This window comes from Mixophyes fleayi, chromosome 12 (assembly GCF_038048845.1).
Source record: "Mixophyes fleayi isolate aMixFle1 chromosome 12, aMixFle1.hap1, whole genome shotgun sequence".
Classification (NCBI taxonomy): Eukaryota; Metazoa; Chordata; class Amphibia; order Anura; family Limnodynastidae; genus Mixophyes; species Mixophyes fleayi.
In genome coordinates, this window is record NC_134413.1 from 81,588,472 (window position 1) to 81,653,354 (window position 64,883).

A 64,883-nucleotide genomic window follows, 5' to 3' on the forward strand; every position below is an offset into this window, starting at 1 on the left:
TTAGATGGGGGGCGCCCAGGGCACTAAAATGTCTAGTTACGGCACTGTATATATATATATATATATATATATATATATATATATATATATATATTATATTATATATATATATATATATATATATATATATATGTATATATATATATGTGTGTGTGTGCGTGTATATATATATATATATATATATATATATATATATGTGTATATATATATATATATATATATATATATATATACTGTGAGTTTCCCACACTTTAAATTGTACTGATTTTCTTGTGTTTGCTGTATTGAACGTCTTGTGTTTCATCAAGGACCTCCACTGTGTGGTGTTTGAAGTGGGATTGGTGAAGCAATAAGTCAACGAAGAAGTGGAATTTCCTAATAAATTTATTGCATAAAAATGACATATTTTAATTAGCAGTCAGGCTACATTCAGACTACACTAAATTATGTGTTCAGAGAGATTTCTGTGAAGCTGCATCTTCAGCATTTTAATTGTGATATTGTTGAGATAAATTAACGTTGGTGTTTGAAGTGGGATTGCCTCATCGCCAGTCTTTCTTATTAGCAATATTTTAGAAAAGCTGCAAAATGATGTTATATTATGTAATAAAAATGCAATAGCGGCCTCTTCTTTCAATATTTTGCAATGTAAACATAGGGCGGGTATGAGAACATCTAAGACTGCTTGTAGAAAGTGATCCGTGCTGTTTCCTAATAAATTTGGCAATATAAAACTGTAATTAGGTTGCTGGCAAGTCAAGGCAAAAGCCTATTAATGACACAGATCTCCGGAGGCTGTATTGTGTGTGTGATACAACTCACAGATCTCATGGCAGACATCGCATATTTCAGATGCTGAACTTGATGTGAAGTTATTCTGCAGGTTTTAAACACTATAATAGTTTTTATAAAAACATTTTTGTTGCAGATTATAAATCAGTGTTTGTATTAATGCTCCTCTGTGACAGTGGCTAAAATTAGAGTTGGCGTTCCTGGGGAACCCTGAATTAATAACTGTTCACCCAACATCTTTATGCTGCTAAGCAAACTATCCATAACTCTGATAAAAAAAAGTCATAAGAGAAAAAATAAGTTATTAAAAGTAACAGCAACAGATATATTATATGATGATTAAAGATGTATTACACTTACAACCAAATAAAATAAAAACAATATCATATAATAATCACATAAACAAATTTGTGACACAGTGCTAATAATTACAAGATATTGTGCCACATTCACAAACAATCTTTACAAATTATACTTGAAAAGGTAAAAATAAATCAAAAAAAGCCTAACAGGCTTAGATAGGAAAAAATAGCAGGCAAAAAAACCTAGGAAGTCGTTATAAGAAAGCCGTTATAAAAAATACCAATTCATTTAACAGGAGGGCAATGCTCAAGGGATGGAATCCGCAGTTGGGAAAAGAGAACTAAAAAGGCAAAGTGTTGGATTTAGAAATAAAGGGGCTTCGTTGAGAAAAAATAAAATGTATTAAACTAAAAACAAATAAAATAAGATGGAAATAAAAATAGAAAATCAAAATAAATATAACAAACCTATAACTAAAATAACTACAAAGTGTTTTTCTGTATAGTGCACATTACTTGTCACCAAGAGAGATAATCAACAGTGCAGCAAAAACAAACACAATTAATGATGTAAATAGTTGCACAACAAAATAATCTCTCTTATGTCAGGAAATACCAGCATGAATAATGATTCAGTCCAGTTCTATTTTTCCGTTCAGCCTTCGTGAATAATTATATAGGCCAAACTCAATAGAGGATTTTAATTGTTATCATCATCATCAACATTTATTTATATAGCGCCAGCAAATTCCGTAGCGCTTTACAATTAGAAATGACCTGTTCTGATAACAACGTATAGCCAAGTAAAAGGTACTTTAAGTTCCGTATCCTTCTTAATATTGTCGCCGAATACTATAGTCCGTAAATAGTGTATACCCTACGCGTTTCGTCAGAGTGTATGCTTGAAACACTGATGTCTTGATATTTAAACAATGTGGATTATGCGTTTTCAGTACAGATTGAGTTAAATATCAATCATAGTGGTCAAACCCTATGGGACATATTTAACAATAACAGTTTTTTGGCACAATCATTTTCATTCCTGATCGCAGTGATATAGGAGTGAAATATTGTGACCGTTTATTAAAAGTGTTCTGTGGGACATAATAAACAGCTGTCCCAGTGAACACTGATCTCTTCTATGGTCACTATCGCAAAGTGGCCACCTTTGTAATAGCAATCGGAGGGTAGAGCAGGTAAGATACCGCAATGCTCTCCCCATAGGTTTCAATGGCTAACACCATCTGAAGACAGCATCCGGCACAAGTTCTGAACTTCTTTGATTTTAAGAACTTGTTAAATCATGAAAAAAAGCAGTCCCTCTATCTATGGGGACTGCTATAGCGCATGATGACAGTGGGACTGCAGGATCCCCTAGTTATAAATAGAGGGGGTACTTAAATTTGCAGTGGTCATTTTCAGGGATTTAGGAGCTTGTTTAATAGGACTATATATATATATATATATATATATATATATATGTATATATATATATGTTATGTACTGCACTCTGATTATCCCCTGAAGAAGTCTTTACAACGAAATGCGTAGGGTGGACATTATTCACGGACTGTAAACCCCCGTTTTACTGACCCTGACGTCACCGTTGCCTAGTAGTGCTGCAACGATTGTGAGTGTGGAGACTGTTCCCTCAAGGACGCTGATTGCACTTCCAGAATTGCAAGGATGAGATACAAGTCTGCTTTCATCTGCTACATTGTAAGTGCAATTTCTTTTTTTACCAATAAATGCGCTAATAACATTATACTATGTTCTGTATCTCTCTTTTTTATGAATGGAATAACATTGAACTGATCGCAGAGGAGCTGTGGAGACTTATCCCTGCACCAACCCTCTACAAACCGAATGATTATAGGGGGGATATAAGTGGATCGGGTGTACGAGAACAGACTCACCTTCCCAATAGGCTACAATATTAAGAAGGATGCGGAAATTAAGATAAGTTTTACTTCGCTACACACTGTTATTAAAACAGCTCATATTTGTGAGACAATTAAAATCCAATATTGAGTTTGGACTATATAATTATGTCACAAAGGCTGAATGAGAAAATAGAACTGGACTGAATCATTATTCATGCCTGTTATTTCCTGACCTAAGAGAGATTATTTAATTGTACAACTATTTATATCAATAATTGTGTTTGTTTTTAGCTTAGCTATTGATTGCCTCTCATGGCGACAAGTCTTAATATGCACTATGCAGAAAACATTTTATTTCTGCTTTTATATCTATCTTATATGTTTTTATTTTGTTATATTTTATTTATTCCCAACAAAGGTATCGTGATTCTAAATACAACTCTGCCTTTATAGTTCTCTTTTCCCAACTGTGGATTTCCTCCCTTGAGCGGCAAACTCCTATTAAATGAATTGGTGTACTTGAAAAGACGCTACACTACTCCAAAATCCATAAACAAAGATATATTTCTTCCTAAACACTCAACTAATTGATTACAAGTTATTTTTGCCCACCGTTAATAAAATTCCTAAACTTCAACATTAAAGATGAAACTGACATTATATGGGTTAAAATGCCGATTGCTCATCTAAATCCTCATAAAGCCCTTTAGAGGAAATAAATGATACAAAATGTAGAGGGTGGGGTGGACAGCGAAAGTGTGAAAAGCCACATCCAAATCCGGAAAGAGGAGTCTACTTAGGACCAGATCTGAGACCGCACCACAGAGCTATCCAGGCCCCCTGACCATTGCACTAACAATGAAAAAATGCTTAAATTAGAAGGCGGTTTTATAGGTCTGATTGACCTATAAAGTTTAAACCCAATAATTTAATTTAAACCAGACAGCAGTGAGTAGCTAAGACACTGGAAACAATTTTATATAAGTGTATGATAAAGAGACATTCCATCAGAAAGTGGTCCAGAGATACCCCACACATTTCTCCAAAGGTCAGTTATGATCATCAAACCTACTGTACTTCAGGTCCCCATTCATAGAACGTTTACAGTAATAGGAGAGCCAGACAATATACTTCATCTGGATATGGATTCTTGGGGAGTAAAGTAATATGATCCTGTTCTCTTTACCTGATCTGGTCAATCTCCTAGAACCACTGGATTGTGAGATCCAGAAATCTCCTGTCCAACAGTTTCAAGGGTACAAATTTATTGTCTCTCATTGTCACTTGCACGGTCACCATCAGAAATGAAAAAGCCTAGGAGAGATGATAAAAGCAGCGCCCCCTCTTCCCTACAGCCCCCTCACAGACCCTCACACCCCACATTTCCAACCAATCTAGTACTCACACCTTCACTGAAAATCATAGGAATATATTATTCTCCCATTGTCACAGATACCCCTACCTTCCTACCCCTTGTCACATATGCAGCTGTCACATTTACCCTCCACCCTCCCTTGTTATAAATGCCTAAACCCTTTCACCCCTTGACATATATGACCCCTTCTCACATATGTCCCCAACTCTCGCCACACTCTGCGCTTATCACATATGACCTCAACCTCCCCTTGACACATGCTGCCCCACCATTCACCCCTTGCCAGGTATGCCCCGTCATCCTTCCTCCCTCCACCACACTCCCTCACCACCATGTGATGTAAAACTTTGAAGAGCATTAGTGACGACCACTGATAACGTTTACATCACTCTGCACTGATCGCCAACATAAAGCAGTAGCATGGACTGTAGACCTCTGATCACTCTCCTGAGGGGTGACCTCCATGGTTGGATATCCCCCCTTGCATAATATTTCAAGCTGGGCACAAAATATTAATCAGACTGCAGCATGGCTCTCTCTGGTTCCGTGCGGTCACTCCTAGTGACAGTAAAACTGTCTGTCACTTGCCACTGTCACAGAACTTTTGAGCTTGTGGCAACATACGTAGGTAGTGTGGGTGTTATTTCTGCTCTCCATAAAGTGCCAGTTACCCAGGGAATACACAGATAAAAAACCCTCTACCCACAAAAGAGGCTTTGTAGGAAAGAGCTCAATAAACTTATAATTGCCAAAAGTGTTTGTGAAGAACAAATCCGTATTGATCATTCCTTGTCCTTCTTCCTTCCTTTGTTGGGTGGGGACATTCCCATTGACAGGATTCAAAGTACTTTTCCTCAATAGTTGGAGGAATGTTCTGTAGTTCTGCTGGAGTAATACCAGCAGAAGACATGTTTTGATCAACTCAGAGAGATACAGTCCATCCCTTCTGCTGTATCATCTTGGAAGTAGGGTTCCTTTCGATACTACCTCTTTCCTCAGAGTTCCATTACATTCACAATTACATTTGTGACACTCGAAATCCCTGAACAAGCTGGGTGCATTCCTCTGGAACACTTACGTGGCTCTAGGACCATATTTGTCAAAAGCCAATTAACTCACCACTATGTTTTTGGACTATTTGGGGGGGAAACTGGAGTAACCGGGGAAAATCCACGCAAACGTGGAGAAAAAATATCAACTCTACACAGATAGAGCCATGACCCCAGAAGAGGTGGGACGTTCAGCCTGTACTACATGATCTCTCTCTTCCCTCCATGGGAAAAAGCTGCGTGATTCCTGCTTACTTCAGTCGCCCACTTCATCTGTAATATACAATATAACAATACTTATATTTATGAAACAAGTTCTTCCATATAATCTATCATTTAATCTATCTATTCAATGGGTGCCGATATTATTATTCGACACATTGTCATGGTTTCAGTTAGGATTGCTTTGCTGAATTTTCTGACAAATCACTTTTCCAGAGAGATGTCAAAGAGATTTGCAGCTACACAATGAAGGGCGATTCCACTTTGTCTTATCCTCCAATTTGCTCTCCAGTCTCGCAATAAACAATTAAATTTGGAGCAATCTCTAAGAAACATAAGGGGAGATGACTGCTCCCTGGCTTAGCATGATTAGGGAGGACCAAAATATATGAAGATCCCTCACAATTTACCATTGTTTGTTGCTTTATGATACCATAATCTATTCTGTGGTCTTTAAAGATGTCATATTCAGACTCTAATTAACATTCTGCTCTACTGTAGAGGTGTGGGGCCCGGAGCATACCTGGAATTGGAAGATCGATTTCAGCTGCCAGTTTCATTGTTTCAATAATAAAAAAGATACTTTTTAAATAAAATCTTATTATTTAACATTTATCGCATACAATCATCTACAGCCAAATACATATTGATTGCAGTCTTATCGACTCCGAGGTTAAACTTCTGACAAAATAACAAACAATTTTAAAGATGGACAGTTGTAACAGAGTAACAAACATCAAATCTGATTCAGAGAAAAATAATATATAACAATAGTTATAATGATCAACCTAAATAGGGAGTTGAGGTTTGGAAGGGGGTAGGTGGGTGGGACGGGTGGTCATCTTCATGATGTCTCAAGTTATAAGGGGATTACATTGTTTAGGAGGAACATTGCTCAGGAGTGGAACAACACATTGTGGTGGTGTCACGTTACCAGAAAGGCTTTAACTGGATCCTGGTAGTTCAGCCGAGATTGGCGTTACTTCAGCTAGGGGCGCGGAGTCTAACAAGTGAAAGGTGTTCACCAGTGATTCCCGCAAGGGAATATGGGCTTTGCGGCTTTCACTTGCAGGTCGCGGTCCCCTAGAGAAGTTCCCACAACAGAAGGAGCGTAGAATCAGGTAGGAATAGTCTTGTCACTCGCTGATGACGATAAGCCGGGATGTTAGGCAGCGTTACCACTTGGGAGTGGAATAGCAGGGATGCTCTGCAACGTAGTCACTTGGGAGCTGATTTGCAGAAATCCAATAGTGTCGCCACTTGGAAGTGCTTTACCGGAACTAGAGTAGCGTAACCACTAGAGAAGGTTTTCCCGGAGAGATGCAGCTTGGAAGCTTGGAGAATAGCAGAAAACACAGGAGCTGTTTCCAGTACTAAAGTCAGGGACTGACTGAAAGAACCAGCATTGAGTTCTGATCAGTGAGGGTAGATATAGTGCAGTTCCAATTAGTCAGCCAATAGAGGGCAGTGAGAGCACAGAAAAGAGTTAGACAGTTCTGCGCATGCGCAGAACTACTGGCGCCGAACGGAAGAAGGAGACAGACAGCGTGGATGGTGCAGCAGCGTGGACCCAGGTAAGTAGGGAAAAGAAAGGTCCTGGAGTAGACCTCGGTCAGCGGATACACATGCCGGCTCCCGGGGAGACAGCGGGAGTCCGGCGTGTGACAGGTGGTAAGTGAAGGGAAGAAGGGTGATCACTCATCATCATTTATTTATATAGCGCAGTACAGAGAATATCTGTCATTCACATCAGTCCCTGCCCCAATTGAGCTTACAGTCTAAATATCACACATGCACAGACTAGGATTAATTTTGTCAGCAGCCAATTAACCTACCAGTGTGTTTTTGGAGTGTGGGAGGAAAACAGAGCAGTCGGAGGAAACCCACTTATGACCCCAACGTTTTGAGGCAGAAATGATGACCACTGTGCCAACTTGCTGTTCCATGAGGGTGTTTGTGAGCATTGTCTGTAGGGTCCAAACATTACTGAATGTGTTATCATGCAGGCTGTAAGTGATTTTTTTTCCATGCGGGCAGTAAACCAAATATAAGATTTAAGTAAAGAAACTTGAGGTGGGTCCGGGAGTCTCCATGGTTGGCAACAAGTCATTTAGCTGCAGCTAGAATGTGGGAGGCAGGTTTAGCAGAGAAGAAATGACCGATGGTCTTTAGAGACAAGGCACAGGATGAGTGAGGCCAGGATATCCCAGACTTCATCACAGTAGTTGCAGATTTTAGGAAAACTCTAAACTTTTATATATAAAAATATTGTATATATAATTCATAAAAGTTATACACTGATCAAAAAATTGTTATTGCCAACTGGTAATGACATTGTAGGCCGCTATAATATAATAAAATAAAATAAAAATTCCCTTACATATAATCATTAATGAATCATGATTACTCTCATAATTAAAACTTGTTTTGTGTCTCCTGTTATTTTAACATTGGCCAACAATGGAAAGCTGATGTGTTTGCCAATCTCACCTATCCAAAGCAGCATCTCGGGTGTGTTTGCAAAATCGCAGCTTTATACATATGGCGGCTTGTATACTTAGATTGGCCAAAAGTAGGGTTGTAGCATCTTGATTTTTGTTACATCACTTTACTGGCGATTTACTATCAACTTGCACTTTCATACAGCTGTGGGTTCAAAATCGCCCAAGAAAATCGCTGAAAAAGGCAGCTTAAATAGATATATTTTGCCCCAGTTCTTTTACCCTTTCACCAAATCCTGAGAACCAATTTACTGGATTCAACCACAAGACACATCCAACTCCAATCAGAGAGCAATTATGTATTTTTCTAAATTCCCATTTCAATTGCAGGATCTCATCCATCTTTTGGTCAATAATTTCCTTGGGATCGTGTGACTGGATCACTTATAAATAAATTATGGTATCAATTTATTTAAAGGAAATAGCGCAGGGCGCTTATTTATATAATTCCAAATGTACTTATTTTTTATATTGTGTGTATGTTGGTAAAGGAGATATCTTTATTTCTGAGACCAGGGGAAGAAATTTGTTTGTTTTAACTTTGTTAGAGGAAATGCATTATTTCTGAGGTGTATATCTGATACAATAAGCCTTTGTTAAAGAAGTCTTTTGTGTATCTTGGAGTAGGGAAATGACTTGTTTGGGGTTTTGTAGCTTTATTTGGGAATGTGTATTCTGTAACTGGCTGAAGAACATGTTAATCTCATGTTACTTAGACCTTTTGATGTGTGAGGGTTCAGCACCTGAAGGCACAGGAAGATTTCATTAGACTTGCTACTAGATTCCTAAAACAAGATGCAGGAAATCACAGCAAGTTTTAGGATATCACAGATAATTGTAAATATTGTTAGCATTGCATTGCATGTGAATCCATGTTTGGGTAAACAAATTGCATCCTGGTTCTAAAAATAGCTTAGACCTCAGGGAGCTGGCTTACCCTGTGAGGCTGTGTCCAAATTTGTATAAAAAGCACTGTCTTGTATTGAAAATTGTTCTTCTTGTTTCATCTGACCTGCTCCCTGGTACCTTTAACCAGTGTGAGCAAATAAACAACACTTGCTTCAAAGACATGCTAGGAAACTTCTCTATCAGTGTGACCTACAGATTAGTCCCAAAATCTAATCCGTTCCCGGCTGTTTCTGAGGTTTGCACCCAGCTCTCCGGTACCACAGCTATGCCTGCTACCCAGCAGCTCTGGCCAGTGGGATAGGCCAGGGGGGATCCATTCACAGCAACCCTGATCCATAGGAAGAGGTTAGGAGTACCAGCCCATGTACACCAGTAACGGGTTACATTGGCAGCATCAGTTACCCAGAAGAAACCTGGTACTGGATGCGGGTAAGGAGTCCCGTGGTTAGTGGTTAGTCCTACTGCGGTTAGATTGCGCTTTTAGGATACCGAAAGGGAACAGTGGCAAAGTAAACCCAGCCGATTCCGAGCAACCACAGAAAGGGTGGCATAGGCGGTCCATCCTGTCACAGATCGTCAGTGTTATTGGTTATATAGGTACAACATTTAACTCCACACTGAGCGGCTAAAGTGACACAATACCCACCAATGACAACTGTCAAATATTTTATTACCATCCGTAGCTGCACTTATTCTTCCTGGTATGCGTGTAACTTGTGATCCATGTACCAAAAATTATCATCGTACATTTCTGTAATATTATCAATTAATTTATCTAAAGCCTGAATATAATTGTAATTAATTGTTCCTTTTGGCAACCCTTGTTATGTCCAAAGCTACCAATAACTGATAGGCTTTGGACTCCGTGATTAGATTTGTGGCTAAGGGCTTTTCACCAGTTGCCATACTTCTCTTGGGTCTGTGTTCATACGCTCTGTGTAGATGTGTGTATGTTGATCATTTATTCATGTGACAAGGTTATTATTTCCGGTATTACCTTTACAATAAAGTAAAATCCCTCAGAATTGGGAAGTAACTATTTATAAGCTTTTCATCCACAGGTATTATAATTGTCATGAGGGAGGATATTTGGCATTGAGTATCCTAAAATAATACTACACAGTGTGTAAGTTAATCTACCTAACCCTTGGATTGCCATCTGATGTCGACACGTTTTAATCTGGATGGTTAGCACATTAGGCAGCATGGTGGCTTAGTGGTTAGCACTTCTGCCTCACAGCACTGGGGTCATGAGTTTGATTCCTGACCATGGCCTTATCCGTGTTTGTATGTGTTTCCTCCAGGTGCTCCGGTTTCCTCCCAGAATCCCAAAAAACATACTAGTAGGTTAATTGGCAGCTATCAATTTTTGAGCCTAGTCTGTCTGTGTGTGTATGTTAGGGAATTTAGACTGTAAGCTCTATTGGAGCAGGGACTGATGTGAGTGCGTTCTCTGTACAGCGCTGTAGAATTAGTGGCGCTATATTAATAAATAAATAATGATGATAATTATGGTTACCCTGCAGTACCCAGCCTATAGCTTGCCCCCTAACACTCTTCTGGCCTTACCCATATACCTCATACTACTGAAACTTTTGTTACCCTTGATTCAATTGACTTTACAGGGTAAGTTATAGTCTGATTGAGCCATATAATCTCCCAGTACCCAGATTTCTTTGTATCTGTAATATTGATACATATCGAAGATTTGTCCACTGAATATTGGAGATATTTTAAATTTGTGTACTTGGTTGAATAGAATTTCCCATCAGTAAGTATTCCCACCTGCAACTGAATGACCTCAGAGTCGCTTACTGGCATGGGGACTACATTACCCTGTCCCTGAGACATGTGAGAACATACCCAACAGTTACTGGCTCAGTAACTTTCCCACTAAAGAGTGGTATCTATCCAGTGGGTGTTGTTTATAATCATTATTGACACCACTTGATACATTTTTCCTCAGTGATATTACCACAATACTTATAAATACAATGCTCTTCAGACAAGAGGAAGGTGTAGTGCTGGTCCGAGCGGACTTTATGTTTACTGTCTATAGCTTTATCATCAGACCCATTCCCAAAACCAATCTCTTTGGTCTCAATGTCACTACAAAAACAGGAGATACTGATAAAAAGAAAAAGAGAAAAGAATCGATATTCCAAGGCAGTATTCATAATGACAGTCCTTCTGACTCTGGTTGTTTTTGGATTTTAAGCAAGTTAAGTCACCTGGAATATATTTACGAGTGATGTTGTTGTGTCTTCATCTGTATCCTCGTCTCAAACCTTTTCTGGATTGGTGTGTCTTCTATAGTGGGTGGAGTTGATCTCTTTCGGCTACCTCTAGAGATGTAGTGCTGGTCGTCACTTGATATGGTTCTTCCTAACAATTTCTAAAGGTGACAGGTTAATAGGTGATCTAGGAGTGGGTCTACTATGTGAGACTAGCGGGCACACCAACCGTGTTTCAGCAATCACCTTGCTCACATTATTGTCATGCCTGAGGATCTGTCTGTACCCAGACTGGGTTGTGTCTCTGGTGCTGGACTGGTGTCTACGGGGACAAAGCTGGGTGGCCTGATAATGTTCCTCGGCATGTAGAGAATGGACTGGTGCAGATGGTGATTACACTAGCAAAGGAGAGCAAACAGGAACTGGACTGCTGGACTGGAATAGAACCGGAATGCTGGACAGGAGTGGAACCGGAATACTGAAAGAGGATTGCTGCAACCGTAATGGAATCAGACTGGAGCCAGAATGCAGACTGCATTGTCAGAGCTGGATTAATAGCAAGACTGTAGCAAGATATATAGCAAGACTGTAAACTGCTGGGAACCAGGTTGGGGTCTGAAATACAACGTTGCACTGGCAACAAGTAAGGGCTCCAGTAAGTCCTTTTATAGTTGTTGATTCCTGATTTGAGACTGCAGTTAGTTGGGTAAAAGCAGCACTGAGATGTATCAGATGACTATATCCAAGATGGCAGCTCCCATGAATTGGTTTTGGAGGGAATCTGAAATGGAGGCTGTTATAACCTGATTGGTTGAGAGAAATCATGTGACCAAAACCAAGGTTGGCACACCCATACTCTAACTCTGGAGTGGAGACAGACTGGACAGTATCTTACAGAGAGGTCTGCAACCAGCAAAGCCTGAGGACCGCAGGGACAACTTGGAAAGGCAGCGAAGAGGTAAGTGACAGAACCTGAGAGCCTGGTGTGTGACATTTATTCTGGATAATGCTATTAATCCTCTCTACGTTCCCACTGGCTTGTGGTCTATAGGGAGTGTGTAATTTACTGACCATGAGGTTACACATTGTTCAAAACACATTATCAGATAAATGGGTACCCCAAATATTTTCAATGACCCTGGGGATACCGTACCTACACACAAACTCCTGCACAATTTTCTTAGTAGTAAACACAGCAGTATTTGTTGCGGCTGGATAGGCCCCTGCCCAATTAGATAATACGTCAATGCAATCCAACACAGACTTAAGATTTTTACAGGGTGGTAATTGTATGAAATCAATCTGATTTACCTGGAAAGGGCCATCTGTAGAAGGGATGTGGGACAGTTCGGATGGTATTGCCGTCTCTGTATTCTTTCTCAGCCAAGTAAGGCAAGATGCAGCTTTCTTAGTAGCAGGTGAGGAGAAGCCAGGAGCACACCAGTACACACTTACTAATCTACACAAACCTTCTCTTCCTAATTGCGTTAACCCATGCACTGCTTACGCTAAGCTTGGAAACTATGCACTCTGAGCTATGGGCCTACCATTGATATCTTTGCATAGTCCCAAGGCTTCCTGTCAACATCCTTTCAACTTCTAGAGGGCCTTTTCCTGTTGGGAACACATCTTTTGCATGTCAATTAACTTTTAAGTGCAGAGTGCTTGGGGTGCCATTAAATTAGAATTCTCTATGGGCATGTCTGTGTTTAGCTTTGAACTATGCAGTTAGCAATACAACCTTCCAGCATATAGCAAATGCATTATAAACAAACATATACATATATATACATATATATATATATATATATATATATATATATATATTACGTTGATGTAGATGTGAGCGCTGTGAATCATGATAACAACTTCAAAACCACCTGAAATTCGAGTACATCCTCCTGATATACAGCAATAGAATTTGTGAGTCTTGCTGTGTATGATATCAGTCACACATTTAAGACACTGATCAGAGGTGTCCAACTTCAGTCCTGAAGGGCTACCAAACAGGTGGGATAATGACTGACCCAGCCAAATAGATTAACTCACCTGTGCATGATTAAAGAAATCCTGAAAACATTATTATTATTATTATTATTATTATTATTACCATTTATTTATATAGTGCCACTAATTCTGCTTACAGTCTAAATTCCCTACCATACACACAGACAGACTAGGGTCAATTTTGTTAGCAGCCAATTAACCTACCAATATGTTTTTGGAGTGTGGGAGGAAACCGGAGCACCCGGAGGAAACCCACGCAAACACAGGGAGAACATACAAACTATTCACAGATAAGACCATGGTCAGGAATTGAACTCATGACCCCAGTGCTGTGAGGCAGAAGTGCTAACCACTTAGCCACCGTGCTGCCCTGACATGAACTGTTGGTAGCTCTTGAGGACTGAGTTTGGGCACCTCTGTCCTGGATGATCATTTAATAATTTTAAAATGGAAACTAATACAATTTACTATCTTAATTAAACTGTCAATTGAGTGCCCCAATACAGAATATTTCCTTTTGTCTGTGTTCCGATCTGCCACCTCACATGCTCTTGTAAGTGTTATTAGTACAGCTACCTGAAGCTTTAAATAGAGATAATAGTAGTAATAAAAAAATAATAAGCTACAGAGAACTTATAAGAATTGTTAGCATTCTTTTATGTGTCAAACTTCCTATTTGTAAAACTATCAAATGCCAGAGCCTGAACTGACAGCTAGCCAATCATTTTCCACATTGCAAATACAAATATTATACCCAATAATATAGCATATCTTCACGTTTACATGTATTTGTCAAAGGCTTCCCTCCAGAATAATCAGCTGAATATGTACTTATCAATATATAATAGACATGTGCACAGTCGTGTATATCTGTGAAACTCCTCAAAATCCTGATTATCTTACATCCCCATCCTCCACTCTCTCTGCCTCACTAAAACACACAAGGAAAAATAAATGTCAGGATTCATAGTATCAAGAGGTATAGAAATGATCACCTGAACACAGATCAAAGGCAGTGAAATATATATTTATAGTTTGCTTGTGCATAAATCTGTCTTGCCAATGTTATACAGTTGGGAGTTCAATGCAAAATCAGCATAATTATAACTATAGGATTATACTATCATGAATTCTGTATTTTGACAATAATAAATACTGAATAGTAAAGCATTTGTCCATTCCCTATGATTGACAACCTATTGAGGGGGCCTGACTGTCAGTGGTGTGGGCAGAGCTTGCAGCCATCAGGATCATCATCAGACTTTGGGCCCATTGCAGCAACACTCACCATGATGGTGGCCCAGGTAATATCTGCCTATACCATAAATGTACCTTACAACAGTCCCAATTCTCTGATTCAGAACTGGGCATGTCTGCATGACAATATGAATGTGGTTGGACGGTATTTTGGCAGATCTTGGAAGTTGCTTACTTTGCCTTTTAAAATGTTGTTACACCTCCTCCAAGTGCAATATCTACCTCTGTCTGTGACACCTTATAAATTCTTGCACGGGACAGGGATATTATTTAAATTTGTTAGTAGAACGGGGATAATAGTGTTAAACTAATCCTCACAAACACGCTCCCATCTATCCCTGTACTAGGCACACCCAAAAGCTGTGCAGCCACTGCCCCCTTGTGGGTATGTATAAATGTGCAAGTATTTATTATTCTACTGATATAATTAAAAGACAAAGCCGCTGTTAGTGGAACCTTTAGCAGTTAAATGTACCACCATGTGTAGCGATCCGTGAGACCACCCCTATTGCCTGAAGCCAAGATCCGGCTTACGCCTCACCTCTCAGCACTGTAGGACTAAGTCCATCTACAGTCCTACCGTTGACCTGTTCCATCGAGCTATAGATGTGTGTGCAACACACTTATTTTGGGGATGATTCGACGTGAGCTGGCTCTCTTCTTTGGTTTTTTGGGGGTATCCAGATGGTATACCACCCCTATTTGATATATGTGGGGGGCAAAGGCTTCACCAAATGTAGAGTTGTCCTTTAAGAGACTATTAGTTCATAGTCAAATGTTTTAGCTTGTAGACCTCTTGGTGTCTTATGCTCGTTCAGTTATAGGCCTACCCAAGAAATTCTATTACATTGATGGGATTTCAGTTTCCATTATTAGTAGTGATAGACTGATTGTTTACTTTTCTGTACCTTGCAAATGGAGGCACATTGCTCTTTTATTTTTGATATCACTATAATTCCTTCATAAGATGACATTTTGGAAGATAGCAGAAGGGAGTCTATAAGAAGTGATAAGAGCGATTTCCAGGCCTGTGAAGTTAGCAAATAGTCACCGTTTAAAAATAACTCGTATACAATGGTAAAAATACCAAAGGCCCGCCCTAGCTCCCATTCACATTAGTCATACCAGCTGCACTTCTCCAAGACAGCTCAATGAGTTAGATCAACTGGCTGTAGAACTGTCTTGTTCTACACCCAAAATATTCATCTTCTTAGGTTTAGTTAGCTTAGCTAGTTTGTGGCCTTCCGGAGCTTTCTTATTGCTGTCACTCTCATCTCCTAGCTGCAGATAGCTTAATGATTGCTCCAACAGGAATAGAAATGGTATCATTTTATACTGCAGCATTTAAATGGACACAGTCATCTTTATTACGAATGCTCCATCGAAGGGCATCAGACATTTGTTTATGTCCTTCCTCAGATACTATTTCCTTTCATAAAAAAAAAAAGAAAAGCCCATTGCCAATAAACCATATGAAACCAGCCGAAGTCCTGGGCAGCTCCACCATTTAAACAGTTTCACCGATCCGCTGTCCTACATTGCTGGCTGCACCGTTCAGTCTGTCCAGACCGAGCTTACATGGGTCGTGTAATATTGTTTGTGGTACCCAATATAGGACTGGCAATTGGGACATCTTTGTACAATACGTGGCTGACAATAAGGATATGTCTGTACAATACATGGCAAGCAGTAGGGATATCCCTGTGTTTTACAGGGCTATCAATGGGAAGATCTCTGTATAATACATGTAGGTTAATTGGAGTATCTTTGTGCAATATATGTATGACATTGTGCTTATCATTGCATTGTATGTATTGGTTATAATTGTAGGGTTGGGCCAGGTTTTCTGCTAACAATATGATGGTACTCTGCCTAATACAGTGATTACCAGACAATGTGGCTCTGTGCTGCATACTTATACCATTGGGCAGCTGTGCCCACTCTAGTCTAATTAGACCCTTCTTCCGATACACGCCACATCTCTTCCTACCGCTATTGAAACGCGTTGGTGATTTTAGCAGACTTCTTCCAGCTGGACTTCTCCCCTTATCTAAACTTCTTGGATGTGTGTCCAAAATCCAGGGTTGAACAAATACACACTTTATTTAAGAAAAGATACTAACGCGTTTTACCATCTTCAATCTGGTTCCTCAATATACCTTGATAAGGAGCCTGTCATTTTTTATTGACATTTTAATTTTGATTCTGTTACAATGGATGCCCAAGATATTAAAATTTGATTTTAAGTTTAAAAGGTACCACACAAGGATATTCTTCCTGTTGTTTTCTTTCTTAAATATAAGCAACACTCTCCAATAGTATATGAAATAAAATAAAAAAATTAAGCAAAATACTATCTGAGAGTGTTGCTTACATTCAAGAACGCAAGAAGCCTAAAGAAAAGACTGATTACACACCCGCTGGATCTCCTTTCTGCTTATTGGAGTGCAAAATCGGCACACCTTCACATTGTGATCAAAGATTTGAAACAATATCACACTATTGTATATATTTTGAAGGACTCATTTCTGATACTGTTATCTATGTGTAAGTAGCACTGCATGCATTAATAATTCACGGCACTGTCTCAGTTTTCTCGCAGAGATGTGAGCGCTATGAGAAAACATTTATGAGATAATCACAAAGAAGAAACTACTGCAGAATTTGATGATTTAGCATTGAAATATCACCAGTAGAACTGTTTTGGACTTTTTTTTGTTGGACTACTTTTGGACCTATCTTTCATTTTCTGGTTGATGTCATTTTACTAGAGACGCTGGGGCCTCCGTTCTCACTATCTTTGCTAGTCTATATGTAATGTATTGAGTTTGGGGCGGAAGTTGACTCTGAGATTAGTAGCTGTTTGAGAAATATTAATACATGAAATTTAATTCTCGAAACTCTCACATCAAAATAATTGGGTAGTGATTTGATTTTACTTCCATCATTCTGGGTTTTTTTTTTACTTAAAAGGAAATTGACGGAAAATTCAATAGCAAATATAGCGAAGCATTTATAACCTTGACATATATATATTTTTTCTTTTGCAATCCATCACTTTGAAGACTAGCCCCCATATCATTCACATTGAATGCGGCTGATTGCTTTATTCTCTGACAGCCATAGTTCATTAAGGGGGGAAATCAATCGCTGGCGAGGTGTCGCCAGACATCACCGCGATGTCTTCGCATACCTATGGGACACGGAGATTTGAGGACTGTTCCGGAGACACATGGCAAATCCTCCTTACGAACTGAATATCCCCCTAACTGTCCGTGTGTAATATTATTTGACCATGGTGACCAAAGACAGAGTAACATGACATAACTTATCCAAATATTATTTTTATTGCAGATATAACTTTATTACGTAAACTGGTTCTGGACTCTACTTGAGTTGTTCTTTTATGACCATGGCCAGTGTTCCGATGAAGCAGATAAATTCCTTGAAGTCAACGCAATTATTTCCATCCATGTCCATTTGGCCGAAAACCCCCTTCAGAATTTCATCTTTCTTTGTACTATTCTGTGAGACCAGAAAGTAAATAATGTTACAGAGTGTTCCAACCTTCACTAGATGATCAGAAATAGGAGATATTTCTATACTCACCCGATTATGGCGCCAATAACACAATAAATTACCATACGGTTTGATGTATCATTAGTGTGACGATGAACGATTATCGTTCCAAAAAACATCGTATCGTTTCATGTGATTTTATAACCGGACATAAAACCTCTATAAACGATCATATAATCTTGCTTGATTTTTAAACTGAACTAAAATGTTGTGCCAATTCTGCAGTGGATACACACTCACGACCGGCGTGTCCATAGATCTCTATAGAGTCTGCAGAATCGACATCTTTTCAGCCGATGGTTATGACAGATGAAGAGCACAGATCTGAAGGTGAAACGTGTATAGTGTGTACACATGTATCCACATGCTGATCGGGACTTTCAGTCTGTAGTGTGTACCCAGCCTAATAAGTATTTAAATCATTGGGTATTTTGGCATATTATTTCTACCGTTTTATATGATATTCTTCTAGACACTAGCCGTGTGATGTGATCACCTTTACCTCAAAATAGCAGAGAACAATGGTTCACTCAGCACAGTAAACTGAATATATAAGACCCCCAAACTGTTCGATTTTGGCGGCACGTGCTTGCTGAAAGTTAGGAGGTATGTCCCCCACTCGTCATTGCAGAAGTCTCTGGCAATTCAAGGGTGTTTGTAGGGGAGGTAGACCAAGACACCCATTGGGATGGACACACACCCTTTCGGAGGAGGCTTGGTCGTACCCCGAATTTTTTTTTGTTTGTTGCTCGTCTAAAGATACGGCACATTCTCCGTTTCTTGACCCATAGGGCAAACTGTCATAGAGTGTGTTACTTTAATTAAAAAGTATTTTGTTAAGAAAACAATAATAGCATCTAAGTGTAGCGAGGGTATGTTTGTTAAATATTTAGAACACACGCACAAAAAATATTAATAAATTAAAATGAAATTACCCATCCACACACTGCAAATGACTGAAGCACGAGAATAAAAGATGGCATTTGCTTGGAGTGACAGCTGGGTATTCCTTAGGACAGGGGAGTATTGTAGTTACAAATACTTACACACAATGCGGGGAACTCTTTCTTAGCCATTTCGCACAGCTCATCCTGACTCAATGTACTAGCGTTTCCATCCTTACAAGCGTACTCGTTAAATTTGGCAATCAGAGACACCGTAATTGTTTGGAGGTTGAGAGCCATTGTGTCTGAGGAGACATATTATTGCAGATATTTACCACACAGACAACAGGAACAAGGCTTGACCCTACCACCACTTTCCTCAAAGCCCACCAAAATTGCAGAACAATAGTTGGCTGTATTAGCAGTAATTAACCGATAGTGTCATCTACAACAGAGTCTGCTGTAAGCACATTGGGAGGATAAAACAAGCAACCAGCTAAGAAAATCAGTGCCCAGTCTCCCAGAATGTCCAGGAGACTCCTGAACTTAGGGTCCCCGGGAAGGTACATCACCCTCCGGCCCCCCACTAATCGTTGATGCGAATTGCACCATTTAGTTTGTCCTGTCCCTCATCTGCCACTTGGACCCTCATTCGTGGGATTTCAGGGAGGGGGGGGGTCTAACAAGTTAGCACAAATGGGTAAGACTTAGCAAATCTCTTGTAGAGACATAATGACTGGTTGTACTACCACTGACTATCTGGTTGTGCTGTTTATAGGCTGGGTAGTCTGTGCCAAGGTCACTGAGTCAATGGAACAAGCAGTAGATTCTTGTATGTGGGGAAAATGAGAAAGTCCTACTACAATATATAGGTCTGTGCTGGTGATTATACTGGAATAGCAGAGTATAGTGTTAGTATATTACTATTATGTAGGGTAGGTGAGTGCTGTTGATAATACTGGAATAGCAGAGTATAGTGTTATTATATTACTATTATGTAGGGTAGGTGTGTTCTGGTGATAATACTGGAGTAGCAGAGTATAGTGTTAGTATATTACTATTATGTAGGGTAGGTGTGTTCTGGTGATAATACTGGAGTAGCAGAGTATAGTGTTAGTATATTACTATTATGTAGGGTAGGTGTGTGCTGGTGATAATACTGGAATAGCAGAGTATAGTGTTAGTATATTACTATTATGTAGGGTAGGTGTGTTCTGGTGATAATACTGGAGTAGCAGAGTACAGTGTTAGTATATTACTATTATGTAGGGTAGGTGTGTGCTGGTGATAATACTGGAGTAGCAGAGTACAGTGTTAGTATAATACTATTAGGTAGCTGGAATATCACATTTATTCCTGGGGTGTGGTCGTAATTGGTACCAGCAGTTAGACTATTCCTGCTATTGGACACTAGAGGGCCAGTTGCAGTACGTCTCTAGTTAATGGCTGAGGGGGTGTGATTGCTGTATGAACAGTCAGCTTATTATTCCAGTATTTGGCAGAGCTGCGGTTTTCCCTGCACACAACCAGGGCTTGTTACCACATGTAAAACTTTTGTCTGGGGAGAGTATTAACCCCTGGAAGCCTGGCTAATGTTACCTCACAAACACAATTATTTAGTGGATTCCCCTGTTAATGAGCGAATTATTTACAAACATTCATATTCTCTTAAACCTATCAGTATCTGTGCCTCACTAAGGGTTAACATGTCAGCATCAATCTCCAGCTCACAAGTAAGTAGGTTAGAAACAACTTTAATATTTGCTTACTTTTCCCCAGCAGAGTTGCTAATAGCACTTTGACACAAATCATGTTATTACTATAACCATATATTGGGTAAGGAGATCTTATGAAAAATATGGAGGATTTACATCTTATAGTTAATGGAATCAAAAATCTTGAATTTTTAAATGACAGTGCAGTAAGGTTGAGTTTTTTTCGTTCCTTTCCCTCTCCCCCCTCATTCCGTAGCCGGCAGGGTCCATAGGAGATACACAGTGTATGTCTAACCCACCATTCTGATCATGTTACAGGTTTTAAATGTCTATACTGCAATATATGTTGATATGCAAAGCAATTCTCCGGACACATCAACCTTTAGTAAATATCAGATTAGTTACAGGAAAATGAGAAACAGGACATTTTAGTATCGAGTGCAAATGAGAAAACACATGCAAACACTGAGTACACATTCCTTACAAGTGTCCTCAGGTGAATAAAAATAAGCATTTTACACTGCTGGCAACAGTAGTAAAATAATGTTCTGCTCTCCATTCCTACATGATCTCTGCAAGATCACTACTACAATGACATGGCATAAAGCTCTGTCTGTGGGGACTGTACAGCACCTTACAATGTGACTATAATTAGACAAATTATTATAATGTTTAATTCTTGTCCAGGATTTTGATTTCATCCTTGGAGATAAGAGACACATCCAAGATCATTGTTCACAGGTCTGGGGAGAAAGGGATTATGCCAGGCTGGAGGAGAGAGTTTAGATACTATGCCAGGCTGGAGGAGAGAGAGAAGAGATACTATGCCAGGCTGGAGGAGAGCGAGAAGAGATACTATGCCAGGCTGGAGGAGAGAGAGAAGAGATACTATGCCAGGCTGGAGGAGAGAGTTTAGATACTATGCCAGGCTGGACGAGAGAGAGAGAAGAGATACTATGCCAGGCTGGAGAAGAGGGAGAAGAGATACTACGCCAGGCTGGACGAGAGTGTAGATACTATGCCAGGCTGGAGGAGAGAGAGAAGAGATACTATGCCAGGCTGGAGGAGAGAGTTTAGATACTATGCCAGGCTGGAGGAGAGAGAGAAGAGATACTGTGCCAGGCTGGAGAAGAGGGAGAAGAGATACTATGCCAGGCTGGACGAGAGTGTAGATACTATGCCAGGCTGGAGGAGAGAGAGAAGAGATACTATGCCAGGCTGGAGGAGAGCGAGAAGATACTATGCCAGGCTGGAGGAGAGAAAGAAGATACTATGCCAGGCTGGAGGAGAGAGAGAAGATACTATGCCAGGCTGGAGGAGAGAGAGAAGAGATACTATGCCAGGCTGGAGGAGAGAGAGAAGAGATACTATGCCAGGCTGGAGGAGAGAGAGAAGAGATACTATGCCAGGCTGGAGGAGAGAGAGAAGAGATACTATGCCAGGCTGGAGGAGAGAGTTTAGATACTATGCCAGGCTGGACGAGAGAGAGAGAAGAGATACTATGCCAGGCTGGAGAAGAGGGAGAAGAGATACTACGCCAGGCTGGACGAGAGTGTAGATACTATGCCAGGCTGGAGGAGAGAGAGAAGAGATACTATGCCAGGCTGGAGGAGAGAGTTTAGATACTATGCCAGGCTGGAGGAGAGAGTTTAGATACTATGCCAGGCTATACGAGAGAGAGAAGAGATACTGTGCCAGGCTGGAGAAGAGGGAGAAGAGATACTATGCCAGGCTGGACGAGAGTGTAGATACTATGCCAGGCTGGAGGAGAGAGAGAAGAGATACTATGCCAGGCTGGAGGAGAGAGAGAAGATACTATGCCAGGCTGGAGGAGAGAGAGAAGAAACTATGCCAGGCTGGAGGAGAGAGAGAAGAGATACTATGCCAGGCTGGAGGAGATAGAGAAGAGATACTATGCCAGGCTGGAGGAGAGAGAGAAGAGATACTATGCCAGGCTGGAGGAGAGAGAGAAGAGATACTATGCCAGGCTGGAGGAGAGAGAGAAGAGATACTATGCCAGGCTGGAGGAGAGAGAGAAGAGATACTATGCCAGGCTGGAGGGGAGGGAGAAGAGATACTATGCCAGGCTGGAGAAGAGGGAGAAGAGATACTATGCCAGGCTGGAGAAGAGGGAGAAGACATACTATGCCAGACTGGACAAGAGTGTAGATACTATGCCAGGCTGGAGGGGAGGCAGAAGAGATACTATGCCAGGCTGGAGGGGAGGGAGAAGAGATACTATGCCAAACTGGACAAGAGTGTAGATACTATGCCAGGCTGGAGGAGAGAGAGAAGAGATACTATGCCAGGCTGGAGAAGAGGGAGAAGAGATACTATGCCAGGCTGGAGGGGAGGGAGAAGAGATACTATGCCAGACTGGACAAGAGTGTAGATACTATGCCAGGCTGGAGGAGAGAGAGAAGAGATACTATGCCAGGGTGGAGGAGAGAGAGAAGAGATACTATGCCAGGCTGGAGGAGAGAGAGAAGAGATACTATGCCAGGCTGGAGGAGAGAGAGAAGAGATACTATGCCAGGCTGGAGGAGAGAGAGAAGAGATACTATGCCAGGCTGGAGGAGAGAGAGAAGAGATACTATGCCAGGCTGGAGGAGAGAGAGAAGAGATACTATGCCAGGCTGGAGGAGAGAGAGAAGAGATACTATGCCAGGCTGGAGGAGAGAGAGAAGAGATACTATGCCAGGCTGGAGAAGAGATACTATGCCAGGCTGGAGAAGAGGGAAAAGAGATACTATGCCAGGCTGGACGAGAGACAGAAGAGACACTATGCCAGGCTGGAGAAGAGATACTATGCCAGGCTGGAGAAGAGACACTATGCCAGGCTGGAGGGGAGGGAGAAGAGATACTATGCCAGGCTGGAGAGGAGAGTGTAGATACTATGCCAGGCTGGACGAGAGAGTTTAGATACTATGCCAGACTTGACGAGAGTGTAGATACTATGCCAGGCTGGAGGTTAGAGAGACTGTATACTATATACCCAGCTGTAGGATGAGAAGGGATAGTATATACCTACAGATGAAGCTGCAGGAATTGGGGACTTCCTGTGCAGGGGTAAGAATGGAGAGTCAGGGTAAGAGCACAGATAGTTCAGAGAGGGTGTCTACATAGGGAACAGACAATGTAACACAATCTACTGAGACATCACTTACCAGATAAAGAGGTGCTGCAGAGTGGAGAGGGGGATACAGTCAGTGTTCTCTCTTGGAGGGAATGCCCAAATATATAGACAGGCGTGATGCTGCCCCTCCCTGTGTATATCTGTGGGTGTGACCCCATCCTCACTCCTCACTGGTCACCTCTCTTCTTCTACTGGAATTTCCTATCGTACCATCCGAAAACCGTGTCATTAATGTGTCTAGCTGAGAAGCTTAACCCCTTCCTGGCTGAGTGATCACACCAAGAGCTGTATATACACCCAGATACAGCTCAATGTTTGTAATTAAAGCCATTTAGTCTACCAACAATCAGGATACATTGCAAATAAACAGCATTTTATCTGTTGACATTAGAAATGTTATTTTAACCCACTGTCACTTTTTGGAAACACATAAAAAACTAAAACGATAAAGCAATAGACCGGTGGTCAGAGGGAATGTTGAAGCTGTTAGATCTAAAATTCTGACCCAAGTCAGCCTGTGGTGTCAAGTATATCTGGAAGCGCTTCAATCAGCTGGAGAGAATTGACACAGACCAAGTTCTGTATACAAGGAATATTCTCTAGTTTATTGATACAAAGATACAGGTTTTTATAGGCTACTGAATAAATGAATCCTACGTCATATGCATACAATAGTTTATACCACTAGTTTATGAGAAGCGCTACTGATTAACTTTCTCACGTATTCTTGAGGTGTTTACTTTTCTCCCCCTTCTAAGGACAGATGAGCCTATTATTTCTTATCTCAAGGGGAGTTGGAGATATGCTATGTGCAGCACCATGGATACAGCTCCCATACTACCAGCTGGATATGAAGCTCATTATTGTTTTCATAACTGGTTACATTCTTCAGGTGTTCTCTATTAGTTCAACTTCAAGGCCATAGGCTCACATATTGCAAAACTGCAAGTTAACAGAAAAATGAATAATCTCTTCTAGCAAATAATATTTCTATACAAGTTACAATAAAATGGCCTTATGAGGCCTTAACAAAAAATCATATTTAACATTTCCCATCTTTTATTCAATTTTCGACCCTTTCTCCTCCTACCTACCTAATCCTATCTATAGAACCACATTCTTAATAAGCAGGTACTTATACACATGTAGGAGGCCACATGCATAGAGTTGGTCCCCTTAGGAATCTGTCAACTCATCCCCCACTAATAAGCCTGTGATCCTCCCTGTCCTAACTTGATTTATGAGGAGATGCATTTTGGCAAATGTCCATGTCTAGAAAAGATGGTTTCTTAGAAGATGGTTTCTTAGAAGATGGTTTCTTAAAAGATGGTTTCTTAAAAGATAGTTAATGAGTCTATAGTAGTTCTGCAGGCCTTGCATGTCCTTTGTTCAATCTTTAGTAGTTTCTTGTTGCAAACTCTGCAGTTCTTTGGCTTTGCTAGTCCAAATAATTCATGACACTCATAGTCTGGTCAGGTTTCAGAAGTAATTTCTGTGATCATCAGAGGTTCGGGATTTTCAGTGGTTCCCTTTTTGGAGAGACAACAATCAAGTGTCAGTAACTTCTTAATCAGCCATATATTTAGTTTCATTATCACCTATACGATCAACAGGATTGCTAAACCATTTGCTACTAATGCCAATATTTCCAATATCCAACATGAATCATTACTGACAACTTTACCAATGAGGTTATGCATCTGCACAAAGACATTTTCAGAGTTTACTCTACTATGAGTGCAAATTGTTGAGCACTCCTTCCCATATGTTTCTCACAGTGGCATAGGCAATATGTCACTTAACTGTCTGTTTCATACTGGGTTAGGGAGGCCTTAATCCCTACTTCAGTCACAATTATTCTGGCAAGACATATCAATACAATGAGACAGTCATTTCTATTTATCAGAACAAGACTCCCCTGATTTGAAGACTTTGCAGTGTTATGCGTGAATCCAGGTGTCTCTTTCCTGTACTTCCACTGCCATGGGAGTCGTCAACAGGACTTGATAAGGACCCTTGTATCTGGGTTCAAGACTTCTCCTGATGTGCTTTCTCACGACCACCCAGCCCCCCAGGGTGCAGTTTATGGGTACCTGTATCAAAATTAGGGTTTGCAATGGAGGAGAATATTTGACCATGTATTTCAGTTAGTTGTTTCTATAATAAGGCAACATAATTCAACAAATCACTATATACATGGTGTAGTTGCTATGGAAAATAACAGCCTGTTCTGTTTGCTGTGCCAAACAATATCTCATATGGTGTTAAACCTGTGTCTTTCCTAGCAGTATTTTTTACTGAGTGCAGGTAAACATGAGATCCATGGCAGACCTGTTTCAGCCATTATTTTCTGCATTTTCAATTTCAGTGTACCATTAAGGCGCTCCATACATCCTGAACTTTGGGATCTGTAGGGGGTGTGATAGTTTCTGGAATCCTTGCCCCGTAAAGTGTATCCCTCTGTCACTTACAATGACCTCTGGTACACCATATCATCAGATTACCTCATTCGCAATTTTCTTGGCTAATGCTTTAGCATTTGCTTTTCTATACAGCCATGTCTCCAGCCAGTGACTAAAGAAGTTGACACAGACAAGCACATTCTCAAAGCCCGAGCATTTGGGAAGTTATAAAGTCTATCTGTATCCTCTTATAGGGATATTATGTCTGGGGTGTGCTTTTCCATAGGACAGACTTACTCGGGTTACTTTGTGCACAGACTAGGCATTCTGCCACTAACGACTGTGCTGCTTGGGCGAACCCTGGTACTATCCATAAGCTGCTAGTGAGTACAACCATAGCATCTTTTCCCAGATGCACTTTCTCGTGTGCTATATTGGCCATAATGGGATAAACTACTTTTGGCAGACACAAACGCTGACCTTTACACCACTCCTTGCACTTCTAGTGCTCCATGTATTGCCCAAGTCTTTTTCTTATTTTCTGTTGCTTGTCTTTCCATAAGTTGGAGTGTGCTCTGGTCAAACAGGGGTCAGGGGGTCACCATGTAAATAGACTCCCCTTGGGGTACTGGGGCTATGGCGGCTTCTCGTGCGGCCTGGTCTATTTCACTTAGCTTCGGGGGTAGTATCTCTGTGTGTGTCTTCATCTTCATCACTGTTTGGAGGACAGCTGGAATGCAGTGAACAGTGCCCTGGTATGTTCATCATATTGACTGGTTTGCTTGCTGAACCCATAAGGTCCCTACTTTTCCATACAGGGCCATAATCATGCGCAATTACAAATGCATAACTTGAATCAGTGTAAATATTTACTCTTTGTCCTTTTGCATATATGCATGCAAGTGTCAGGGCCTTTAGTTCAGCTTCTTGTGCTGACATGTGACTCGGTAGAGTCTGTTGAATCACTATTTCTGTGTGTGTGGTTACAGCACACCCTGTATACGGGACAGGATCTATGTGATAGTGTGAACCATCTACAAAAAGAGTGATGTCTGCATCTGGTAATGGTTTATCTTTAATGTGAGATAAAACCAGAGATTCTTGTTTCATTAGTTCTATGCAATCATGTTCAGAAAAATTTTGTTTGCATTTTTTTTTTCCTTTCTTTCTGTTCAAGCTGGAATGGAATTCCCCCAAATCCCTAGGGTAACCCCAATATATACAGGTACTTCTCCCATCTTTTGAAACTTGCTGCAATAAGGCAGCAGGATTCAACATTGTGCACTGCTTAAGTGTAACGTTACTGGGAGTAAGCAGTGCTACTTCATTAGGATAGGCTTCAGTAAGGAGCATGTGGAATCCAAGGACAAGGTTCTTGGTTTCTGAGTTCCACAAAGTTTACACTCATTAGATGGAGTGTACAGTACAACGGTTAAGACAGATGTGGTAACTTTAATTCTTCTGGAAGAGAAACACTTAGCTTAAATAACCTGTTAATAAGCCACATCATCAGTTCTATTAGTGTATATAATAATGTGTTGGGCCACAATACTCACAAACACATTCCTGCATTGGGTGTAAACCCCTGTAGTCATGGGTTGCTCTTTTCTTTATATGGTTGGGTTAAACTTTTATATTAGAATTTTCTAATTATGTATAATGATCTATACATTACTATGGGCCTGAGTCTGGTTCTTCCAAACTTGGCTTTCCTTTCTAGTCTAGTACACATCTACAGCGCACAGCAAAGGAAAATAACGTGCAATCTATATTCCTCCTGCTAATATCAATGAACTCCCCTCTCTGGTCTCCCTTGGACCTTTAAAAAACTTAAAATACAGTTTACTCAGATTCCCCTTGTCTGAAGGTCTTAACATATATCTGTGAACATGAGAGGCTCTGGGGCCTCTTGTGCTTCCTTTTTTTTTTTTTTTTTTTTTTTTTTCTTCTAATAAAAAAGGAAAGGGAGGAAGAAAATACACAGTGCGCTCGGCAAGTGTTATATGTCACTCATTTCACAATAGGAGGGAATGTCCTTTGTGCTGTATATCTTCATACTTAGTAAATCTGGCCGGTAACAAATGTTTTGCTTGTGCTTGGTTTCTGTCACAACGTACGATACCGTTAAGGTAACTGGGTGTCCTAGCACAATATCTATACTCTTTTCAAGCACTAAAGCAGAGTAGTATGCAAGTGACCTTAGCTTGCGACCATGTATTTGTGTCAGTACTCCTTGTACATGTGCACTGACTTCATAACAAAATAATGTGAAAGGCTTGTCATAATCTGGCAAAGCCAGTGCTGGCGCTGAAGTTATTTCAGCTTAAAATTTGTTAAACATTTGGTTCTGCTCAGAGGAGAGTATAAATGGCTTGCTATGATCCAGAAGTGCTAATGCAGGAGCACATACAATTGCTCTTAAAGTCTTCAATCTTTTTCATTTCTGTAAAAATATAGAATTCCCATCAATGCATTACCATACCCACAATAAAAAGAATTATTTACAGTATATGACAATTATAGCACAGTAAATAAGGGCAGTAAATGTCTTTACAAACACTGATTTACTCAAAACTGTAATGAGGATACAAATAAAAACCTTTTGCTTTCTGCACATACAGAAAAACCACCTAGTTCATGCATTTGCTATGCGAATAGCACATAAACTCTAATATCTCTTTCCAAAACAAGGTAATCATTACTCAGAAGAGTTTACGTTATTTAAATCCTTCATTAGTTTATACTTATGTTTGTTGTGGTGCAAAGATGGTGCATTGGAAGTTAAATCAATGCAATCTGGATTGCCTAATGGGTCTTTGCAGCTGGAGACCTGTGAATAAAAAAACTTTTGCATAGAGATTAACATTTATTTACTAGGAATTACTGTAACTGTAACATGCGTGTATACTGTTATCAGGTAACCAGTGAACAGCTGCTAAAAGCTTAACTGTGACGCTATGCGTTCCATGCCTTGATTTCCTCAAAGGGGCAGTCCCTAATTTCACAAATAGAGAATGTCAAAGTGACGAGACCTGGGCGAGTGTTCAAAGCCACTCCTTTCTTATCATCTCTTAGTACAGCCCTTTTAAATGACACTAATTAAATTTCCGGGTTTAGAAACATTCAATCTGGAATCTTGGTTCCAAGTATTCAACCATTTTAAAAGCAGCACTGTCTCATAAATCAGAGTACTCTCGTTAGACACAATACATTGTGTCTGTAAATCATTCAACATTTTCTCAACAAAATCTCTCTCCCGTGACCAAATATTCACACATATTTCTAGATTCTGTGATTTTCGTGTTCAAAGTAAAAATATATTCACTTAAGTCTCGCTCACAGACGACATTTTATCTCGTAACATTTCTTTAAAGGCATAACAAACCCTCCTGATTTCTGAGAACATTCATCAGCGCCATTTTAACACAGATAAAAACAGATTTTAATGTCTGCATGTAAGCTCACTCCCACAATTCTCAACTTCATTAAAGAGAAAGCTATTTTTCTCAACTTCAAAAACAAAATTACTTTGTTTAAATACAGAAACGGCTTGTTGGATCCCAGCCAACTTTGTTCTGACACTAGTAATTATAGTGATAATGTACATTATTTACAATCTTGTCCGTGCAATCGGACCAAACATTTTAAAACTTCTTTTGTATCTTTTTAAAAGCTTATCATTAAGCAATGAATGTACAACTTTTTCAACCTTGAAACATGTCTCTTGTAAAAAACGGACAAGACAGACAAACATTGTGATTTAAAGTAAATCAAACATCTCCCTTATAGAGCACTAAGACAGAGAACAAACAATGTGAATTATCACGGATCTCTCTCACACGCAGTAAGACGGAGACAAAACTCACATACAGAGAAAGAAAACTTAACTGACATCTTCCAGCCTACTGCTGTGGAACTACAAGTCCCAGCATTACACTAAATACAAGTTAGCTTCAACATGTTATCATCAATCAGCACTCCGGACACATTTTTTCAATTTTACATACATTTATAATATACAACCTACTTGATTCATTATTCAGCTTCCGATGCATTTAGCATATCCACATATATTTCGACTTTTCAGATCTCTTAACTTTCCTGTGCCACCTCAAACAATCTCTTGGGGTTTGATCTCAATACCCCTTTGTTCTTGTCACATTACCACTTGCAACACCTTTGTTTCTCCATCCACACATATCTTTGGCTATCCCCGCTTTCTTGAAAAATTCCCTGCAGACCTTCTACTCCCCATTTCCTTAAGTCTTTGTGCATCATATCTATGAGGGAGCTGCTGTCATTTGTTTACTATCTATATTACTCGTATTGACAGTATTCTGTTGAGTCCAAATCGGGACTCTTATCTAGTTTCTGTGGGTTGTCCTTGCACTGGACGTCCCGTTCTGTGGACTCCTTGTACTGGATGTCCGTGCTAAATAGCTTCTTTGACAGTATCTGGGACGAAGGTCTTTTGGAAATCTCTCTTACACAATTTGGGCAGATTACAGAATCTCCCTTCTTTGATATACCTCTGGGGATGGTGTCTAAAATGTTCACTCAATGTTCAAAACAATAACTCTCTAAATCCCTCTATTCCATTACATGCTTCTTTGATCAATGTCTTATGTGACTTTTATGCTTTATACATCATACATAGGTACAAACACATGCACTCAAAATTCAATCATCTTTCAAAAATCTAATCAACAATACAATTACAGTAAACAAATTGGGTTAATACTGTATTATATTAATCAGATGATACTTGAGACTCACAAATTCGCGTGTCAGGTGCCTCAGACAGACATGAGGTGACCCAGACTAGGAAGACCAACGAGTAGAAATCTACTGACCGCGGATGTTGGGGTTCAATGTGCTGGGAAACCTCCGTTGTCTGTCTTGTAGCATGCTGGACAGCGAATCTCTGTGGCGACCTCCAAGTTGTAAGATCTAAAATTCTGACCCAAGTCAGCCTGTGGTGTCAAGTATATCTGGAAGCGCTTCAATCAGCTGGAGAGAATTGACACAGACCAAGTTCTGTATACAAGGAATATTCTCTAGTTTATTGATACAAAGATACAGGTTTTTATAGGCTACTGAATAAATGAATCCTACGTCATATGCATACAATAGTTTATACCACTAGTTTATGAGAAGCGCTACTGATTAACTTTCTCACGTATTCTTGAGGTGTTTACTTTTCTCCCCCTTCTAAGGACAGATGAGCCTATTATTTCTTATCTCAAGGGGAGTTGGAGATATGCTATGTGCAGCACCATGGATACAGCTCCCATACTACCAGCTGGATATGAAGCTCATTATTGTTTTCATAACTGGTTACATTCTTCAGGTGTTCTCTATTAGTTCAACTTCAAGGCCATAGGCTCACATATTGCAAAACTGCAAGTTAACAGAAAAATGAATAATCTCTTCTAGCAAATAATATTTCTATACAAGTTACAATAAAATGGCCTTATGAGGCCTTAACAAAAAATCATATTTAACAAAGCCAATAATATAAAGCTGAAGGTGGAAGCCACATAAATGCAGCCGGTAAGAGTGGACATTGCTGGTGGGTTCTTCACATTGATACCAGTCTATTTACCACACCCAGTCCAGCGACCTTCATATTACAACACTGATAAAGTCTGTCTATAGAGCAGCTACTGTAGCGGAAGTGTCTGCAGGCGTGCCCAGACCTGTACCCACTACTCCTGTCAGGGTGTGTCTGGAGCCTGAGGTTAAGCTTGTGACAGACATATTAAAGGATCTGTCTATGTGGATGGAGGTGTGTTACACACTCGTATTCTCCCCTGAGGTCAGGAGAATCCGCTTCTGAAACATCAACTTTCTCCCTCTGGATCACATAGCTGCAAAATGTGTGAATTCATGTCCGGGCCGTCACGTTACTGGGTTGTGTTCACTCACGATTACACTGAATGTATATGTAGCTTGGTGAGCACAAGGCATGCCCGGGCCTTCAAATAATGCATGGTGCATATAATATGACCTGGCTAATGGACGTGATCTGAATGCAGTTCTATAGTATTATGAATGTCCACCTTCTTTACACCTGAGCTTATCTACCATCCTGCAGCTTGTCAGTTTAAGTAACCGAGGGACTGAGACAGGGACAAAAATTAACCAAATTTTCAGGATCTGGGGTGTCCAAATAGAAATAGTCTATCTCTCCCTGTTCCAATACTGCTAGTAATATTCTGTAATATCTGCACTGCTATAATCTATCCTGTTCCAGCACTATTAACATTCAGTTTTACCTGCACTGTTACAATCTGCATTATTGGCCCTGTTCCAGCACTCTTGGTTGTAGCCTCTATTATCTGACTTGTTGCAGCTAGGAAGCTATTGGCCACCACAGTCCCTTTACCCCATCCATACTCCTGTTCAGATGGAACGTGGATGGGCAGGGCCCCAACTTCCTCCACCTAAACTGTCCTGCTGATAGCAATAATAGTCCATTTTCCGCACTGTTCCTGCACTTATAGTAATAGTCTGTATTATCTGCAGTGTTCCGGTACTAAGAGTAATAGTCTGTATTATCTACACCAGACATCACCGCGATGTCCAGCGGCCCACGTAGCTGGTCAATGTGGTACTGGATCTCCGATCATTTTCTCTTCGCATACCTATGGGACACGGAGATTTGAGGGATAAAAAACAAACTCTGCCGCGATGTGTCGCAGCGGACTGTTCCGGAGACACATGGCAAGTCCTCCTTACGAATTGAAACCCCCCCTAACTGTCCTTGTGTAAGATTATTTGACCATGGTGACCAAAGACAGAGTAACATGCATAACTTATCCAAATATTATTTTTATTGCAGATATTATAACTTTATTACGTAAACTGGTTCTGGACTCTACTTGAGGTGCTCTTTTATGATCATGGTCAGTGTTCCGACGAAGCAGATAAATTCCTGGAAGTTAACGCTCTTATCTCCATCCATGTCCATTTGGCCGAAAACTCCCTTCAGAATTTCATCTTTCTTGTCACTATTCTGTGAGACCAGAAAGTAAATAGTGTTACAGAGTGTCACAACCTTCACTAGATGATCAGAAATAGGAGATATTTCTATACAGTAATGCAGGGTACAGACTACAGGCTTTTCACCCGATTATGGGGCCAATAACACAATAAATGACCATTCGGTTTGATGTATCATTAATGTGACGATGAACGATTATTGTTCCAAAGCACATTCTATCGTTTCATGTGATTTTATAACCGGACATAAAACCTCTATAAACGATCATATATTTTTGCTTGATTTTTAAACTGAACTAAAATGTCCCCAATTCTGCAATGTATACACACTCACGACCGGCGTGTCCATAGATCTCTATAGAGTCTGCAGAGTCTCCATCTTTTCAGCCGATGGTTATGACAGATGAAGAGCACAGATCTGACGGTAAAACGTGTATAGTGTGTACACATGTATCCACATGCTGATCGGGACTTTCAGTCTGTAGTGTGTACCCAGCCTAATAAGTATTTAAATCATTGGGTATTTTGGCATATTATTTCTACCGTTTTATATGATATTCTTCTGGACACTAGCCGTGTGATGTGATCACCTTCACCTCAATATAGCAGAGAACAATAGTTCGCTCAGCACAGTAAATTGTATATATAAGTTCGATTTTGGCGGCATGTGTCCTAAAATACTGAAAGTTGGGAGGTATGTCCCCCGATCGCCATTGCAGGAATCTCTGCCAATTCAAGGGTGTTTATAGGGGAGGTAGACCAAAACACCCATTGGGATGGACACATACCCTTTCGGAGGAGGCTTGGTCGTATCCCGTTTTATACATTTTAAACGTTGGGGGGGTTTCCACTAAACCCTGCGGTTTTTTTTTTTTGTTACTCGTCTAAAAATACAGCACATTCCCTGCTTCTTGACCCACAGGGCAAACTGTCATAGAGGGTGTTACTTAATTGCACCTAAGTGTTGAGGGTATGTTTGTAAAATATTTAGAACCCCCGCCCCCACACTCACATAAAAAATAATTAATTAATAAATAAAATTAATTACCCATCCACACACTGCAAATGACTGAAGCACAATAATAAAAGATGGCATTTGCTTGGAATGACAGCTGGGTATTGCTTAGGAGAGGAGAGTATTGTAGTTACAAATGTTCTTAATACTTACACACAATGCGGGGAACTCTTTCTTAGCCATATCGCACAGCTCATCCTGACTCAGTGTACTAGCGTTTCCATCCTTACCAGCGTACTTGTTAAATATGTCAATCATAGACACCATAATTGTTTGGAGGTTGAGAGCCATTGTGTCTGAGGAGACATATTATTGAAGATATTTAGCACACAGACAGAGGAACAAGGCTTGACCCTACCACCACTTTCCTCAAAGCCCCCCAGAGTTGCAAAATAATAGTTGGCTGTATTAGCAGTAATTAACCGATAGTGTCATCTACAACAGAGTCTGCTGTAAGCACATTGGGAGGATAAAACAAGCAACCAGCTAAGAAAATCAGTGCCCAATCTCCCAGAATGTCCAGGAGACTCCTGAACTTAGGGTCCCCGGGAAGGTACATCACCCTCCGGCCCCCCACTAATCGATGATGCGAATTGCACCATTTAGTTTGTCCTGTCCCTCATCTGCCACTTGGACCCTCATTCGTGGGATTTCAGGGAGGGGAGGTCTAACAAGTTAGCACAAATGGGTAAGACTTAGCAAATCTCTTGTAGAGCACATTGGGAGGATAAAACAAGCAACCAGGTAAGAACATCCGTGCCCAGAATGTCCAGGAGACTCCTGAATTTAGGGTCACCGGGAAGGTACATCACCCTCTAGCCCCAAACTAATTAGTGATGCTTATGGCAGCATTTGGTTTGTCATGTCCCTCACCTACCACTTGGACCCTCACTCTGGGATTTCAGGGAGGGAAGGTCTAACAAGTTAGCACAAATGGGTAAAATCTCTTTTAGAGACATAATGACTGGTTGTACTACCACTGACTATCTGGTTGTGCTGTTTATAGGCTGGGTAGTATATTACTACTACTAGTATATTACTACTATGCAGGGTAGGTGTGTGCTGGTGATAATACTGGAACACAACCAGGGCTTGTTACTACATTTACAACTTTTGTCTGGGGAGAGTATTAACCCCTGGAAGCCTGGCTAATGTTACCTCACAAACACAAGTATTTAGTGGATTCCCCTGTTAATGAACATTCATATCCACTTAAACCTATCAGTATCTGTGCCTCACTAAGGGTTAACATGTCAGCATCAATCTCCAGCTCACAAGTAGGTAGGTTACAAACAACTTTAATATTTGCTTACTTTTCCCCAGCAGAGTTGTTAATAGCACTTTGACACAAATCATGTTATTACTATAACCATGTATTGGGTAAGGAGATCTTATGAAAAATATGGAGGATTTACATCTTATAGTTAACAGAAACAATAATCTTGAATTTTTAAATGACAGTGCAGTTAGGTTGAGTTTTTGGCGTTCCTTTCCCTCTCCCCCCTCATTCCGTAGCCGGCAGGGTCCATAGGAGATACACAGTGTAAGCCTAACCCACCATTCTGATCATGTTACAGGTTTTAAATGACTATACTGCAATATATGTTGATATGCAAAGCAATTCTCCGGACACATCAACCTTTAGTAAATATCAGATTAGTTACAGGAAAATGAGAAACAGGACATTTTAGTATCGAGTGCAAATGAGATGGTCTGCAAGGAAAACACATGCAAACACTGAGCACACATTCATTACAAGTGTCCTCAGGTAACTAAAGATTTGCTATGCCAGGCTGGAGGGGAGAGTGTTGATACTATGCCAGGCTGGCAGAGAGAGTGTAGATACTATGCCAGGCTGGAGGGGAAAGTGTAGATACTATGCCAGGCTGGAGGGGAGAGTGTAGATACTATGCCAGGCTGGCAGAGAGAGTGTAGATACTATGCCAGGCTGGATGAGAGAGTGTAGATACTATGCCAGGCTGGATGAGAGAGTGTAGATACTATGCCAGGCTGGATGAGAGAGTGTAGATACTATGCCAGGCTGGAGGGGAGAGTGTATATACTATGCCAGGCTGGAGGGGAGAGTGTAGATACTATGCCAGGCTGGCAGAGAGAGTGTAGATACTATGCCAGGCTGGCAGAGAGAGTGTAGATACTATGCCAGGCTGGCAGAGAGAGTGTAGATACTATGCCAGGCTGGAGGGGAGAGTGTAGATACTATGCCAGGCTGGAGGGGAGAGTGTAGATACTATGCCAGGCTGGAGGGGAGAGAGACTGTATACTATATACCCAGCTGTAGGGTGACAAGGGATAGTATATACCTACAGATGAAGCTGCAGGAATTGGGGACTTCCTGTGCAGGGGTAAGAATGGAGAGTCAGGGTAAGAGCACAGATAGTTCAGAGAGGGTGTCTACATAGGGAACAGACAATGTAACACAATCTACTGAGACATCACTTACCAGATAAAGAGTTGCTGCAGAGTGGAGAGGGGGATACAGTCAGTGTTCTCTCTTAGAGGGAATGCCTAATATAGACAGGTGTGATGCTGCCCCTCCCTGTGTATATCTGTGGGTGTGACCCCCTCCTCACTCCTCACTGGTCACCTCTCTTCTTCTACTGGAATTTCCTATCAGACCATCTGAAAACCGTGTCATTAATGTGTCTACCTGAGGAGCTTAACCCCTTCCTGGCTGAGTGATCACACCAAGAGCTGTATATACACCCAGATACAGCACAATGTGTGCTTGTAATTAAAGCCTAACAGGATACATTGCTGTTAAAGTACCTGTATTTACGCCATAATTGCGCACGCTATCTTCTTATTCTATTTTGGATACGCTTGTGTTGGGGTATCGGAGTTCACCGATACTTCTATCAATCACCTTCAATGTCAGTCAGATCTTCCTTTGATTTTCAGTCGACTGGTGAACAGAAAAGTGCTCAACACTTGAATGATATAATGCTGAGCAGCTTTTATTCTGTTCCAATTTGAGACCGCTTCAGCATCTATATTTATACATATAAGTCTAGGGGTATAGATGCTGAACAACCAATTATAAGACAGTAGATTATGAAAGTCAATCAACAATTATATATATTGCAGTTTTCCAACAAAGTTCAAACAATTCTTTCTTCTTTCTGCATTATCTCTCTCCAGGTTTTCTGCCAATTTTCTTGTGCTGCCCCCAGCTTTGAGTTCTTGGGTTTTATCTGTAAAGACCATCTCGCTTTGCTGCCTGTCCTTGGTCTGTTTCTGTTCATGGGAACATCCTGCTATGTAGTTTCACAACCTTGAATAATTCGTCTTTAAAACTGAACATAATATCTGTTAATTTCTCTTAAGGTTATAGCATAACATATTAGTTTCTAAAGCTTAATATATGATAGATATTAAATCAATAATAATAGAATTTTACCCTTACACTCCTCTCTTTGATTAAATATCTACTATTAACTTCTACCTATCGGTCATGGCGATACTCAGCAGAAGACAGTTAGTACCTACCTTTACACCATATGGTATCTTAAGGACCCCATATAGGTAGAACAATAATTCATTAAGCACATATCTCTGGTACTTTATCACCATAACTTTTCTTTCCCTATTTAATGTTTTTATCTAGGTGCATAGAGGGCAATACTTTGCTGATATCTATTGAAATGCTTTCTTGTATTGCATGTTAAGTAGCAGTTCCATATAATCATTATAGTTAGTACAAGAAGAATTAGTAACAATGGATGAATCAAGATATTCATGCTTTCTTCATGGAATAAGATCCATTAACAAATATGTCCCACTAATGATGTGACAGTTCATTTTTCAATTTTATCCTACAATTGTCTGTCCTTGCTGCTGATATGTTTTTTTTAACCAACTTAGTATCTGACCCAGGGTCCACGCCTGCCCTAGGATTCTCATCAATACTATCACAAAAAGAATCTAAATTTGCATTCTGGTTTCTCGATGGTCACTGTCACCTCTTGTTGCAGGCTGTGCAGGTTTTTTTTTTCTTCTTTGGTTTGATTGTTGACCATTGTTCATAATGTTCACTGTTTGTCTCAGGCATTAAACTTGTACAAATTTCTGTAATCATTACTGGTTCAGGAAGCTCATTTCCTGTAGGAACAACAATCAAAGTGTCAGTAATTTCTTAATCAGCCATATAACCATTTTCACTACCACATATACGATCAACAGGATTGCTAAACCCTTTGCTACTAATGCCAATATTCTCTATATCCAAAATGAATAATTGGGGACAGCTTTGCCAATGAGGTTATGTATTCACAAAGGCATTTTCAGAGTTTACTCTCCTATGAGTGCAAATTGTTAAGCGCTCCTTCCCCTTCTGTTTCTCACAGTGGCATAGAAAATTTTTCACTTATCTGTCTGTTTTACTCTGGGTTAGGGAGGCCTTGATCCCTACTTCAGTCACAACTATTCTGGTAAGACATATCAATACCATAAGACATTTCTATTTATCAGAACAAAACTTCCCTGATTTGAAGACTTTGCAGTGTGATATGTGAATTTAGGTGTCCTTTTGCCCTGTACTTTTACTGCCATGGGAGTTGTCAACAGGACTTGATAAGGATCCTTATATCTGGGTTCAAGACGTCTCCTGATGTGCTTTCTCGCGACCACCCAGTCCCCAGATTGCAGTCTGTCGGTACCTGTATCAAAATTAGGGTCTGGAATGGAAGAAAACACTTCACCATGTATTTCAGTTAGTTGTTTCTGTAATAAAGCAACATAGTTCAACAAATCACCACGTACATGCTGTAATTGCTATGGAAAATAACAACCTGTTCTGTGTGCTGTGCCAAACAGTATCTCATTTGGTGCTAAACCTGTGTCTCTTCATAAGTGTAGTTCTAATGTTAAACAGAACTATTGGTAAATATTCTAAACAAGTCTTTTTGGTTTCTTGCATCATTTTCTGTAGTTTTAATTTAATGTCACAATTAAGTCTTTCTACCCGCCCACCTGCTGGTGGCCTATAAGGAGTGTGAAAAGCTTGTGATACTCCCAAGTCCTTTATTACATGCTTCATTATCTCTCCTGTAAAGGTTGTACCTCTATCTGATTCAATAACTTCAGGTATGCCATATCTACAGATGACTTCTGAGTTTAATTTCTTTGCTGTATTTTTGGCAGTAGCTTTAACTACTGGCCAGACCTCTGCCCAATGGCTGAAAATGTCTGTGGCTACTAACACATACTCGTAGGTACCACATTTAGGAAGTTGTATATAGTCCATCTGAAGTCTCTGAAAGGGATAGAAAACCTTTGGAATGCTTCCTCCTGGGGGTCTTTACTCTTTGCCCTGGATTGTGTATCACACATATCCAGCAAGCTGCCACGTAGTTTGTGGCCGCAGGGTTGAATCCAGGGGCAATCCAGTTTTTCCATACCCTATTAGTCATTGCTTCTTTGGAATGATGCACTTGTCTATGTGCAATTTGAATCATTACTGGGTATATAGCTCTTGGTAGGCACCAATTATTTTCTTTTGACCATATTCCTTGTTCATCAAACTGTGCACCTTCTTTTTCACACTTTTTCTTTTCTTTCTTTGATGCTTGTTTCTGAAAGTCTTTAAGGCTTTGTAGGTCCGGAAATTGAAATTCGTCTGCGTCCCCTTCCATTGAGTCTGCTAGAAAAGTAGTATTCTTTTGTTGGAGGGCTGCCTTTTTTGCTATGTGATCTGCAAAAGTATTTCCTCTTGCTTCTGGAGTTTGTTCTTTAGTGTGAGCTTGAACTTTTATAATTCCCACTTGTTTAGGGAGTTCCAATGCTCTAAATAGCTCATTAATTAAGTTGGCATGTTTGATGGGTTTTCCATTTGACCCTTGAAAGTCTCTACTTTTCCAAATGGGACCAAAATCTTGCGCCACTCCCCAGGCATAACGTGAATCTGTATATACATTGGCAATTTGTCCTTCTGCATATACACAAGTCTTAGTTAGAGCTATCAATTCTGCTTCTTGTGCTGATGTTCCATTAGACAGTGTTCCTGATTGAAGCACCTCTTCCTCAGCAGTGATGGCATAACCTGTATATGGAACTCCATCCACATAGTATCTAGATCCATCTACATAAAGAGTTAGTGTTGCATCTAAATGTGGTGTGTCAGTGACATTTTGCAAAGCTGAAGTTTTGAATTTCATAAGTTCCAAACAGTCATGTGAAAAATTTTATATGTGCATTTCTTCAGCTTCTTCAGTTTCTGCTTCAGACGCTTCACTCAGGTCCTCATATTCCCTGTCTGATGATTCATCTCCTTTGTGACTCCCCTTACTCCCCTCTTCTGAATCATCAGTGGGGAGCAGGGTTGCTGGATTGAGGACTGTGCATCTAGTAATTTTTACGTATGAGGCGCTAAGTAAGGCTACCTCATATTTAGTTAGTCTAGCTGCAGACAAATGTCTTGTCCTTGCTTGATGTAGAATTTCTGTGACTGCATGTGGAACTTGAATAAGAAGTGCATGGTCCAAAACCATATCTGCTAACTTTTCTTTTAGTATTGCTGCTGCTGCTATTGCTTTTATACATGATGGAGAGCCTCTTATAACTGGATCGAGTTGTGCTGAATAATAGGCCAGTGGTCTTTGTTTCGTTCCATGTTTCTGTGTGAGGACTCCTAGAGCATGTCCTGACTGCTCTTGGCAGAACAATATGAATAGTTTCAGGTAGTCTGGTAGTCCAAGTGCTGATGCAGTAGAGATGGCGTGTTTCAAGGCTTGTACTGCATTTTCTATTTCAGTTAAACTTTAACTCTTTCAGTTGTAAGATGTCTTGCTCCTGCAGAGATGCAATGTCCCAAAAATGTTACTTTTTTCTGTACCAGTTGCAACTTGCTTGGTGATACTCTGCAGTCTCGTTAAGCCAGGAAACAAAGTAATGACAGTGTTTCTGCTTTGCATTCTTCTTCAGTTTCCACAGCCACCATGAGGTCATCTACATATTGGACAAGTTAAGTAGTTGGATTGATAGGCCTCCATCCTTGGAGAATTAGTGCCATTGCTTCTGAAAATTCTGATGGGCTGGTGGCTCCTCCTTGAGAGAGTCTTGTCCAACAGTATTGGTTTCCATCATGGGTGAAGGCTAGAAGAAGTTGACTATCTTCTGTAATGGGGACTGAGAAAAAAGTGTTTGCCAAGTCTATTACTGAGAACCATTTTGCAATTAGAGGTAAGATGGTAGAAATCTACACTTTTCTTACTCACCATATGGAATTTAGTTCAGCAATTCTCTGGACATCAGTGGAGTCTGGCATCAGATGTGGAGATATTGGGGCATCCCGGATGAGCCCCCAGAAATGTTGGGGTATCGGAGTTCACCGATACTTCTATCAATCACCTTCAATGTCAGTCAGATCTTCCTTTGATTTTCAGTCGACTGGTGAACAGAAAAGTACTCAACACCTGTATGATATAATGCTGAGCAGCTTTTATTCTGTTCCAATTTGAGACCGCTTCAGCGTCTATATTTATACATATAAGTCTAGGGGTATGGATGAAAGTAAGTCAATCAACAATTATATATATTGCAGTTTTCCAACAAAGTTCAAACAATTCTTTCTTCTTTCTGCATTATCTCTCTCCAGGTTTCTGCCAATATTCTTGTGCTGCCCCCAGCTTTGAGTTCTTGGGTTTTATCTGTAAAGACCATCTCGCTTTGCTGCATGTCCTTGGTCTGTTTCTGTTCATGGGAACATCCTGCTATGTAGTTTCACAACCTTGAATAATTCGTCTTTAAAACTGAACATAATATGTGCTAATTTCTCTTAAGGTTATAGCATAACATATTAGTTTCTAAAGCTTAATATTTGATAGATATTAAATCAATAATTATACAATTTTACCCTTACACTTGTTACATTACCATACGCATTTACACTTTACCTCTTATGACAGTGACAATAATTGCGCTAATCCAGCACCATTTCCAGTGCCAATTACTGCTCAATTTCAGCACCCCTTCCAGTGTCAACATTATTAACTGCAGCGCCATTTTCAGCGCCAGCATTAAATACAGCGCCAATAACTGCGCCAATTCAGCTCCATTTCCATGCTAACACTATCACTACAAAGCTGTTTCAAGCTCCTCCTCCCACTGAGGTTAACAAAATACGCCAAAAAATAAAAACAGTAATATTTCAAAGCTATGTTTCAAACTCCTCCTACAACGCCGTGGCTAACAAAAATATTCTCTACACTATTCTAAAGTTCCCTATTATTTGATACCAGCTACAGCGCAGCTTCTCTGCGCCATAACAAAACTCATTGTTACCTGGGATCCGTGTTACTTCTCACAAATCCTCATTGCTGCCTCTAGAAAGGTCCTCTTTTTTTAGGAAGTCTTTCTCCTTGCAGCAGGAGTTTACCAAAGGACTGCCGCGCTATCTCGGAAATTGAAATTGCGATTCCAACTGCCCGATTTGGAGCCAAATTCCTTCCTTTGTGATTTAAAGAAACAATAGAACAACGAGTATCCAAGTAATTTTCAAATCTAATCTAGATTTGCTGTAATTAATTATATATCTTCCAGGACACAGATAAAACAATGTTACTTGTCAAAACCGCTTTCTAGAAAAGGCGTACGGTAATATCACACAAATATCACCTCCTTTGTGTATCTATGCTATTCGTCCCCGCCCCTCTACCGAATTAGGTTTACAATATAACACTAATTTCACCTCGATATCCAAGGCTCGCCAATGTTAAAGGACCTGTATTTACACCATAATTGGGCATGCTATCTTCTTCTATTTCTGGATACACTCATTCCATTACCATACGCATTTACACTTTCCCTCTTATAACACGCCTACTTCAGTCTTATAAACTTAATTTACTGTTTCACACAGATCTATATATATATATATATATATAATATCTCTTGTATCAAGACATTATAAATTCATAACCACAACGCAGATACATAAGTATGAAATAGAATCTTTACTTGTACAATAATGTAATAATATAATTTCAATAACATAATCTTACACACAATACATATAATAGATGGCATTCTGTGTGTCGGTACAATATCTTATTAATTTCTTCCTAATTATGCATGTGTGTGTATGTGCATGTGACTGTGTGTATGTATCTTAGACCATAAATAAACTCCTTCTTGCAATGTAAAGTCACCATTCAAAATGGCTTGCTTACAATGCTTTGCTACACGCATCTGTTGGCTCAACGGCCTAACTTACTAACAATGTAAAGTCAGCAACAGGCCCTTAACTCATTACAACCAGTCCACCACAAATAGCTCTCTATTCAGCAGTTATCACACAGTGTCCACTAATATTTCTTATCTAACAGGGGAGGAGATATCTACAAACTTTCCAGCAACATCCAAAGAAGTCTTTCCATCTTAAAGTTATCACACATCTGTTTAACTAGTAGCCATTACACACATAGGGAGGGGAGGGAGATGAGTGCACACACCAGCCAGACAAGCTTCCAAATACAGTCAGTATTTAAATCAACAACCAGAACTTCAATATATATTTACAGTGTTACACAATACAGTATGAATCTTTATCATACTTGCCAACTCTCCTGGAATGTCCGGGAGACTCCCGAAATTCGGGTAGGTCTCCCGGGCTCCTGGGAGAGCAGGCAAATATCCCGCATATGGCATCTTGCTCCTCAAAATGACGCGATTCGCGAGGAATCGCATCATTTTGGCCCCGCCCCCTGCGATAAAAACTGCATTTTGTTGTGGGGGGCGTAGCCAAAATGACACAAAAATTACCCCGCCCTCCAACCACGCCCCCCTGCCTGGGATCTCCCAGAATTAACTTACCAAAGGTTGGCAAGTATGATCTTTATCTAGTAGATATTCACAGAGAAGCCACACTATAGCTACATGAAATACAATACTATTCAAGTATGATGTCTATTATATTGGCACAATCAAACTCCTAAGGTTTTACTAATTTCAAACTCATAAACTGCATTACTTCTTAAGCACACTAACACTTACTACAATAACAAGATCGAATTCTATGACTCTCCCGTGCAACTTCACTTTCTATGCTTAATGTTACCCTAAACAAAACACTTCTTCAAAGCTACACCACATGGTCTGTGACTCTATAACAAAGCTTACAACACAGCTTATTGTAGCTCCTATAGTCTATAGCTTCACCATTTAAAGCAATAACAATACACAGTGTACATTTTACTCATATTTAAATCTATTTCCGGATGTTCAAAACATTACCAGCGCCAGGTAGGGCGCATGTAGCAAAATCCTTGTTTCTGTCCCTTTCCAAATTGGGAGAGAAAACCTTATGTCTGTCTATTTCCAAATCCAGTTTTCAAGAGACTTTAGTCTTCAGAACGGTTAATTACAAAACTCTGTGGGATGGGCTGATATACTTGATTGGAGGCCAATTATTTTGATATGTAAATATACATAGCCTCACACTTCTCTTCATAGTTGGCAATTCCGTTTATAACAAGCGGAATCGGACTTGTTTTTTTTAAGTTGCGGGGTTTTTTTGCTTGCCACGGGTTGCGGGTTTTTGGGCTTTACAAGCTCAGGTTCATCGCTATTAAAACACTTTAGTTTGTTACAAGAAAAAGCTTTATTGCCTTGTGTATAAGAACGTTTCAGTGTTGGACGTTGCTGGTCTCTTCTTAAGTGGGCGTGCCCTCAGCTGTTGGCAGGTGTGTATTAGCGGGACCTCTCAGCTCGAATTTGTAGCTGCAACTTGCAATAAGCGCACTACGTGACCCTGAATCCTGGGCAACAGGACTGAAGGGAGCAGCAGAATTGGGAAGAGGTGAGAGAGTCCCGGGGACTTAAGAACAGGGTCGGGTTGGACCGGGGGACAGGGGGGCAGCGGTCCCCCGGGCCGCTCTGTCTAACGGCTGTTCGGGAAACCCCCCCCCCCCCCCCGTGGATGCAATACTGGCTGAATACTACCGTCATCCGCATCACTTGTCACGCGATGCGGGCGCTTCAGCGCACAGTCAGCCGCGTCATAATGACGCAGCCGCATCGCGTGTCATGTGATGCGGCCGCCTGTGCGCCCCCCCCGAGCTGCAACCTGCCAGCCCGCGCCTGCTTAAGAACGTGTGAAATACGAATCTCCTGGAGTGGTTTAGTGGGGAACCTGTGCAGGAATGCACGGGGTAGGTATAGCTGAGGGCCCCAGTAACCAGGGGGATATAAAATGGAGAAAGAAGTCTCTTGTGTCAGTACGTCTGTCTGTAGTATGTGTCTTGTACCGAATATTCTCTCTGTATACTGTATATTATATTTATATGTGCTCTGTCTGTATGTAGAATATTAGTATCACTGAGCCTGGCAGATGTGGGGCACAGCCGGGACCATTCCAGGATTTAAGATGTGACCGCGTTTAAGGGTTAACATTAACACATTAATTGCCTAAGGTGAGACTGCATGTCCTCTGACTGCAAGGAAACCGAGTATTATTCTAATTACATTCACTTGTAATCTTGTATTTGTCCCTGACTGGTCACCATTCATAGTAGATGAATAAAGTATTGAAATTATTAACTCTCATTCAATGCATCTTAATAGGAGTGAGAACATTGGTCTATGTTTTACTGTACGAGATGCTGAATGAAGCATGATATAGTATTTTATTTGTATTTTATCCAATGATCTATTGAGGAAACATTGAAGACAGATTGTAGAAATCTTTATATGTATTTATTTAATAATGAACAATAAACGTTGTAGTTTTCAGCACACTAACACCCCTGTCCCCTGTAAGTTGGGCTTTTTGGGAGCTTTTTAGGATTGGTTTGGGCTTGTGTTTTACATAGCGGTTGCTTGTTTTTCATTTCAGAGTTGGCAACCCTGCTTCTCTTCAGACAAAAGCGATGTAACCTTGACATAGTGGGGGAGGAGAGACAATAATTATTTAAGGAAGGAAAATTTTATATATATATATATATATATATATATATATATATATATAAAATAATCAATAATATATATCTTCTTCAATTGCATATAAAAGGCATTTTATCTGTTGACATTAGAAATGTTATTTTAACCCACTGTCACTTTTTTGGAAACACATAAATAACTAAAAAGATAAAGCAATAGATCGGTGGTCATAAGGAATGTTGAAGCCAGTAATTTAAAGCATACTTGCCAACTCTCCCGAAATATCCGGGAGACTCCCGCCTTTTGCGAGAGTCTCCAGGGCGAGTGTGGCAATCCCCCGCATCTGGATAATTCTGCCCACTTCCTAGTGAAGTGGGCAGAATTAAGTCCCAAACGCCGCGATTCCCGGTGAATCGCGGCGTTTGGCCCCGCCCCCCGCTGTCAAATGACGCATTTTGCATGGGGCGGGTCCAAAATGACGCCATTTGGAGCCCCCCCCCCCCCCCCCCCGTTACGCCCACCTCCTCTGCAGGCTCCCGGATTTCACCAACAGAAGGTTGGTAAGTATGATTTAAAGCTGAAGGTGGAAGCCACATAAATGCAGCCGGTGAGAGTGGACATTGCTGATGGGTTCTTCACATCGATACCAGTCTATTTACCACACCCAGTCCAGCTACCTTCATATTACAACACTGATAAAGTCTGTCTATAGAGCAGCTACTGTAGTGGAAGTGTCTGCAGGCGTGCCCAGACCTGTACCCACTACTCCTGTCAGGGTGTGTCTGGAGCCTGAGGTTAAGCTTGTGACAGACGTGTTAAAGGCTCTGTCTATGTGGATGGAGGCGTGTTACACACTCGTAGTCTCCCCTGAGGTCAGGAGAATCCACTCCTGAAACATCAACTTTCTCCCTCCGGATCACATAGCTGCAAAATGTGTGAATTCATGTCCGGGCCGTCACGTTACTGGGTTGTGTTCACTCACGATTACACTGAATGTATATGTAGCTTGGTGAGCACAAGGCATGCCCGGGCCTTCAAATAAAGCATGGTGCATATAATATGACCTGACTAATGGACGTGATCTGAATGCAGTTCTATAGTATTATGAATGTCCACCTTCTTTACACCTGAGCTTATCTACCATCCTGCAGCTGGCCCCAACTTCCTCCATCTAAACTGTCCTGCTGATAGCAATAATAGTCCATTTTCCGCACTGTTCCTGCATTATCAGCAGTGTTCTGGCACAAGGAGTAATAGTCTGTATTATCAGCAGTGTTCTGGCACAAGGAGTAATAGTCTGTATTATCTGCAGTGTTCCTACACAAGGAGTAATAGTCTGTATTATCTGCAGTGTTCCGGCACAAGGAGTAATAGTCTGTATTATCTGCAGTGTTCCGGTACTAAGAGTAATAGTCTGTATTATCTGCAGTGTTCCGGCACAAGGAGTAATAGTCTGTATTATCTGCAGTGTTCCGGCACAAGGAGTAATAGTCTGTATTATCTGCAGTGTTCCTACACAAGGAGTAATTTTCTGTATTATCAGCAGTGTTTTGGCACAAGGAGTAATAGTCTGTATTATCTGCAGTGTTCCTACACAAGGAGTAATAGTCTGTATTATCTGCAGTGTTCCTACACAAGGAGTAATAGTCTGTATTATCTGCAGTGTTCCGGTACTAAGAGTAATAGTCTCTATCAAGTCTGCAAATAAGATACAAGTGGGTTCCTTTAGTAGTTGTCTGGTTTAATCTTAGATCTTTTCTGCAACAAGCAGATGTCATGTGGCTGTTTGAAGTGAGATTTTTCTCTTTGCAGTTTTGCAGAGTGGGCCAACGCCCTACGAGTGAGTCACTTCTCAGCGATTCTCCCTCCAGCCACAAACACAACACAAACACTCCACTCCCAGACCCCGGGCTCTGTGCTCCGTCCTCCAGCCCCTCACATTAACACTTGGAGTGTGGGCATCTGGCTCTTATAGGGAAACCACTAGTCAGGACTAATGCCTATGTGGTCTTGTGTATAACAGGAGAGGCCAGAAAACTGCCAGGAATACATAGATCATATCCCCTTATCGGGGATCAGGAATAATAAAGTAATTACTGAGGAATGTTTTAAGTGTCAAACATGCAGAAACGATGCTAACTCCATTTTATCCTTCCAGAGATTGCAAAGGTTTCTAATGTGAGCACACTTTAGGGACAGTGTAGACGGCCCTGTTGAGAAGTACCACAACATAGGAATTACATGGGCTTTCTTTTAATTAGCAGATTAAAAATAAAAGCATCTTGCCCTCCTCCTTCCAGCCCATGTAGGTAATCTGCTACTTTGCACAGTAGCTGTTACTCTACATTCTCTATAATGGTTAGTGATGGTTTCCCCTCACACTTGAAGCATGCACTCAATGATAGTCCTTGATATCAGTCTGGAACCATTTGTATAAGTCGTTGATGTCTATATAACGTTCCCTCCGGATCGTACTCTGTATGCAAGTTTCGATTCACCTCTCTTTGCACGTTAAGGCAGAGATATTAATTTTTACCAGACTTAAAGGGATTGTCCCCTTGCTTTCCATAATGCCCAACAACCGATTATGTTGCCCTACTGCAGCCGCTAGTACCAGGAAGGGCAACAGAGAGCTTAGTTTTAGTGGCCAAGTGTGGACGGGTGATGGAAACCTGCCCAAGGTGTTGGCGTGTGTTGACTGTAGAACCGAACTGGACAGGAGCGGTAACCAGTACGACCAGTTGGCAAATTCATTACACACCACCCGTCCTTGGGAAGCCCTCTTCTCTTTCTGTCTTTGAATGAAGGCTGATGTCTTGGGGGGAGGGGGGGGGGTCACTCTGTTCAAAATTAGACAACCTCCTTTAAGTGTCCCTGTTTGGTGATGTGAAATGTTGGGGTGTATGTTTAGACTTCACATGTACAATCTCTGCCAGCAAATGTGATCCAATCCTTTGTTTCCTGGTCCGTGGAATGTTTAGTTGCTTAACCCACCATTGTGCAAGTCAAACGTGAAACAAAACAGCCCAAGAATAACATTAGCAGAGTGTGTTATTTCAGGCACAATATCCAGATCTGTTGATGTCATTTCCTGCTCTATCTAAAGTTTCCTATCCCACATTATAGAAAGGGATAATGTTATCTGCTGGTGTATCCTAACTACACTCTGCCCCTCCAGCACAATGCATGCAGACATACTTCTTGTTGGGATTAGTTCTTACAGGCCCCTAGACAGGGCACAAATACAGCATCATAACTATGCTGCTCATTCCCCCCCTTTGCCAATGCATTCATTCTTCTGCCTCTCCTAGACTGATATAAGAAGGAGGCCACTAGGACCTGGCCTCTATATTGTACTCCGGCCACTAGGACCTGGCCTCTATATTATACTCCGGCCACTAGGACCTGGCCTCTATATTATACTCCGGCCACTAGGACCTGGCCTCTATATTATACTCCGGCCACTAGGACCTGGCCTCTATATTATACTCCGGCCACTAGGACCTGGCCTCTATATTATACTCCGGCCACTAGGACCTGGCCTCTATATTATACTCCGGCCACTAGGACCTGGCCTCTATATTATACTCCGGCCACTAGGACCTGGCCTCTATATTATACTCCGGCCACTAGGACCTGGCCTCTATATTATACACTGGCCACTAGGAACTGGCTCCTATATTATACACTGATCATTAGGAACTGGCCTTTATATTATGCACTGGCCGCTAGGAACTGGCCTCTATTTTATGCATTGGGCACTAGGACCTGGCCTCTATATTATACTCCGGCCACTAGGACCTGGCCTCTATATGATACACCGTCCACTAGGAACTGGCCTCTATATGATACACCGTCCACTAGGAACTGGCCTCTATATTATACACCGTCCACTAGGACCTGGCCTCTATATGATACACCGTCCACTAGGAACTGGCCTCTATATTATACACTTGCCACTAGGACCTGGCCTCTATATTATACTCCGGCCACTAGGACCTGGCCTCTATATGATACACCGTCCACTAGGAACTGGCCTCTATATGATACACCGTCCACTAGGAACTGGCCTCTATATTATACACTTGCCACTAGGACCTGGCCTCTATATTATACACCGGGCACTAGGAACTAACCTCTATATTATACACTGGCCACTAGGAACTGGCCTCTATATTATACACTGGCCACTAGGAACTGGCCTCTATATTATACACTGAAAACTAGGAACTAGCCTCTATAGTATACACTGGCCGATAGGAACTGGCCTCTTTATTATACATCGGGCACTAGGAGCTGGTCTCTATATTACGCACTGATCATTAGCAGCTGGTCTCTATATTATACATTATGACCATTAGGAACTGGCCCATTATAATTCTGTGATATGTGCCTAGAAAAAGTTTCTCCCTTGTGTCCAATGTGTAATGTTGCCAAGTCTGATTCCTTGATCTTACATTGATTCTAGACAGGAATATCACAAGCGAGGGGGGCAGGGTGCTTGTTACTCAATAGCTGTAACTGAATTTCTGCTGCAATATATTTCATCACAGGAAATATATATTGTTTGGTTTTTTTTGGCTGGGCAGAGCATCTTGCAATCTAATGCAGCAATCGTATTTCCAGCAATGCGGTTCTAGCTGGCGAAGAGGACGGGACGTGCAGGGATTCAAGAGGTTAATAGCCCTAGAAGAACAGGTGCAGCTCTCTACCATGTTATCATCCAAGCAATCTATCTGCTGGCTGTAGGGATGGTTAGTGAAAGGGATTTGGTGTAAGAATATAGCCTGCGGTTTGATTTAAAAGGTTAAACCCTTCAGACAGACTTGTTCTAAAAATGTCATTTCAAAAGTCTAGGGGGAGTTTCTGACGATATCTGTTCTCAAGAAAAACAAGTGTTGCAGGAAAAAGGTGCGTGTAGAGAGCACAGGACGAGCCCTCAGCCATAATCTGCAGCCCTAATCCCCTGCAACCTCATGACCACTCTATGTTGTGCTGGATATTGACCCTTGCTCCATTTATTTGCATGTGCATTAGTTAATTCACTTTATTAAATGCTTTGAAACGTGGTAATGTGACCTGTATAACTGTTACTGGTCCTTAAGCATCAGAATAATTCTGCCTCGCACCTCAAGTCTTGACAAAGTACAAAGGAAAAGTACGTCCCTCACCTGCTTACACACTACCAAATCAATTAAACTGTGTATCGGATACATGGTAAACTTGTGTTTGGATTGTAGATTATCCGTTCTCACAGTTGAGTTTGGACACCTGTGTCTGGCATTGTATACCCGTTGGTGTCATTCAGTGGGCACGTATTTGCTGGAAGGAGGGTAGAACTGGTTTTATTCTTAGGACAATGGTTGTTAAACAAAATAAGGATTAATGGTGCCCAGGGAGTGGACTGCGCTGTATTCTGTCCCGTGTTTGCTCTCGGTGTGTTGTTAAAGGTCTAGTAAACACATAAAGTTGAAAACAAGTTCAACTAGAAATCGGAGCTCGACGGGACAATGTTAGGATACAAACCACTGGCATCTAAAGGCCATGTAGGGAGGACAATGGGATATGTACAATCTACTACCCCCTTCTAATAGTAGCAGTAAGTGGTACTGACAAATTTGGGGTTTTATACTGAAAAATAATCAGTGAAATGAAATATGTCTGATTGTGATTATTTTAATGGGCTGATGCAGGTTGGGACATATGTCAGTTTGCGAAGTGTAAGAAATGTGGGCACATGACTTTTTTTGTAATGTCTTTCTTTCATTAATGATTATTAATCGGTGTTGATGTCTTTAATAATTTTATTTTTTCCTATGCGCTCTGATAGGATTTTATATATACATCTGCATGTGCGTATACTACAGTGTGTTGTGTCTGTCTGCATACGGCAAGTGCCGTACAGGCAGAACGTACTTACACCCGTATTCCACTACAAACGTTTGTTGAGAGCCTCTTCTTGAGCCTGCTGCAATTTCTGCCCATTTTAAAAAAGCGTAAATTGCGTTCCTTAATGAATCAGGTCCAGAGTGTCAGAATATAAGAGAAAGACTGACAGAATTCCTACAATTGTCCTTGCTCCGTTTGTATGCCCAAGAGTGGAAATAAAAGATGTAAGTGGGAATTCTTCAAGAGAAGGAACGAAAACTGGAAAAAAAAAATAAAAAAAACTGAAGGAACATTAGGACTAAAAACTGAGAAAAAAGTAATGAAAATAAGATACTATTTGTTTTGCCAGGATTTCCCTTACTAAGACTAGAAACATTCAGGATAAGTCTGGGCAGTAGTCAGTGAACTCCATTGTTGCAATAATTGATTCTACCAATACCCATCACAGGAAGTCTCAAAGCAAACTCTCAATCAAATGTGATTGTGAGGAAAATGGGGCTCAATTCAGAGTCATAGAAGAGTAGGTTGCAGATTCCTGTCCCTGTATCTCTTCTATATTTCGAGCAAATAATATTGGCACATTGACAGCACGGTGGCTTAGTGGTTAGCACTTACGCCTTACAGCACTGGGGTCATGAGTTCAATTTCCGACCATGGTCTTATCTGTGAGGAGTTTATATGTTCTCCCCTTGTTTGCGTGGGTTTCCTCCGGGTGCTCCGGTTTCCTCCCACACGCCAAAAACATACTGGTAGGTTAATTGGCTGCTAACAAATTGACCCTAGTCTTTGTGTGTGTGTGTGTGTGTGTGTGTGTGTCTGTGTGTGTGTGTTAGGGAATTTAGACTGTAAGCTCCAATGGGGCAGGGACTGATGTGAATGAGTTCTCTGTACAGCGCTGTGGAATTAGGGGCGCTATATAAATAAATGGTGATGATGATGACTTAGTTTTCCACATCTTACGTTGCCTACTTAACATTGTGATATCGCCGGTGATATTGGCAATTTGCCTGAAGTTATGGCACCGAATTTAACACAGTGCCGGATAATGATTCATGTTTTAAATTTCGGTCAGAAGATGAGTGCTCTTGGGCCGTGTGCGCAGACGTGACCGTGCTGACGGGCCGCAGTGTGAATTGGACGGGATCTGGACGTTTTTATGTTATCAAACTGTAAAGTGATAGAGCACCAAGCATTAGAATTGACCCATTGTATGGACAGCTTAAATTGAGGGTTGTAAGCTGCCATGAAGTGGGATGACCCCTTAATGATTAAAAAATAAAATTAAAAAAAGCTTTGCAAAACAGTGGTTAAGACAGTAAGTATACAAATTGTTACAAGTTTGCTACCATAACCTTCAATTCTAAGAATTGTTGAATTACCGGCTTACTGTTTTCTGTTGAATTGTCAGGCAGCCAAGCCGGTTCTACAACAGGTTTTTCCATCAGGTTTTAAATTATCGGATAATTACAGAAAAAAATGTCTACGCCCAAGGAAAGCAAATAGGTCTAAATATATATATATAAGTCTTTACACTGCCACGTATTATATCTCTGCCAATCTCTTCTTTTCAAATGAGATACAAGTTCAAATAAATATCTGTAGGGTTGACAGAAACTACTTCCTTTAGCATACTATAACACAACTATAGTCCTCTTACCGTAAAGAACCCTTTAAGAATCTAAAAACAAAGACCTTTATCTTAGTCTGTAAAGTGATGTCAGCAGTTGTACATCCAGCTGACCAGATGAAGTACTCTCTATCTCTATACATTGACAGTATTACCCCAGCTGAGTTTACAGAAGGTGGTGAAGTCTAGAAATCACTTGTCTGCATTGGAATAGAGATAACTTACTGACCCCCTTCATTTAATTCCTGGAGTGCCTACAAGCTATTGTCTTGTCTAACAAGGGAAGTGGAAACTGTCTAAGTGTTGCAGAGATCGCCATTTACTTCTCAGCCTGTCCCACCACCAATGCTTTTCAATAAAGCCCCGCAAAACGGGGGTGGGGTGGGTTGGCTATGGGGACAGGGGTGGGGGTAAATTGTACCTGGGGGAATAAAAGATTATTATCTTAAACTTCAGTGGTCCTTTTAATGAAAAGGTCTGACGTGAGATTATTCTCTTACACTAGTTTACAAGGAAGTAAACTACCACTTTTGTGCCGCTTTTCTGCAGTAAAGAACCCTAACGTGGATGGATTGTTCTCACTGGTTCTCAATGGATAATATATAACAGAATGGAGGTAAATACTTGATTTCCATGGGCGTCATTGCACCCTGACTTTCTGTCAAACGTCACATCCTATTTTTTTAAAATCTACGCAACCAACATATAATTAACACACAAGCAATCATATTTATACATGGCCAATAAGGGCATTAGCCACTGGCCTAGTGGTAGAGTGGGCCCATCTATAGGTCCTAAAGGAGCTTCTAACATTAGATTGTAAGCTCTAGTGAGCAGGACCCTGTTCTCATAACGTTTGCTCACCAACCACACTGCGCACCTCCTCCATGGGCCCTCTGCCCATTGTCTCCACTCCTCCATTGTCTTCACACTTCATCATCATCATCATCAACATTTATTTATATATATAGCGCCAGCAAATTCCGTAGAGCTTTACAATTGGGAACAAACATTAATAAGACAATACTGGGTAATACATACAGACAGAGAGGTAAGAGAACCCTGCTCGACACTTCTTTCAATGGCTCTAAACCCATTAGTTGCGCCCACGCTAATGGGCAGAGGTTTCATCCAACACTGAATATTACACCCCAGTAGCTGTGGTGAGAGTTGCAGAGTTATTCGGTCACTGTTTTGCCGTACATTGTCTCGTTGTTTGTCCCTCCCTACGGCTCTGCGGACCACATGTGGTGTCCTATAAATTAAAGGTTATTTTTAATAATAACATTATTCTATTATCTCCATGTTGTAATTGAAGACAAGAGAGCTGTGATTATAAAGCTTTTCTGCTGCATAGTATAGTTTTAGCAGCTGTCTCAGCCTGTATCTAGCGTTATCTGCTGCTAAACTGGGTGTCCACAAGTCGGCAGCCTTGGAGTCTTAAGAAATATGTACTTTTAAGGTTGGTGGATTGATATATGTAAGACAGAACCCAGACCCCCTAATTCTACTCTCATCTCTGCACGTTAATGGAATGTGACTGAAAAGGGAACGGTGCAGTGACCACGAGGCAGTGACTCACCTGGTTCACTGCCCAGAGGACAAAAGGTAAGGGGAGAGGCAGGTAAGCTGAAGACACATAGGGAGGAGATGGTCATAACGGTTCTGCCCACTAGGTGGCACTCAACTCACTTCCTGCTAATAGAACCAAGACAGGATTTCTTTAATCATGCACAGGTGAGTTAATCTATTTGGCTGGATGAGTAATTATCCCACCTGTTTCTACAGACAGAAATCCTGAAAACATGACCTGTTAGTAGCTCTTGAGGACTGAATTTGGACACCTCTGACTTTGTCCCTTCCCAAATTCTTTAGCACAGTGACAAGGAATACCCTGTACCTGACGTGTAGAAACGTGTAGAAATTGCAGTTCAACAACAATCTTCCAAGAGCTTATTGAACATACAGTACATTGTTTTAATCTTTGTTGCTGTTGTTTGAGCACTTTCTTTGCAAAACACCTGAAGTACAAGTTGTCTAATATAAAATATCTATCTGCAAATAACATTCACAAATATATATTTAAACATTTCTATATTTGCATATCAACAATTTTATTAAAAAAAAATTGCAAATCCAAACAAAATCAGCCCCTCTCACAAACCGCAAACCTTGATTCACCCAAACCATGCCAGCAGTCCGTCCGAATCACACCCCAGTCCGCCCAAATCATCGTCGTCATCATGATCACCATTTATTTATATAGCGCTACTGATTCCGCAGCGCTGTACAGAGAACTCACATCAGTCCCTGCCCCATTGGGGCTTACAGTCTAAATTTCCTAACATACACACGCAGACAGACAGAGAGGGAGAGAGAGACTAGGGTCAATTTTGATAGCAGCCAACTAACCTACTTGTATGTTTTTGGAGTGTGGGAGGAAACCGGAGCACCCGGAGGAAACCCACGCAAACACGGGGAGAACATACAGACTCCACACAGATAAGGCCATGGTCGGGAATTGAACTCATTACCCCAGCGCTGTGAGGCAGAAGTGCTAACTACTTTGCCACCCACATTCTCATGAAGCCACGTCTAGTTAACATATTGTTTCAATTTATTGCTCTGATCAGCACAGCGTGCCTGCTGTATGATATTGTACATTCTAGAAGTGTATTGATTTCCGAGATAGTATGTGCTGTGTACAGAATGGATGTGTCACATTGGAACAGGATCACACATGTAAGTTAGCAGGTTGGCCACTGCTCAAACATTCACTAGGATCGGTGCAGCATTTCAAGTGCTTATTTGAATTTATGGCTGTGGTGGAGCTTTCAGCTCTATAGAGAATGTGTGTTGCTATAGTGTGTGTGTGCATTCTTGTAATCCATCTGGGTGTATCATACCAACCACACAGGGAAGTGTATCAGTCTCTGTAAGGACAATTAATGAGCAATAAACTCTACTCTTCCTACAGGATCTTGCACAACGCCTATTAGCGCTGTAATCCTGTGACCTACAGAGAAGAGCTAACACTCTAATCTGTTCTGCATCTGTCCTGTGTTGAACCTGGATCCCTGAGTCAATGCTCTGTCTGCTACCCAGCAGTCCTGATTCAACATAAGTTATCAGTTGGAGCCACGGTCACCAGCGAAGAGGCATAGTAGCTGCTATATCAACCACCCAGAGGTAGCAGTTCCAGGTGCTGATGGAGGAGCCTGGTGGTGGCAGTAACTACTCACTGACACAAGGTGCAAATAAAGTCGGTGTGTGTCTGTTGTGTAGGAGTGGTCAGTAATTCCAGGGAACCTCAAGACAAGTCAATATAATCACAGATAAGCAATGAGACAGACAGCGTTTCAGAGTAAGCCCATCTGGTTACAGAATGGTATGGTTTATAAGGCCTGAAAATATTTGAGATAAAGTTGTGGTCATGGGGAAGATATTTCCCTACACACAGCATACTTCCGTTCCGTAATCCCACTCCAGGCATCCTCTATAACCCAACTCTAATAAAAGAACAGCAACAATGTAAATGCAAAGTCAATGTCACTCTCTGTCAACATGTCAGGACTTTTATATTACTGAATGTTAGTAGTAGACCTTTTATATAAGATTTAGCTTTAAACTGACCCATATAAAACACGCAGGGCGTGCTCACTGAGGCTGTGATTGTACTGATGTAGTTGTGAGCCGGTGGAGACTTGTGAGCAGCAGCTGTTTCCTAAGTCTGGACTTGTAAGGTGTGGTAAGAGATGATGGTATGAGAGAGTCCCTCAGATCTGTTTAGACCTTTCTCCAGAAGAAGAGAAGTGTGTGGGAACTCCAGCTTCACCAATCATTGACTATATCAGAATGACACAATGAACCTTGCTGGAGACTACAGTTAGCATCCAAATGTCAGCTCCTCGAACAAGTATGTCTATAGTTTCTTATCCTATTTTGCCCACTTTATTAGATACGTCTGTACAACTGCCCGTTAATGCAATTATATAATCAGCCAATAATGTTGCAGCAACTCAATGCATAAAAGCATGCTGACATGTTCAAGAATTATTCAGACCAAACACCAGAATGGGGTGGAAATGTGATCTAAGTGACTTCAGCCGTGGCATAATTGTTGGTGCCAGACGTTGTGGTTTGAGTATCTCAAAACTGCTAATCTCCTGGGATTATATGTCCGAGGAGAATGGTCAGACAGGTTCCAGCTGACTGGAATATGTCAGTAACTCAATTAACCATGTGTTACAACAGTGGTATACAGAAGAGCATCTCTGAATGCATAGCATGTCGGAACTTGAAGTGGATGAGCTACGCAGCAGAAGACCACTCCGGATCCACTCCTGTCAGCTAAGAAGAGGAATCTGAGGCTACAGTGTTCCCCAAAACTGGACAGTTGAAGGTTGGAAAAACATTCCTTTGGCTAGATGTCTTCTGGTAGAACGTGCAATGTCAGAATTTGGCGTACACAATCCATGGATCCATCCTGCCTTGTGTCCCACTGTGCTGGTGGTGTAATAGTGTGGGGAATGTTTTCCTGGCAAACATCAGGCCACTTAGTATTAATCGAGCTGTGTTTAAATTCCACAGTCTGCCATTATTGTTGCAGACCATGTGCTTCCCTTTATGGCCACAGTTTACCCATCTTCTAATGGCTACATCCAGCAGGATAGTTCACCATGTCAGAAGGCACACGCCACCTCAAGCTGGTTCAACGAACATGACAATGAGTCTCCGCAGTCACCAGATCTCTACCCAGTACAGCACATTCGGAATGTGCAGCCAACAAATCTGCAGCAACTGATGCTATCATGTCTTCATGGACCAGAATCTCTAAGGATCGCTAAAAGTATGTAGACACCACTTCTAATTAGTGTATTTGGCCATTTCAGACACATTCATTGGTAGCAATGCATAAAATCAAGCATACAGCCATGTACTCTCCATAGTCAAACAATAGCAGTAGAATGGGTCATGCTGAACAGCTCAGTGGCACTGCCATAGGATGTCACCTTTGTTAAATCTCTGCCCTGCTAGAGCTGCCCCGGTCAACTGGAAATTTTGTAAACATTGTGTAGTGGTAATGTCTTGGGGCAACAACAGCTCAGCCACGAAGCAGTAAGCCACAATAGCTCACAGAATGGGACCGCCAAATGCTGAAGCGCGTCGTGGTTCCAACACTCAATACCGAGTTCCAAACCACCTCCAGAAGCATCATCAGCACAAGAACTGTTTCGTCAGAAGTTTCATGGGTTTCCTCAGCTGAAGAAGCCTCAGACCACCATGCGAAAGACCAAACATTAACGAGAATGGTGTAAAGCACACTGCTGTTTAAATGTGGCAGTCTGAATTGGCAGATGCGAGGAGAACGCTTCCTACCTGAATGCGTGCGTCCTACTGTAAAGTTTGGTGAGTGAGGGATGATGATCTGGGGCTGGTTGTCAGGGTTTGGCCTGGGCTCCTTAGTTCCAGTGAAGGGAAATATTAATACTATAGAACACAGTGACATTCTAAAGATTTGTGTGTTTCCAACATAGTGACAAATTATGGAATGCTCTATCTTGTTTCAACAATGCCCCATGCACAAAGTGAGGTTCATAAAAAATGGTTTCCAGAGTTTGGTGAGGAAGAACTTGACTGGCCTGCACAGAGCCCTGAACTCAACCCCCATAAAGGTGAATTTGTAAGCTAACCGTGAGCCAGGCCTTATTGCCCAACATTAACGCCCGACTTCACAAATGCTCTTGTGCCTGTATGGATGCCAATCCTGCAGCCATATTCCAAATCTAGTGGAAACCTTCTCAGAACGGTGAATGCTCTTATAGCAGCAAAGGTGGGACCCACTCCATATTAATGCCCATGGTGTTGGGAAGTAATGTTCGGATGTCTACGTACTTTCGGCCATGTAGTCTGTGTGGATTTGTGTGTTTGTGTGTGTGTGTGTGTGTATATATATATATATATATATATATATATATATATATATACACAAGTTAACCCGTGCATGATACTCATGCATTCTAGTCAAATCAAGCTACTTAAGGTGTTAAAAATGTTCTTGTCATGCATTTGGGGCTAGGCCAGGCCTCCTCAGGGGAAAAGCGTTACTTCCCGACGTAAGCGCTCTTTTTTAACGTGGTTTTGTCCACATGTCAGCACCTCATCATTCTTCTCCATCACCTCATCCTTCATCTTCATCGCCACATCCTTAATCTCCATCGTCTTACTGTTCTAAAACCTCTCGATACACAACGTTTCTGCTAAACACCTTATCGCTGTGCTCAATCAGTCTTCCTAGAAGGGCAGTATTCATAACCTGCACTTTCACATCACTGCTTCTCCGTACTCGTGAAAATGCGACATACAATTGTCCATGACCAAAGACAGGCTCTGGTAAATAAATACCCACACGGTCAAGTGTTTGACCCTGTGACTTGTTAATGGTCGTAGCAAATGCCGCCTTCAAAGGGAACTGCCGCCGTCTTAGCTTAAACGGCAGTCCTGTTTCAGATGGACATAAGTCAATCCGAGGTATCATCACCTTCTCTCCTTCAGCAGAGCCAGTCAAAACTTCTGCTTGTATCACATTCGTTTTCAGTGCTGTCACTACTAATCGAGTGCCATTGCACAGTCCTCTCTTAACATTCAGATTTCTCAATAGCATAATAATGCTTCCAACTTTCAATCTTAATCTGTGCCTTGGCATTCCTGGAAGGAGTCAAGAGTTTGAGCCCTCAACTCGTAAATTCAGCCTTTACTACCCCTCCCACGGGGGGAAAGGGGGATGATGGAAGTTAACTGACTTCACTATTATAATTTTTTTGTCAAATAATGTCAGTATACCAAATTTCAGGTCAATTGGATGAGCCCTTTCTGAGAAAATAGTTTTTTCCACACACACACACTAACACACGCCGCTAGGCTTATATATATTAGATATATATATACGCACACATATATACCATATGATACATATCTCACTGTAAAAAAATTGATTTTGTTGAATGTGAATACACGTGGCACCGACACATAACTAGCTCACTAGTAATCCTTTGGTCTGCCAACTTTACCTGCCACGAAACATTTTCATATATACACACTTGACATGAATGTAGAGACGGTCTTAATTATATTCTGTGATTACTGTTTCTTCCAATTTCCAAATGATACAAAATTACTGTTTAGAGTGAGCCTTACTTTAGTCTATTTAGTTCGTACTTCACTTAGTTAGGGAACGCCAGCACCACCCAGTGATGAAAGTGCAGAATGCAAGGACCAGATGGTTTTTCCCTTGTCCTCCTTTCTTCCCTTTGAGCTTAAGCTCATGTCCCCTCAAATTAGACATGATCGTGACTGTCCTAGTTTACAGAAATACTGCATAGGCTTCATTGGACTGTAGTTAGCTGATAGTCGAGTGTACAGAGACTCAATGTTTTGAGGGTGATGCTGCAGAACTCAGAGAAGGCAGCTCCTAAGGACATCTATCTGATCCTACAAGTGTAATAACCAAAACTGTGAAAGAGAGAAAAGTAACGTAAATTAACTGCATTTATTTCATCCTGAGAGATCTCAAGGCGATTGCAAAAAATTAAGATATTTCTGTAACCAATAATAGTCCAAAGAGCCCCTGCGAAGGCCTTACAATGAAATTTGCTGATATAAATACCAGTATTACCATTGTAATCCACTGTAGCTCTCATCTAAAGTATTACTTCCCCACTCCAGTACAGAAAGCAGATACACCTACCTCATCATCAAGACAGTGTCAGTGGTTGAGGTCAAAAAGCTGAAATGCAGTTGTGACCTCACTAGCTCGACTCCCGTGTATGTCAACCAATCCACACTCTGCCTTTCTACACAGCAAGTCTTCAAGCTGTCGGTATTTCTGTATATTATAACAGCAGCCAGCGCTAATGTTGTATCAACGCTCAGGGATTAATTAACTGGTATAAAAAAATTATAATATGTCATGCAACAAAAGTGTATTAAATTTAATCTATAAAATTGACTTGATTTAAAAGATATTTTTTTGTTGTTGTTATTAAAGCTTCAAAAACCACAATATAATCTCTGGCTACAAAATATGTCAGGTACAGTGACCCTGTTCCACCACAATAGTATAGGTTTATATGACAGCTGGTGCAGACAAAGGAAATTAGAAACTAAACACTGAACATTATATGAGGGCACTGACAAGATATATCAGGAGTGAGACAAATAAGGTAACTGGGCAGGAGTAATTGAATACAACTCAAAATGGGGGCAGACAGTTAGTAAAATCATCGAGCTCCAAACCAAAATCAGGATGGGTGGCATACAAGTTAGAACAGTAAGTAGAGGTCAGTGCAGGCATCAGATTAGGAAGATTGGTAACAAGCAGAGGTCAGTGCAGGCAGCAGACTATAAAGAATAGTAACAAGCAGAGGTCAGTACAGGCAGCAGACTAGGAAGAATGGTAACAAGCAGAGGTCAGTACAGGCAGCAGACTAATAAGAATGGTAACAAGCAGAGGTCAGTACAGGCAGCAGACTAGGAAGAATGGTAACAAGCAGAGGTCAGTACAGGCAGCAGACTAGGAAGAGTGGTAACAAGTAGAGGTCAGTACAGGAAGCAGACTAGGAAGAATGGTAACAAGCAGAGGTCAGTACAGGCAGCAGACTAGGAAGAATTGTAACAAGCAGAGGTCAGTACAGGCAGCAGACTAGGAAGAATGGTAACAAGCAGAGGTCAGTACAGGAAGCAGACTAGGAAGAATTGTAACAAGCAGAGGTCAGTACAGGAAGCAGACTAGGAAGAATTGTAACAAGCAGAGGTCAGTACAGGCAGCAGACTAGGAAGAATGGTAACAAGCAGAGGTCAGTACAGGCAGCAGACTAGGAAGAATGGTAACAAGCAGAGGTCAGTACAGGCAGCAGACTAGGAAGAATGGTAACAAGCAGAGGTCAGTACAGGAAGCAGACTAGGAAGAATGGTAACAAGCAGAGGTCAGTACAGGCAGCAGACTAGGAAGAATGGTAACAAGCAGAGGTCAGTACAGGCAGCAGACCCCTCGCCATCCCTTTTCATCACACATGCTATTCATCACCCCCTTCATCATCTCCCTTATTCACTCACCCTGTTATACAGCACCTATTAATCGCATCCCATGGTTACCCCCCCTGGGGGGTTAATAATCACTCTCCTGCCCCTGGTTATTCAGCCCCTCTCCATCCATGCTGCTTGTAAATCAATATCAAACAAATCATCCGAAGCAATCTCCATGTTATGTGATATTGGTACTGGAGTGTAAATGTCAGCCCCAGTAGGAGGAAGGACTGTGATATCACTTAAAATTCATTTTTGGAACATAGTGGAAATATAGTTAAGAGAGTATCAAAACATAATATTTCTAGACAATTTGAACAACGTCATCAACGTAACCCAACAGTTATAAGTCTTATTGGAGGTGAACATACACCTGTCACCGATTGTGGTGGTGATTGAGGCTGCTGTTTCTGTACGTACTAAGAACTATACATACCAGAGGCCTTAATGAAACCATAACATTAAATGATGTGATATGATCTGTATACTTTCACTCATGTGTAATGAATACATTTTTGTAATATTTTTGATGTATATGTCAATTAACAAATTAATAATGAGTTTCAGATAATATTTGGATTAAATGTATAATGAGTTCATTATAAAGTAATATTTAATAGGATTTTGTTGATTTTTGCATGAGTTGACTTGCTGATTATAAATCGCTGCGATGATGTGATCTATTTATGTAAGGGTATCATACAGTTAACAAGAATTATGGTCGCTAATTTAGTACAGGATAGGGCAAAATAATAATGGGAATCTACTATATAAATGCTTAGTGGCGTCTGTCTGTCTGTGTGTGTGTGAAAAAAAAAAAACCAAGTTGCAGCGCCACCTGCTGGGCGGAGTTATACACTGACCTACTAAATTCTTAGTGTGTGGGGGGAAAAAAATTCAAAAAGGGCTGAAATTTGGTAGGGCTCAAACTCATTTTCGTGAGGTAATTTTACCTCATGAACACACATGTGTAGAGGCGTGCGTTAGTGTGTGTGTGTTTGTGTGTGTGTGGAAAAAACTATTTTCTCAGAAAGGGCTCATCCAATTGACCTGAAATTTGGTATACTGACATTATTTAACAAAAAAATTAGAATAGTCAAGTCAGTTAACTTCCATCATCCCCCCTTCCCCCTCGTGGGAGGGGTAGTAAAGGCTAAATTTACGAGTCGAGGGGTCAAACTCATTTTCGTGAGGTAATTTTACCTCATGAACACACATTAAAAAGGCCGCTTGCGTCGGGAAGTAACGCTCTTCCCCTGAGGAGGCCTGGGCTATGGCCCAAATGCATGTCAAGAACCTTTTTAACACCTTAAGTAGCTTGATTTGACTAGAATGCATGAATATCATGCACGGGTTAACTTGTGTATATATATATATATATATATATATATATATATATATATATATAAATATATATATATATATATATATATATATATATATATATTTATTTATTTATTTTTTTGTTTAGGATAAATTCATTATTAGAGTGAAGAAATAATTCCAGTTTCTTTATATGCTAATGTGTAATACCTTTAATATGAATAGCCATCTAGTGGCAGTAGTGAATATTGCTCATTGGAGAAACAATGACGACTTAAATGAATATGTATTTCTAAAATGTAAACACTTGAATGCAGAGGTCTTAATTATGTTGCATGATAACTGTTGTTTACAAATGATACAAAATAATTGGTTAGAGACAGTGAGCCTTACTGTAAGTCTACTTAGCTCAGACTTCACTTAATTAGGGAACACCAGCACCACCCAGTGGTAAAAGTGCAGAATGCATGATCCAATATATTCCACAGAGGACCTATAGAAAATGTGTGATATCACTTTTTACAGCTTAGAAAATATCCATGTATTCTGATCATGGGGTACAATTCTCTAGGCACACCACTGATACTGTGCTCATGTAGTATGTATGGTATAATGCATTGGGCATTGGCAACTGTATATATGAAGATTGAGTAGGGGATTGTCGATTAGCTCAATTAAAGGATTTCAGTTAAATTATAACATTATCAGTTAAGTAAAATACAGTACCAGATCATCTGTAAGGCTACGTGTTGATAGCGTGAGAAGCTGCTATTTATTTCCTACTCCTAAATCTGGACCCCG

At 40.8% G+C, this 64,883-nt stretch overlaps 1 protein-coding gene across 3 annotated transcripts; it reads right to left on the reverse strand.

Annotated features, from left to right (window-relative positions):
* Positions 1-24,462: 24,462 nt before the first annotated feature.
* LOC142108498 (uncharacterized) lies at positions 24,463-41,786 on the reverse strand. 3 transcript variants are annotated; one of them, XM_075192193.1, is made up of 3 exons: positions 41,500-41,786; positions 39,047-41,410; positions 24,463-25,938 (listed from the first exon to the last, which is right to left on the reverse strand). In XM_075192193.1, the coding sequence occupies exon 2, from the start codon at positions 40,438-40,440 to the stop codon at positions 39,508-39,510; it is 933 nt and encodes a 310-aa protein (XP_075048294.1). In that variant the 5' UTR covers positions 40,441-41,410; positions 41,500-41,786; the 3' UTR covers positions 24,463-25,938; positions 39,047-39,507. The 3 variants fall into 3 exon arrangements, 2 of the variants coding, with proteins under 2 accessions (XP_075048294.1, XP_075048293.1); XR_012680165.1 differs by lacking the exons at positions 39,047-41,410; positions 41,500-41,786 and adding an exon at positions 30,275-31,746; XM_075192192.1 differs by having other exon boundaries at positions 39,047-41,786.
* Between the last annotated feature and the right edge of the window lie 23,097 nt (positions 41,787-64,883).

Coding starts and splice junctions, on each gene's coding strand:
- LOC142108498 (XM_075192193.1), bottom strand. CDS start 40,440: ATGAAATTCAAAACTTCAGCTTTGCAAAATGTCACTGACACACCACAT.